The sequence below is a fragment of the Odontesthes bonariensis genome, chromosome 19, assembly GCF_027942865.1.
Source record: "Odontesthes bonariensis isolate fOdoBon6 chromosome 19, fOdoBon6.hap1, whole genome shotgun sequence".
Lineage (NCBI taxonomy): Eukaryota > Metazoa > Chordata > Actinopteri > Atheriniformes > Atherinopsidae > Odontesthes > Odontesthes bonariensis.
Genome location: NC_134524.1, coordinates 11,480,302 through 11,544,906, shown reverse-complemented (window position 1 = coordinate 11,544,906; position 64,605 = coordinate 11,480,302). Strand labels below are relative to the sequence as shown.

Genomic DNA, 64,605 nt, shown 5'->3' with positions numbered 1-64,605 from the left:
GAGCCCTGATTGTTTCTAACCACTTTGCTCCATGTACCTTGAAGGGAAACCTCACAGTCAAATTAAAAACTTTCCTCTGACCTGTAGAGATATATAGATTGTTTTGGTTTGAGTTGCTGAGTTTAAAGATGCTACAGCGATGCCTGCCTTCTCTCTGAATGTATTACTGCTCTGCATCGCAGATCTTTAACATGAGTGACTTCTGCTTATGATGACAGTATGGTCATACCTGTTGCAGATGAAATACAATTACACACAATCTAGACATTTTTTTAGGCTATCATAACCTGTCAATAGACCATTCTCAAAGAAAGCTTTTTAAACCATATTTCTGAACCTGCAAAGCGCTTTACATTGAGTTTCTCATTCACACTCATTCAGCATCTGTTTACACCATCTACAACATTATATACAGTGGGGTGCGAAAGTTTGGAGCAGCCTTGTTAATTTTCCTGATTTACCTTTATAAAGCATTGATTGTTTGGATAAAAAAAATTCCGTTAAATATATCATATAGGGGACAAACACAGTGATATTTGAGAAGGGAAATGAAGTTTATATGATTTACAGAAAGTGTGCAATAATTGTCTAAACAAAAGTAGGCAGGTGCATAAATTTGGGCACCAAAAAAAAAACTTAACTCAATATTTAGCAGATCCTCCTTCGCAGAAATAACAGCCTCTAAACGCTTCCTATAGCTTCTAATGAGAGTCTGGATTGTGGCTGAAGGTATTTTAGACCATTCTTCTTTACAAAACATCTCTAGTTCATTCAGGTTTGATGGTTTCCAAGCATGGACAGCTCTCTTTAAGTGACACCACAGATTTTCAATAATATTCAGGTCTGGGGACTGAGATGGCCATTCCAGAACATTGTACTTGTTCCTCTGCATGAATGCATTAGTAGATTTTGAGCAGTGTTTAGGGTCGTTGTCTTGTTGGAAGAGCCAGCCCCAGCGCAGCTTCAGCTTTGTCACTGATTCCTGGACATTGGTCTCCAGAATCTGCTGATATTGATTGGAATCCATGCGTCCCTCAACTTTAACAAGATTCCCAGTCCCTGTACTGGCCACACAGCCCCACAGCATGATGGAATCACCACCAAATTTTACTGTAGGTAGCAGGTGTTTTTCTTGGATTGCTGTGTTCTTTTTCCTCCATGCATAACGGCCCTTGTTATGCCCAAATAACTCTATTTTAGTTTCATCAGTCCACAGCACCTTATTCCAAAATGAAGCTGGCTTGTCCAAATGTGCTTTAGCATACCTCAAGCGGCTCTGTTTGTGATGTGGGCGGAGAAAAGGCTTCCTCCGCATCACTCTCCCATACAGCATCTCCTTGTGTAAAGTGCGCCAAATAGTTGAAAGATGCACAGTGACTCCATCAGCAGCAAGATCATGTTGTAGGTCTTTGGTGCTGGTCTGTGGGTTGACTCTGACTGTTCTCAACATCCTTCGCTTCTGTTTATTCGAGATTTTTCTTGGTCTGCCACTTCGAGCCTTGACTTGAACTGTGCCTGTGGTCTTCCATTTTCTCACAATGTTTCTCACAGTGGTGACTGAAAGCTGAAATCTCTGAGATAGCTTTCTGTATCCTTCCCCTAAACCATGACGGTGAGCAATCTTTGTTTTCAGGTCATTTGAAAGTTGTTTTTGAGACTCCCATGCTGCGACTCTTCAGAGAAGATGCAAAGAGGAGAAAAACTTACAATTGCCCCCCTTAAATACCCTTTCTCATAATTGGAGTCACCTGTGTATGGAGGTCAAGGGTCACTGAACTTACCAAACCAAATTTGAGTTCCAATAATTAGTTCTAAAGGTTTTGAAATCAATAAAATGACAACAGTGCCCAAATTTATGCACCTGCCTACTTTTGTTTAACCAATTATTGCACACTTTCTGTAAATCATATAACCTTCATTTCACTTCTCAAATATCCCTGTGTTTGAAATATATGATATATTTAACGGAATTTTTTTTATCCAAACAATCAATGCTTTATAAAGGTAAATCAGGAAAATTAACAAGGCTGCCCAAACTTTCGCACCCCACTGTATATGCAGCATTATTTTATTTACAATCAAACACTAATCAGCACACCGTGGGTAATGTGGGTTTTGCCCAAAGACATTTCAACACATCGACCAGCTGAGCCACAGCCGCAGTCATGGAAGACTGAATAGGGACAAAAAAGAAATAAATATCGGCATCTATTAAGCAGGTAAAGTGATTACTTGAGTTGTTTATAGTTAACTTCCTTTCAACGGACTAATTTTTGACATCTAAATGGGAGCCTTGTTGACACATATTGAACCAACGGACCAATAGGAGAGCCCCACTTTCCTGGAAACACAGTTCAAATAAAGTGACTGAAAGTGATTGCACGAGCCAGGTGGAAAGAGTTTTCATTACTCAAAAAGTAATGTGAATCGATACCATTTGCATCATTTAGCAAACACTCCGCTGAGTTTTAATTTTCTAAATTGAGGGCAAAAAAGGGAAGGTTTTGGAAAAAGCATTTAGACATATTAAACGGAGGAAAACCCCGTTTTGTCTTATTTTAGCCTCAAGAAGGGTGAGCAGCCTAAAACTGCAGCAGCGGCCTGAAACATGCAGTCACCTGGTATGTTACAAGATTTCCTTTTAATGCAGATGTGCCTCCTAAACAGGATATATGCTTCGGCATTTCAGCTGGCAGAGGATGGAGCATTATCACAGCTTTCCTCAGCTGCAGGCAGTCTGAACAGAAGTGGCCTGGGGAGAATGTTTAATTGCCGGGGTTAAGAACAGATTTTATCGTAGCTGCTGCTACACAGTCACAGCTGGGTGCATATTACATACTTTCTGGCTCTAATTAAGCTCAAAGTTGGTGTTAAAAACCAGAATGCTGTCTCAGGATCTACTGTAGCGCATGTCCAAGATGGATGTGGAATTGCTCCGTTGAAGAAGGTAGATGAACATTTTCCCTCAACAAGTACACAATTAACATAGAAGCACAGAGTTATGGGCGTGTTTCCCGAGACTTTCAGACTCTACAGGAGTGCCCGATCTTCAGATGGTGAACCAGAAGGCAGGTGGAAGGTGTTCTAGACTTAAGAAAATAATCTAAAACTACACCTGAATGCTTCCGACAGGCTCACCACCCGTGGGAGGGGCCATGGGGGTCGGGTGCAGTGTGAGCTGGGCAGCAGCCGAAGGCGGGGACCTTGGTGGTCTGATCCTCGGCTACTGAAGCTGGCTCTTGGGACGTGGAACGTCACCTCTCTGCTGGGGAAGGAGCCTGAGCTGGTGCGCGAGGCTGAGCGGTTCCGGCTAGATATAGTCGGACTCACCTCGACGCACGGCTTGGGCTCCGGAACCAGCGTCCTCGAGAGGGGTTGGACTCTCTTCCACTCTGGAGTTGCCCGCGGTGAGAGGCGTAAAGCAGGTGTAGGCATACTTATTGCCCCCCGGCTGTGCGCCTGTACATTGGGGTTCACCCCGGTAGACGAGAGGGTAGCCTCCCTCCGCCTTAGGGTGGGGGGACGGGTCCTGACTGTTGTTTGTGCTTATGCACCGAACGGCAGTTCAGAGTACCCACCCTTTTTGGAGTCCCTGGAGGAGGCACTGGAGAGTGCTCCTCCGGGAGACTCCCTCGTCCTGCTGGGAGACTTCAATGCTCACGTGGGCAATGACAGTTAGACCTGGAGGGGCGTGATTGGGAGGAACGGCCCCCCCGATCTGAATCAGAGTGGTGTTCTGTTATTGGACTTCTGTGCTCGTCACGGACTGTCCATAACGAACACCATGTTCAGGCATAAGGGTGTCCATATGTGCACTTGGCACCAGGACACCCTAGGCCGCAGCTCGATGATTGACTTTGTGGTCATATCGTCGGACTTGCGGCCGTATGTCCTGGACACTCGGGTGAAGAGAGGGGCGGAGCTGTCAACTGATCACCACCTGGTGGTGAGTTGGCTCCGCTGGTGGGGGAGGAAGCCGGTCAGACCTGGCAGGCCCAAACGTATTGTGAGGGTCTGTTGGGAACGGCTGGCGGAATCCCCTGTAAGGAGGAGTTTCAACTCCCACCTCCGGCAGAGCTTCAACCATGTCCCGGGGGAGGTGGGGGATATTGAGCCCGAATGGGCCATGTTCCGTGCCTCCATTGTTGAGGCGGCCGACCGGAGCTGTGGCCGTAAGGTGGTCGGTGCCTGTCGTGGCGGCAATCCCCGAACCTGCTGGTGGACCCCAGTGGTGAGGGAAGCCGTCAAGCTGAAGAAAGAGTCCTATCGGGCCTTTTTGGCCAGTGGGACTCTGGAAGCAGCTGATGGGTACCGACAGGCCAAGCGGAACGCAGCCTCGGCGGTTGCTGAGGCAAAAACTCGGGCTTGGGAGGAGTTTGGGGAGGCCATGGAGAACGACTTCCGGACGGCCTCGAGGAGATTCTGGTCCACCATCCGGCGGCTCAGGGGGGGGGAAGCGGTGCACCGTCAACACCGTGTATGGTGAGGGCGAGGCTCTGCTGACTTCAACTAGGGACGTTGTGAGTCGGTGGGGGGAATACTTCGAGGGCCTCCTCAATCCTACCGACACGCCTTCCGATGAGGAAGCAGAATTGGGGGGCTCGGACTTGGGGCCTCCCATTTCTGGGGCAGAGGTTGCCGAGGTGGTCAAAAAACTCCTCGGTGGCAAGGCCCCAGGGGCGGATGAGGTCTGTCCTGAGTTCCTCAAGGCTCTGGATGTTGTGGGGCTGTCTCGGTTGACACGCCTCTGCAGCATCGCGTGGACATCGGGGGCAGTGCCTCTGGACTGGCAGATCGGGGTGGTGGTCCCCCTCTTTAAAAAGGGGGACCGGAGGGTGTGTTCCAACTATAGGGGGATCACACTCCTCAGCCTCCCTGGTAAGGTCTTTTCGGGGATACTGGAGAGGAGGATCCGCCGGATAGTCGAATCTCAGATTCAGGAGGTGCAGTGTGGTTTTCGTCCTGGCCGTGGAACAGTGGACCAGCTCTATACCCTCCGCAGGATCCTGGAGGGAGCATGGGAGTTCGCCCAACCGGTCTACATGTGTTTTGTGGACTTGGAGAAGGCATTCGACCGTGTCCCTCGGGGACTCTTGTGGGGGGTGCTCCGGGAGTATGGAGTGCCGGACTCCTCGATATGGGCTGTTCGGTCTCTGTATGACCGGTGTCAGAGTTTGGTCCGCATTGCCGGCAGTAAGTCGGACATATTTCCTGTGAGGGTTGGACTCCGTCAGGGCTGCCCTTTGTCACCGATTCTGTTCATAATTTTTATGGACAGAATTTCTAGGCGCAGCCAGGGCATTGAGGGGGTCCGGTTTGGCGACCTCAGAATCGGGTCTCTGCTTTTTGCGGACGATTTGGTTCTGTTGGCGTCGTCAGGCCGTGACCTTCAGCTCTCACTGGAGCGGTTCGCAGCCGAGTGTGAAGCGGCTGGGATGACCATCAGCACCTCCAAATCTGAGACCATGGTCTTCGGCCGGAAAAGGGTGGAATGCTCTCTCCGGGTCGGGAACGAGATCCTTCCCCAAGTGGAGGAGTTCAAGTATCTCGGGGTCTTGTTCACGAGTGAGGGACAAATGGAGCAGGAGATTGACAGGCGGATCGGTGCGGCGTCTGCAGTGATGCGGGCTCTGCACCGGCCGGTCGTAGTGAAGAAGGAGCTGAGCCAGAAGGCGAAGCTCTCGATTTACCGGTCAATCTATGTTCCTACCCTCACCTATGGTCACGAGCTGTGGGTAGTGACCGAAAGAACGAGATCGCGAATACAAGCGGCCGAAATGAGTTTCCTCCGCAGGGTGTCTGGGCTCTCCCTTAGAGATAGGGTGAGAAGCTCGGTCATCCGGGAGGGGCTCGGAGTAGAACCGCTGCTCCTCCGCATCGAGAGGAGTCAGATGAGGTGGCTCGGGCATCTGGTGAGAATGCCTCCTGGACGCCTCCCCGGTGAGGTGTTCCGGCCCGTCCCACTGGGAGGAGGCCTCGGGGAAGACCCAGGACACGTTGGAGAGACTATGTCTCTCGGCTGGCCTGGGAACGCCTCGGGGTCCCCCCAGAAGAGCTGGAGGAAGTGGCCGGGGACAGGGACGTCTGGGTCTCTTTGCTCAAGCTGCTGCCCCCGCGACCCGATCCCCGGACCAGCGGAAGATAATGGATGGATGGATGGATAGGCCTGAATGTTTTTGACTTTTGCCCAAGATGCTCACTTTACATTTCTGATTTTCTCATTTTGCTAAATGTGCTCATTTTGGATTCAGTTTCATATCAGTGTTCAGCTCTTACAATGATTAACTTTGTGCTCATGAAAACAAAATTGAGTTCAAGTTTGTTTTCATGTGCCTCGTGGCTGTTGTCACCAAATGCAGCACCAGCCATTTTAGGATGCTGATGGTAGAATTGTTCTGAATACAGCTCTTCTCGCTTTCTCTCATTTTACTTGTGTAAAACGTTGTCAAATTAATGACCAAAAACTCAGTTTCAAATGGAACCTGTGTAAGGCAAAGTTGCTGTTTAACAGTTTCACATACTTAATGATAACGTTAATGTGACGTTGTTGCAGGTCCAGCAGAAGCTCTGCATGCGATGAGTCATACAGGCATGTTGATAAAATTCAGTGACATTTTAGACATTTGTGCTGTAACAGGAAGTGTCCTTTATTCAGGAATGATTTCTGACATCGGCCTATTTAGAATCCTCAGCCATCCAGTTTGTTACAGAGCCAATAATTTGCTCGTGCTGCCACCTACTGGCTTGTATATTTACAATCTGGTCGACTTGTAGAAAAAATAGATGGATTACAGAGTCCCAGAACTACTGCTTTGAGTTAGTTTGTTATATATTTATAGAGGTTTTATTTTTTAAATATGCAATATACACAATATTTCAAATTCAAGCACCTTAATATGAGCCAGATGGCAGGCGATGTCCCAAATGACTTGAATGTATATAGATTAAAAATTGAGTGCCGATTTGTGGTAAATATACAAAAAAGTTAAAGTGATGTAGTTAAAGATTGTTTAAACAATGAGGCAGGCAATGCAGAATATTAAAGTGTTCTTTAATCCTCAGATATGTAACATATTACATGGTTAATGAGGGCATGCGGAAAAAATATACCACCTCAAAAATCAACCACTGATGACAAGAGGAGAATTTAAAAGGCATTATTAAAATGAACCATAAGCAATCTGACAGTATTGCGTGTACATTTTAAATTGAACGCAGTTTCAAGAAGCATTCGTGATGAAACAGGATCAAATTAATTTGTATTCAAACTATAGTCAAACACACCTGAACATACTGAATGTAGATAATTAAGAAGCAGGACATTTGAGTGATGTAATTATATGTAAATAAAGGTCACGGTAACTTAAACCAGTAATAATAATAATGCGTCCTGCCTGGAAGATGGAAACCATAAAAACAATTACCTTCACTGTACTATTTTATCATAGCTGATGCAATACTGGAAAGAGGTGACGGGTTCCAATTCAGTAATAAAACACATAATCCGAAATATAAAGTGAACACGTACTTGGCATAACAACTTTGTCCTGTGTACCAACATTAAAAAACACTTTACCAACAGAAAACTCCTCCACTTGAGTATCCGTCAAGCTTTAGAAACCTTCAGGTTTTTGTTAACACTTGGAATCAAATACCTCAAATAACACCTAAGTTTGAACTTTTGGTTAAAAGAAATACACTGAAGATTGTACGTTTGGATCAACATGAGCTAAATTTCTATAGTCCAACAACAGCATAGATGTAATTTGAGCCTTAGAAGTCTGTAGATATCATTGATTAGTTTGTAGTGAACACCAAGTTATGCTGTTTTTAATTGAAGACGACAATAAGACTACGGCAGCTTAAAGGCACCCGGTCTCCTGTCAGTAGTCGTCTCTGTGATCCGGCACTGGTTTGTAAGGACGAAAAGGCCTTTGGCTTCCAGCTGCATTTTGCCTGTAGTCAAAGGGCGACATGTAAAATCCAACTCTCAGTCCTGAGGAACACTTCAGGAAGCTATAAATGTAGACTCATCTGCAGGTCAGAGCCACACTAATGTGACTGTTTTTAAATAATTAAAAAGTAATAATTAAGCCAATAAACCTAATTCTATGTCTGGGGTAAAAGCACTAACCTGAGATTCTCATCCTGCAGGTCATCTGCTCTGAGGGCGGACCTGGAGATGCCCATGCCTGGAGGAATCCTGTCTGGGTACCGCACAGCAATTTTGTTGCCATTCAGGTCCCAACCCTGTGAAGAACATGAGTTTACTGGAAGAGTAACAAGAAAAACGACTGACAGACAACCAGAAAGCTGATGTAGGAAACATTTTGAATACTACAGTGGCTTGCAAAAGTATTTTTTATCCATTCGTCCAAGCAAAACTGCTCCAGCTGCTTGAAGTTGGATGGGTTCTGCTGGTGTACAGCAGATGTCGCATATTTCATGATAAAACTCAGCCCCCCTTTCTACGTACCAGCAGGTTATAAACCGTTGGAAAGCTTAAGTCCCTGAGATCCGATTTCAGGACACGATCACGACTGTAGACACAGTAAACACTGACGTCAAACCCGTCGCAAATACAACTAATTATGCAACTCACAGATGCATAATTAGCCACAAGAAGCCTCACAGTATTCCAAGAACAGATACAACTCCAACAATAATGCTCCTTTTACATTGGCATGGGTCCAGTTAAAGTACTCCAGTAAAATAGTTATAAGTCCATGAAGACACAGTCTGCGGCTGCAAACTTTCATCATTTCCGTCAGACCATGCCTCTCCTAAAAATGGTTCAAGAACAGCTCTGAATTTACTTTGGGTATGCTTTTTTTAGGCGGTTAAACCACTCGAGTGTTGTTTTAGCAGAATGCTTCAGGTCATTGTCCTGCTGGAAGATGAACCGTCTCAAATCTGTGGAAGACTGAGACAGGTTTTCCTCAAGAATTTCCATGCATTTACCTCCATCCGTTTCAAGCTGCTATTCTGGTCCCCTTCAGTGCAAAACATCCACACAGCAAGATGCTGCCACCACTGTGCTCGACTGTGTGGATGGTGTCCTTCAGGTGATGAGGTGTTGGGTAGCATTTTATTCTCTTCTAACCAGAGGACCATCTTCCTTCTTCATGCATTTTGACTTTCTTCCAATCATCTGTAAGCCACAGCTTTACTCTGGTAAAACCCAGCTCTGTGGCGTCTATGGCTTAAAGACTCAGTCTGATTCTTCGTGGACAGCCCTCACTAGGCAGGTTTGTGGTGCAATATTCTTTCCATTTTGTGTTGACGGATTAAATGGTGCTCAGAGGGATTATTAAAGTTTAATTTCTCTTTTTTATTACCCCATTCTGCTTGTCCCTGACCCGTTTGAAGGTCTTTCAGAACAGGTGTTTATGTACTGTGATCATGTGACACTTGGATTGCACACAGATGGACCTTAGTGAAACATCTATGCGAGTTCTGAAGGTACTTTGTAGCACCAGATCCTATTTAGGGTCTTACCCAAAAATAATATACATACTGTATATGTATGAACACTTTTGCAAGCCACTGTAGATCATTACTATACTTTATACACTGTCCAATCTGTCAAATGTGCCACATGCACTGTGGCCGCTTTCACAGGCATGTCTGAATGAAGGGTGAGGAACATTGATGGAAAATGTGTGAATGATTGAATGCTATCACTCATTCATGCCACATACCACATGTGTGAACAGGATTAAAGTCTCTACAGAGGAGCACTATTGACTCATTTTGCCCAGTTCAAGGTTGGAAATTGAAAATGGACCAAGTGTTCCAGATTAATGGGCATGTGTCTGGAAAGACAAACTACTTCATGATGCAATTTATCTTAAATTCTATCTGGTTTAATATCTTGTTTTTCCAGTCACACAACTCATAGCACTGACTCCAGGTAGTAAAAGACAGACAACCTGGTGAACCTGTAGCATTAAAAAACCTAATAAAAGGACTACCTTTCATGTACATAATCAGTATAATATAACAAAAGATAAAGCCACAGTCCCTCAGTAAATCCCTCAATCGTCCTAATTTAGATTGTACTTACATGGAAGCGTCTGATTGCTTCATCACAGTCCTCTTTTTTTGTAAAGTTGACAAAGGCACAACGTTTGTAATGCAGAACCTTCACACTATAGACGACCCCAACCCTGAACGAGAGGAACGTGTGAATTACAATAAAACTCAAGCATCTTACCACAGCTTAGTCTTTACTTAGTCAATTTGTGTTCAGCTGAGCTGAAATTAACTTTAATTAAAAAAAAAAACATTCTTACTTGGTAAACAGGTCGGTGACTGTGGCATCAGTTACTGGGTTATTCAAGTTTCCCACCCACACTGGAAACAACTCCCTAAAAGAAAAGAAAACACCATATTTACAGGGTTAAAAAGAAAATTATGGTGCGTATACTTCCTTATTAAACATTTTCTGGGTACTTAAATGTTTTCCATTACAGAAACTGATCCGGGATCATCTTTTTTCTAATTAACCTTTGTTAATACCATATCAGATTCTCTGTAATTGAAACATTGATATATTTCCAGACAGTATTTGAAAGGTCCACAGTTTTCTGAGCCAGAATCGTAAAAAACCCACATTTTCATCAGAAATGTGCACTGATGTGAGGTTTCTGCAGTCTGAAAGGGAAACCAGGTGGGTACCTTGTAAAAGTACAAATTCCAGTCTGACCCTCCAGATAATATTTACTACTAATTCTTTCTCTTTTAATCAAAAATGAAACTAAAGACTTTCTAATTAATGACCCTGCAAAGTCAGTAAATAAATACTCACAGTGATGGTCTGTTATCACCGTAGTTCATCTTCATAAGAAAAGGCTTTGATTGACTCTGGACGTTGGCTATATTCTGGACTGAGCCTAAAGGTTTGTTCATAAGTGGATTTTTAGGTGCGTTGTGGGACTCAGCAAAATCAACAATTGCAGGGTTTGTATTGGCTGAGAGGATCGGCGAGACTCCGGTGACATTCGCTACTTGAGCTGGCGGGAGAGTGCCATTTAAAACAGCTCCTAGAACACAAAAACCAGCTATTAGTTGCTATTTGACTCAAAACATATTCAAATGTCGCTTCCAAGCAAATTGCCAAAAGCCAGCTGAATACAGCAGCTTTTCAATATGACCCTCACCTGGCTGGCGTTGGTGTAATTTAAATAGCACATCTATGGCCTTCTCTATAGTCCCGTGAATAATTAAAGCATTGGAGCTTTCCTCCGATGTGAAACCATATTGCTGAGGAAAAAACAGAATGACAGGTTTATAATTATAACTGTTCTGTCCTCATGAACTATGCAGTGATTCTAATCTGACAACAACTTTTCTTGTACGATACAAAAAAATGAAGCCACAGAAATGTTACCGTTACACACCATGAGCTGAAATATCTGCACCCGCATGAGTTCCTGAGCAGCTTCTGCATACGAACTCTCCAGTTTGAGGACTTCCCTGAAGGCCCGGGCAGCCTCTTCATACCTCTGAAACGGAAGAAGCAAACTTTTTTTCACCACCGACTTTGAACTGAAATCTTTGCAGCCCCAAGTGTGCATTTTGTCATCTCTCAATAATAAATGTCACATTTTGTCCATCAAGTTTACACACAGACTCAGAAGCCTTCTGTTGCCATTTTGTTTTAAGAACCGATTAGGTTTCCTGCCTTTGTCTAAAGCCTAGTGGGAGTGGTTTGGCAGTTTGAAGCCACTGGTTCTCGTAAACTGGTGGCAGTCTTTCTTAAAATGGCAGGGTGTCAAACTCTACATCTGAAAACAATGATTCCATAGCTCTTCTCCAATGGTAAAAAAAAAAATTCTCATTCCAGATGATCGGATGGACCCAGTGTTTACTTTTTGACCACAAAATCATCCTCACAGCTCGATGGCTCTATTTTGCACTGACTGTGAATATCTGCAACAGATTAATAATAAAAATGCATCTGACGCTATGCAAACTGTGTGTGAACAGTTTATTTCAGATCATGAATTTAAAAAAGCAAGATTCATCAAGTGTCCTGTGATCTATGTTTACTGCAACAGGTTGTCAATACATGTAAATAATGGGAGCAATCAGTGGTGCCAAAGGGAGCAAAGTCTGAGTAAGCCAACCTGTAAATAAACAGCTGATGACAAAGGGATTTCTTCAGATGTCGCTTCTTCACTTTTACAACCACTGATTAACAATTAATCATAGGACTCTAATCTTGGCTCATGAGCTCAGAATCACAGTTCAAAATAAACTGAGGAGGCATGATTACCAGTAAAAAAGGTTAAAGAGATGACTATGAGTTCAAGTGAGTCAGCGGACGCCTGATTTCTGAAAACTGGAGGGTAGACCATTTACCTTTAGACCTGCCAGAGCTCTGCCTCTCCTAAAAAGACCTTTAACCCAGCCTGGACATATGCCGAGAGACAGCTCTGCGTCGGTCAGCGCCTTGTCGTATTCTCGCAACTTTTCAAAACAAAAGGAACGATTGCCAAACAGCCTGTGACAGAAAGAGAGTTTGAACACCACATTAAAAAAAGTCAGTAGCTGTGAGCAGAGATTGGTAATAAAGGGGGAAGGGACATGCTCTTACTTATATTCTGTTGGGTTGTATTTAATCGCATTTGTGAAATACTTCACAGCCATATTATAGTCGCCATCACTGGCAAAATTATTTCCAATATCTAGAAAGAAAAAAAAGCAGGAACTTGAGTTAGAATTAAACTCTCACTGATAAAGAGGACTTAAACATACATAAACTGACAATGAATGTGCACACGGGCTAAACTTACTTGCAAGCTCAGTACTTATCTTTACATTATCTTCGAAGCTGAGGCTGCTGGGGGCGACAGAATCCTGTTTAAACAGCAAGAGAAGCAAATTGGTGAACATATATGTAAAACAATACAAATTTTTTTATCTATTTAAAATCCAACTTGTATGTAGGACATCTGACCTTCTTCTGAGCCTCCTTTTCAACCTCCTGGTCTTCCTTTGACTTGTTGGGAACATTTTTACGTCCTTTGTCGGGGATCTTCTTTTTCTCCTTCCTCTCAGCGTTGGACTTCTCCTCTAGTTTACGCCTGGCAATAAGAGCAGCTTTGCTCACAAAAGTACTCGTCATATCCAGTTCCTTGAGAAAAATAGATGGACGGACTCGTTACTTTACACTGTAAATGGTACATGCGCCAACTAGATTCAATAAAACGAGGACACCAAAATATTTCCTCCACACCAACAGGAATAATTTATCGACTGCTAGTTTCTGCATTATTATGAGCAACAAATGTAGGATGATAAGTTATTTAGAACAGAAATGTGCTTTATGTGGTTCGGACCACTGGTACCTCTGAGTCAGTGGAGTCATTCTTGGTGTCGGCATCTTCTTCACTGGATTCTAGGTCACTGCTGTCGCTGTCTGTATCTTTAGCTGCAGCCGACAGTTTCACACTGGAATTGGTGCCGTCTCTTTTTTTATCATTACCTGGTTTACTCTCCTCCGTTTTAGATCGTTGAGCATCATCTTTCCCCTGAAGAGCAAAGCACACAGCCTTGTCTGAGTTAGTGTGCAGCTAGTGGCACTCTTTTAAAAGATATTGGGCATATTCTTATCACCTCTTCATTTGTTTCAGGGTTTTGTTTTTTCTTCTCCATTTCTTTCCTTTCCTTCTGTTTCTGTTCAACAAGAAGAAATGCAACGATGCTTAATAACCACAAGCTGCTGTTTAGTCATTTCTGAAGAGCTCATGCCCCAGAATGCAGTACTTACCTGTTTCTTCAGCCGCTTTTTCTCAGCTTTTTCTTTGTTTGTCTTCGCTTCTTGTAATAATCTGGCTTTTCTTTCAGTATCCTACAAGTGCAAAACCAAACATCACACAAATTGAAATGACTTCTTATCAACATGAAATATTTGACTTCAACAAGAAAAGGAGAAGTAAACTTACACTCTCCTTAACCTGAACTTTTCCAAAGGGTGGGCAGGAAGAGTCACGGGCTGATGTATAGTAATGCAGAGGAGCCTGATAATCAGAGCTGGATGACCTCATTTGGTTCTCTCTTAATCCTTCATTGTTACCTGAGTATCCATTGAAACTGTTATGAATGTGTGTCCAACTCTCATAATCATCAACATCTAGTTGTTGTTGTTTTTTTTAACACATTTTGCTAATAGAAACAAGCATGAGACAAATATGCATGAGACGGTTGTAATATGCGATATCTCCTTACCAAGCAGGCCGCATTGAATGATCCTTTGCATATAAGGCTGACGCTCAAACATTCCCACAACTCTTTGCTAAACCGGAGAGAGAAAAAGGTGTGAATGGCAGTCCCAAATCGTTCCTTAAAACCATCAGATTAGCTTACCATCTTCAGTCTTGAAACTTTTCCACAGACGACCAACATTCAAGTTCCAGTAAAGACTGACACAAAATGATAAAAAAAAAAAGGAGCAAGATATCTGGTATGTTCCCAAGGCTGTCTGAAGCTGCGTCCTTGAGCTGCAGTGAGATTACAGAGACTGAACCAGCATATCTTTGTTTCACTTTCCTTTACCCAGAACAAACTGAGTCACCGAATCTACTTCAGCAGATAAGTTTCATTCGTTGCACCGGCACATAAACACACATAATAAACACTAATCTGAAGGTTTCATCCAATTTGGAGAATATTTCCACATTCAACTTATTAAATCCTTTCAAAAGTAGCCTGTAACAGATATAATCAGCTACCCACAGGATGCCAACATTAGCTAATGTTGAGTAGGGTGTGGGTTGAGTGTTTTACACAAATTGAGCCTTTCAGTTAGCCTCGACTGTGACTATCTTATCTTGTTAATGTACTGAGAATTAACACAGAAACCACAAACACCTGTGTTAAGAGGTGGCAGCTGGAATAAGGCAGCACTGATGCAGTTAAAGCAATGATTGCATAAGCCAGTGTGAACTCACAGCGTAAAGACAATCTGGCAACCGTTTTATGCTGTTTCACATCAATTCTGGGGAAACAGACTGAAAGAAAACAAAAGTATTTAGCCAATTCTTCACTGAAGTAAAAACACCAACACTTCTATTCTATAACTTTATTCTCTTAAAGTTACTAAACTGGTCCATCTGACTGATTGATCATTTATGACATAAGATTATCAACAAGGAATCATCAGTGTACACCCAGCAAGTCCGAATTACTTCAACGATAGTTTTATACGCATTTATATATATATAGATAGATAGAACTTTATTGATTTAAATTAAGGCTCCAGCCGCAGTGCAGCACCATAAAAAAAACACCATATAAACAATATATAAAGGAGACAGTGGATTTAGACATCTGACATGTGACTGTGAATACACATTTCTTTAAAACATATGTGGTGTATGAGGGATGGTTGCCTTTAGACAGCTGATGTGTAAATGGTACAGGGAGAACACTGCTGACACAGACTTGGTCAAACACAGGAATAATATCTTATTGCCAGCCAGGTCCGTATCAGAATTACAGATTGATGAATCAAAATCTGGAGAGATCTTCACAGCCCCAAAGTGCGTGCAATTTCTCCCTCACTGCGAGTGGAGTAGGGTAAAATCTTCCCATATTTGGTACCCCTGAAGATGCTGCGTGTCCCCGTCAACAGGCACATAGCCAGAAAATAATGTATACATATCTGGTGGGTCTCCACTAACTGATGAATGTGTTTTTCTTAACATCGTCTCAGCTGCAACGCTGTTCCGCTTTAAGAGAAACAGCTGCGTACATAAGACGCTCCTGAAAGACGGACATAAACAGTGCATGCACGGTTTAAAATGTTTCCAGTAAGCGAAGGTTAGTCGGATGAGTACAACATTAGCTTGTCTTACGTGATGCATGACAGCTGCTGGTCGGTTTTGAGATGGTTAACAACGTTGACAGTAGTGCAGTGCCCGTGTTAGCTACAAACTTATGTGAGTTTTTACTTACTTAAACATCTGTTAGAGATTACTTACGATCATACGGATGTCCGTTAACTCTGGAAAATAAGAAGGGAAACCAACAGTGTAAACCCCATTTGTTCAAAAAGGGTAAGGACGTGATTCATCAGCATTCAGCCATAACAACTAGAACGAGCGAGCTAGCTAGCTAGTTAGTTAGCCAGAATAAATACGAACTTTTTTAATAACGACAAATTAACATTTTCTTACCCGTTTCGTCTTTAAATACCTGCATGTTTACTAATACACGCCCAGTCTCGGCGTCTTATACTGTTTAATTAAATTTAATAACGCCACATGCTGCATTTATAATACTAAATTTAGCAGCTGTTTACTTGAAATGCGTTCGCGTTTCCGCGCGCTCTCAACTACTCACGGCTCTACGTAGGAAGTGGAGCCAGCAGGCGGGACTTGCAATCTAATACACGCATGCGCAATGTGGCCCTACTCCCGGAATATGCAGAGCCGTATATAGAGATGTACGGCTCTGGGAATATGTACACATTGATGTCCCCTGCTGGTAAATAACAATAAAATACCTTCTTGTAAATCCATAATTATTAAGCTTTTATCTTCTCATCAGCAAATACTGAACATTTTTTGCACCTATGAGCCGTCATTTTAAATTTTATCTAGGGTGTTTTTATGTGTAAACACTAAGTGTGCAAATAAGAAACACATTTACAAAAAATTTTGCACATCTCGTTCTCAATTCTTGGCACAAAACTACATTTTTGGTCTTTCAAAAATATTCACGAACCCATCTTTATCTGTTCATGATCAACTGTCTTTGCCTCACAGACGCTGTATTGTCTTCCCTTGTACAAAATCTGAGAGGGACCCACACTTTTTTGGTGGATTCAAGTCAGGTCAAAAGTGGGACCAGTCATCTTTGTGGGCTTTCCTGGTTGCCAACCTGTGGATTACTGGAATGCATGATGGACCTGTCCTGCATAAAGATTACAGCCCTATTTGATTATTCCCCACTTCTTGACAAAGTAGAGTCTGTTTAGAGAGCTGCATGAGGTTTGGGAGTTGATTTTTAGTCCATTTTTAACCCTAAAAGGTCCACCTAGCTCATCCTTACAGATAACAGCCTATAATTGTGGTCCTCCTCCATGCTACTGACACCGGAATTTCAGTGGTGCTCTTTAACTGTTTAGCGATCCTGAAAAAGGTCCATCCATCAGCACCATAATGTTGATGTTTCAGCTTCTGAATCTTTTTTCTCCTTCTGTTCTTGCTTGGCATCTTGAAACTGAGCGATATGTAGATTGCAGTTCTGGAACATGGTGGCACAGGAGGCAAATGGAGCGATAAAGGATCAATTAAATCATGTTGAACATATTTGAATTAAACAAGAGGCACACAAAAGTTTTTCACATAAAAATTTAATGCACCATTCAGTTAATTAAATCTGTACACACACCCAGAAGTCACATTCTGAGTAATTTAAGGATCATAATACCCCGTAGTTTTAAACAACTACAGGTGAAGCCATTATTAGAAATAGGAAACATCACCAGTAAATTTCCTTCATAATTGAGGGAACGTTTAACTGGAATTGTTCACTTAAAAAAAAAAAAAGAAATCTAAATGGAAACATTTCTTAAAACAACCAAAATCATGATATAAATATCTGCGTTTTTCATCAAAATGAGTCAGGCTTGCTTTCACACCAGCTTATTACTGTATTAAAAACTGTAAGTGCCTCCCTTACAGTGTATCTGATTTGGGTCAGATAATGAGAAATAACCTGGCCTCATCTCTTTATTATTGACTTTTAAAGGTTAAAACCCTGAGATAAACTTTTAAAAAGGATAATCAGTAACCACATTTAAAATAAGAAAAAGCAACAAAAGCCTTTCATCTTAGCCAAGAGTTTGGCCAAATGTACCGTTGGTTCACACTGTGGGAACTGTTATTCTACAACCCGTCCATGGCGAATGGAAAAGGCAATGAGCCTGTGGTAGGTTGAGATGAGGATGATCACAGCTCCTACCACCATGCTACAGATGAGACTGAAGGCCCAGCGAGGTCCTAGGAGGGTGTAGACGTGGGAGACAAAGACGGGGCCCAGTGTCCGCGCCCCGCTCCCCGAGGCCGTCAACCAGCCCATGTACACGCCCTGAGTGGAAGACGCATCATTATAGGAGCTCTTTTGAGCACAGAAATGTGGAGGCACATTCAAAAGTGGTTCAAAGCACCCCGATCCACTACTTCTTACAAAAGAATACACTTACCTGAGGTGTAGGCCCAAGGATTTTGGAATATAGTGTGTAAGACATGACATTGCAGGCTGGGTATCCCACCCCAATAAGGATGTCAGATGAGATATACTGTGCAAGGTGAATGGCGGGGGTATACTGACACCAGGTCTGTTCATAAGGGCAACCCGTGGGCTCCAAAGTGCCGTTGGTGGCGACTGTGGCTGCAAACATCCGACTGACCAATGAGTTGTTTTTCAGATCTGCATGTTGACACGAAAAGAAAGAACGTGACCACAAATGCAAAAGAAATACTTAAAAAAAAAAAAAAGATTCAGGCAATTGTTATTCAGGTTATGACAATTAATCACAGTGATCAACAGGTGAGCCGACCACTCTGTGCAATCAAATCAACCAATACCTGCCCACTGGATTTTAGGGTAATGATTTCCCCATGGAAGCAGAATGAGGAAGCCACAGAATGCAATAAAAAAGCCTACAAGCAGCACTGGACGATCCCCAAACCTGGAAAAAAAAAAAAAAAAAAATGAAGTCTTCTTGATAAACCAAATTCAGAAAAGCTGAAATATATTTTAAATCCACAATACCATGAGGTAAGCTACCTGTGAGCGGCTACTTTCACAACCACAAACACCAGGATGGACTCAAATCCAATGCCGCACATAATAATGCCGTTGTATAGCACAGCTTCTCTCCTTGTCCAGGCAAACATGTCCATTGACAAGGGGGTGGAAATTCTGAGGGAAAACATTCGGTTAGAACTTTAGACACGGAGGCAGAGCGAGTGCCTGTTACTTTATGACTCAACTGCTGTAGTTTGTGTTGGAGCAAATACCTACGTTTCAAAGACAGCAAAGATAAACATGACGATGAAGAACAAGATGTTGGAAGTCAGCACAGCCATCTGATCGATGCTTTCTGCACTTTCTTCGATAATAGCGACTCCATCTGCGCCAAAGAGGAGAGCCGGATTAACAACAGCAGCAAAAAGAGATCAGATTCATCATACATCTCATCTGTCAATGCCATAACAATATCTGCACTCATGCTTGACGTGCTGCAGTTATTTCCTAAACAACAGGGCCATCGCCAAGAGAAATGAACCACTGCAGTGCTGGAATCTCAAATTTAATTCCAACTACTCCAGCAATGTCGCTCCACAAGTTCTTGGATATCAAAATGATCTGAAACCCTCAGCCTGCTGATCTCAGACACTTAAATATTTAGGCTCAAACAGTGATGAGACAGTGTCCACGTTTCTTGTTGCTTTTCTTTGTAGTTTACCATACGCACATGACCCCCTGTGAAAGTCCTGACCAGAAAAGTAGGGCGTACATACCTTCAGAGGTGTAGTTGATAGCTCGGACATGCTTCCCATCTTCGTCCACATGATGTTCTCTGATGGCAGAAAAAGACAAAGAGGATAAAGGACAAGTTCGCAACTCCTTAAATAGCTGATCAGGTGCTCATCTGAACAATGAAACAGGTTGTCATGTACAGTCTTTCCTCGTTTAGCTGCTGTGGAGGAAAAATAAACCAATTAAGAAGCGACACTGAGGCAGCAGATTACCATAAAATAACAGTTACATTGAAAGGACACTCAAAAGAGATCTTTTACTTCCCGATACGAGTGGAGAACAATGATTGTCTCTTGTTTAGTTTTCCATATGTGCCCCATTTTTTTAGTGAAGAAAACATGACTGCTCATTTTTCCATCTGCTTGTTTTTATTAATTCGTCAACAGTGTTGCGGTTTTATGATTTAACCCAACTATTGTCTGATATTAATACCAATCCCGTTAATTCCAGGTAACATTGTCTTTTCAGTGTTTTCAGACAATCTGATCTGTTCGGAAAGAAGTTTGTCACAATTTGTTGTTCCTAAATCAGCTCGACTGCAGATCTCAGACAGACATAATGATAAAACTAACCATCCAATAAGGCAGAATTAAGACATTCAAGACACTGCATGTGCCGACAAAAGAGTAGCAAAGTTCATTGATCTCTAACTGGTTCACTGGAGCATGCGGTGATGTAATCTCAATTTGCTGTGCTCAAATTTCGAAATCCACAGAAGCCCGAGGAGACACGTCGAGTGTTTGTGCACTCACTTTAACACCAAGAGAACAAGCAGGATGTTGATGAGTCCAAACACTGCAGCCAGTAAAGCTGGTGTCGTGTACATGTTGAGATGCAGGTCTATGAAGTTCACCGTCACACCTTGCTCACCGATGAATGACAGACACGCCTGCAGAGCTGATGAGTGCGTGAAAAGACATGAAAAGGTTCAAAATTAAATCCACTGTGTTGTTTTTCATGCTCTTCATTACACTTCCAGGACTACTCTGTGTTCTGGTTGGGATTACATCGTGTACCTGGTCCCAGGATGAAACCCAGTGCCTGACAGGCACTCATGTTAGCCATGGCACCGGTCCTCTCCTTCAGTGATGTAGCCCCAGCAACATAAGATCTCACCACGGCAACATTACCTGTCATGAAATGATCCAAAAACTTAAATCCAAAAACAATTATTAACCGATGGTGTAAGACTTTAAAATAATCTTAGAAACAGGATATATTCAGGCTCTCACAAATCACCTGCTCCGAAGCCCACAAAGACTCTGGACATGAGCAAGTGGTACTTGTTATTGGTCTTGGGCAGGTATGCATAGGCATAGTAGATATTAGCAGACAGGTTGATGAAAATGGAGCACACGAGTGGCTCCCTGCGTAGCCGGTGATTAGACCACAAGCCAAAAATAGGCGAGGCCACCATCTGACCCAGACTGTAGGCCGCTACCATCCATCCCAGGAAGCTGGCGTCAGCACTACTGTCGATCTGGAAGAAACACAGCGGGTACAAGCATGAGCACTGGATCAACATGTAGAACGACCGAAAGCTTTGTTAATTTTTATCCGCAATTTCAATTTTTAACCAATATGCAAATGAGGCCCCAGACTTCCACGTATACCAAAGTTTAAGTTTAGAGGTACTTCTCACGCACAGCAGTAATTCTGTAAATCCAAAATCAAATCCCCAAAATATTCCACTTACCTCCTCTTTGCCCTTCCAAAGTTGCTTTTAAACAGTACTTTGTTTGAATAAATATACTCAGAGAAAGGCAAGAGATGCATACCTTTTGCAAATAGGGCCATAGTGATGTGATGACTATGGTGAAACCTGAAAGGACACAGAGCTGATATTAAAACACACCGTCAAAGATCCTGCAAACGTTTTAAGTTAAAAAAAAAAAAAAAAAAAACTACTGGAAGTGATTCAGTCTCTTTAAAAGAAGCTGCTGGTTTGAGGCCGATTTAATAATTCATCCAGTTAGCAGTAATTCAGTATTACTGCTCACTTCTTTTGCGTAAATTTGGATTCTAACTAACATTTTAAAAGGACACATATGTAAAAGCAACTCTTTGTTCTGCAAGAAGATATAAATAACCATTTTTATCTCCAATAAATTCTCCACATGCCTTAAAAGCACCTCCTGTTAGTTGTGGGAATCTCTAGGCACACCATGATTTGATTCAGTTACTATTCAGATGTCTGCAATGTGACAATAAAATGGGATTATTGATGCATCTTTTCACAATCTAGAACCTCTTTTCTCTCACTATGCGACTACTTGGTATGATTTCTGATTAATTTATTTCCAAAAGAAGTCAGCTTATTCTGAGTTGCTAACGAAACATGACAGAAATCTAACCAACATTCTCCTGTATAAATCATAATGAGAAACTACCTGCATCATCTGTGATAAAGAGTGCAGTTACAGAGAGATAAGATTGCTTCCATATGCTAGCTTTTGATTGAGAGGACGCCTGTCGGATTTCTTAACAAGCCATCTCGTGCATGCTACAGAATCCCCAGGTACTTCACATACGCTTCTTCAATTAACACATGGAAAACCGATTCTTGACATTTGTGAATCGATTCACAAGCATGGAAGGGTTCATTTTGCCCTCCATACCTCATGCTGGGCTTCTCTCCTGGCATCAGCTCTTTCCTGATGGTTCCACCATTTATTACAATTATTTTATTTCTTAATTGAATGCAAGTGCTTTCCCCTCTCTTTACTGACCACATCCTTCTCTGACCACATTAACACGGTTTTCACTTCAACTTTCGATATGATTGAAATTGAGCTATTCCTGGCTTTGCGTCATAACTGCATATCCTCTTCTACATGTTGTTGTTCCCCCTATCCATACAAACATTGTAAAGATATAATGATTTAGCAGGACTTCCATTTGTTCTGACTTGCATGTTCAAAGCTTTTCTGTGCTTAACTTCTCAGACAATCCTCTGAGACTCCTTCAGTGAGTTGGACTTTCTTTATGTTTAATTTTACTCGCTGGCAAACTCTTATTACACTTTCCACATCAAGTCGTTGGAGTAGACTGTTGTTACAGCACAAACAATAGGAAATAATGGGCAACATAGCACAGTGGTGTGGTAGTCGAGGTGTGTCTGATAGGGCCAGAAGTCATTAATGTCCTCACCTACACTGCTGAGGAACATGGTGAAGTACATGACTCGGATGGACCTCCACCGGCTTTTGTAGTCCTCATCCTGGGAGTCACCACTACTACTGGTGGATATAGTTTGATAAACATGACAGGCGGGCATAAAAGTTAACTGATGTGACACAACAGCTGAAAACACAACACAGGGAGGAAAAACCGGTGCCTCCACAAACTGTAAATTGTGCATTCTCACAACTCCCAGTACGGAAAATCTACCCCTAATTTGTCAAGTAGCTCCTGAACTTTGCACTTACCCGCTTGAATCATCCCGAAGCAACGGTGTGGTATCGTCAGAGTCAAGATGGGACATTTTAACTGAGAAAATAAACCGATGGGAAAGTTATGACGCTGTCCTGTCGCTAAGTCGCCATGTAGCCGAGGTTCAGTGAACTACACCGTGAAAGGCTCACTGCCAGTCTTCCGTACAGCCCTGGGAAGCTAGCTAACGTTAACGACTCAAAATAAAATTTCAGAAACACCAAATGTTCGTTAGCTTGCCTTATCAAGCGCAAAAGATTAAACAAAGTCGTTTACAAACAATGCTGAAGTGAATAAATAGTGGTACGCGACACAAAACCTTACAACATTGGACTATGATACCAGAGACACCCCTGCATTTCATCATTATCAAGGCAAATTATAGTTAAATCTAATATCCGGTTGAGTCTTCAAAAATAAAATCTACGAGAGAAAAATGCTTCCACATTTATAAATCATTCGTTTCACAATTGACCTTTCGTTTCATACCTTACGTCGGCAGTACAATTAAGTCTATTGATATCAAAATTGAATCTTTTTCAAGATTTATTTGCATTAATTTTCATACTATCATAAACTACTAGCTCTTATTTTGAAGCCGTAATTGTATAACATCCGGGTCCATTACTGTGTTAACCGTTTACCTTTACGCAGCGCTCTCACGTGAGGACTTAAAAACATAAACACTTTTGTCCCGCGAAAATCTGGGTGAAAATACATATCTATAAGATATTTGATTCCATTGCCACATCATAGAGATTGCTCTGATATCGAGCCAGGCCTTAAAAACAAAAACAAATGTTGTATTTATTTAATCAATTGCATTTTATTAAGTATGCTTGAGTATAAGTATAGCAAGTAGCAAGTAGCAAGTTTATAAAAGTATACTTTTAAGAATACAACAAGTAAACTCATCTATATGCTACCTAGTGTACAAGGTATATACTCCCAGTCCATATTTTAGTTTATTGAAGTATACTTTAAGAATACTTTAATGAACTTAGAATTACTAAAACAATACTATTTTACCTTAAGTATACTTGTAAGTTTGCTTAGCATATTACTTGTTGCATACTATTTATGTTTATGCATTTGGCAGACACTTTCATCCAAAGCGATTTACACTGGTAGGCGGATAGGGTAAGGGGGTCTGGTCTAAGGACCCCTAATGGAGGTAGAACCTTTAATGCAGGTACTACCTATTTTTGAACACAAGTCACCCACATGAAAGGTGGCAGTCTTACCACTACATTATCCAGTCCCTTATTCTCAAAGTTAACTCATACTGTATGTATACTAGACTGCAATGTAGGGATGGGAATCGTAAACCGGTTCTTGTTGAGAACCGGTTCTTGTTGAGAACCGGTTTTCAGTGTTTCAATTCCTTGGAATCGTTTGGTGATTTTGCAAACGATTCCCTTATCGATTCCAGTGGGCGCGAATGACGTCACCACGCAATGTCCAGTGCAGCCAGCAGTCAACAGTAAACATGGCGCCCAAGCGGTACAAACGCTCGAAAGTTTGGTTACACATCCCTAAAAAAGACGACAACAGGGCAACTTGTAAAGTGAATATTTCACCAAAGGGAGGAAATACTACCAACATGCAATAACTATGAATGAATGATTCTGAACCCAGCAACGTTAGCAACGTTAGCATGTCCTCGGCTAACACTGCAGGTAACTAACTAACTAACACTGCCTATCAGTTCACGTCTACCTCCAGCTTCTCCTTTCACCAGAGTAGGGAAGAGTTAAATTAGCCAGGCCATGATAGACGAATGTGGACCTCACCGTTGTTGGGTTTGTGAGGTCATGACTCGTGTTACTTCTAAACTAAACAAAGTTGATGCTAATCGACCGGTTTGTTGTCCTTTTTCTCCAAATGAGAACCGATAAGGGAACCAATAAAGAACCAAATCGTTAAGCAGAATCGAAAATGGAATTGGAATCGTAAAAATCTTATCAATTCCCATCCCTACTGCAATGTATTTACAAAATAACAAGACAGAATTTTGAGAACAAGTTTGACATATAACATTTTAAAAGATACCATACAGTACAAATACCTGCTTAAAATCATTAAAGATGTGCATTTCAAAAACAAAGAGCCTCTATGAAATCAAGTCCTTCTTTGCTGAATCAACGAATTGACCTTATTCTGTACTTGGATCAAGTTAAACTAAGTACTAGTACTTTGTAAAGTATAAGTATAAGCATAAGTATATTAAAGTACAAGTATTAAAGTATAAGTGTAAGTGTTAGTATCAATGTGCTTAGTCTTAGACTTTTCTTTATACTTTTCAGTATAAGCCAAGTATACTTCACTATACTACTCTTAAGTATATAAAATATAGTATATAAAAAGTAAACTTGAAGTTTACTGCCTCAGTTTTAGTATAAATTAAGTATACTCGTAGTACACTTGAATAAACTACGTTTTGCTAAGATTGGTCTGGAGTTTTGAATAGTGGTTTCCAAACCGTTCAGATTCGGACCCAAAAAATAAGAGACGCCATGTGAATGTGACACACAGTACGTTGACCAGGCGGGTGTTCCACGAACGTAGCTACACAAAGCCAGACTGTATCAGGAAAGCCTCTCTTAATGGATGAAAGCAGAAAATAGTTCCAACGTCCTTGCGCGCGACCCGCTTTGTAGATGGCTCACGTATGAACGTGGTTAATAAGGCAATTAAAACAAGAACAAGAGTGGGCTACAACATTAAAAGCCCAACTTGCTTTCCCATACAGAATCCATAGCCTATAGGTCTAATGTAGGCCTATACATATACATACAACTTCACGTGTATGCTCATCTTATTTGTTTATTTGTTGACCCATATGTGCTGTAAATTATATGTATCACCCCCCCCCACACACACACACACACACACACACAGTCACTTATGAAAGTTTTTCTGTCCCATCAGAGTTTGAATACGAATTTCTAATATTGAATTTTTACAGCATCAAAATCAGACTTTGAATTTGAAAAACCAACAGTCTAAAAAAAAAATCAGTGTAAAAAAATTCAACATCTGAAAAAAAATTCAGTGGAAAAAAATTCAACTTCAAAAAATTCAGTGGACAAAGAACCAGACTCAACATCCGGGTAAACAGGGAGAAGCAATCGATCCCTGTCTCAATTCATCCAATGGCAGCCAATCAAGTTACACTCATTGGACAGATCAGCCATGTCCACCAACGCGGGTGATGGTGCTTCGGTGAGTGAGTTTACTTTATTTGCCATTTGTGTTAGTAAAATTGAGTATATTACTAATATCTATTGAGCTGATATTAGCTTGACTGGCTGCCGTTGGATGAATTGAGATAGGGATCGATTGCTTCTCCCTGTTTACCCGGATGTTGAGTCTGGTTCTTTTTCCACTGAATTTTTTTAAGTTGAATTTTTTTCCATTTAATTTTTTGAAGTTAAATTTTTTTCCACTGAATTTTTGGTTTTTGAAACTGATTTTTTTTTTACACTGTTGGTTTTTCAAATTCAAAGTCTGATTTTGATGCTGTAAAAATTCAATATTAGAAATTCGTATTCAAACTCTGATGTACGGTGGCCGACACGTGCAAACGCCGAAACAAATCCATCAATAAAATACTGCAAGAGAAAAATGCGGCAATAACAAAAACGACCGGAGCACACTCGCTGCAGAGAAGAAGGTCAAAAGGTACGTTGTCATTATTTAAAAAAGACATAAATGACAACGTACCTTTTGACTTTTGTCTCTTTCATTAATATGGTAGATCTCCCATAGTCGATCCCCTATCCCACAGGTCGAGACCCCCTAGTGGCCTGGTGAACTTCCGTTGTGTTTTTTTTTTGTTTTTTTTAAACACCTTTATTTTGCTTTACAAGATACAAAAACAGTGCAAAAACATGACAAGTATCATTAGTAATAAATAAAGAACAAATAAGCATACCAAAATAAATACATACATAAGTAGTTTAAATAATAAATGAAGAGAGAGAGAGAGAGAGAGAGAGAAAGAGAGAGAGAGAGAGAGAGAGAGAGAGAGAATATATACCAGGGGACATGAACAATGAGGATTACACTGAGTTAAAAATTTCAAAGTGGGAGACTAGATTTATAGTTTTGATAGCTTTCTTATTATTAGAGGAGGAAATTGATTTGAAATATATCTGGAGTTCTATCATGAAAGCACAAAAGTTGGGTTTCACTTTGGCAAATTTACATTTGTGGATGTAATATTTAGCAAGAATTAAAATGAGATTTATTAAAAAATATTCTTTTTCAGCAGGAGCATCACTCTTTATAAAACCAAAAATGATATTTTGCAGAAGGAGCTCAAAATCACAGTATATATGATCTAAAATAAAATCTACAAATATCTTGCCACAGCTTACGGGTATATTCACATTTCCAAAACAGATGAATAATGGTCTCAGTATGAGTTTCACAAAAGGCACACTTCAGATCAAGATCAACAAAATTGAATTTGATAAAGAATGATTTAACCGGGTAACATCTATGGATAATTTTGACTGACACTTCTTTAACCTTATTAAGCACAAAGAATTTTTGAGGAAGAGACCAAATTTTATCCCAACATAAATCATTTACACAACTATTCCAGTGAAAAATTACAGGAGAAACAGATCTGATATTACATTGGAAAAGAGCACGAATTTTACAATTTTTCTTTTTGCTAGAAGAAGGGTCAAAACATATTTTCCCAACTGGTGAGTTGGTTACCTCAGTGAAGGAAGAATCAAGTATAGAGGCAGATGTGTTGCTTTTAAATAACATTATTACATCAGGTGGGATTGCATCAAAGATGATGGCAAATTGTTTTGGAGTTACAGGTATTCCATAAAATTGAAGGAACTCCTCATAAGAAAATAAGTTACCATTGCTATTGAATAGTTTTTTGACCCAAATTATATCATTGTTGAACCTCTCTCTTAAGAATATTGATCTGTTCTTATAAAGTATATCTTTGTTATTCCATATGGAGTAACGGTGTGGTGAAAAATTGTGTTTGTATATCATTGACCATGCAAGTAGTGCTTGTTTATGAAAGTTGGAAAGACAAATCGGAATTTTCCCTATGTTATAGTTACATGCTAAGAGGAATTTTAGGCCACCAATTTTAGAAAAAATATGATTGGAGATACAGTTCCATATTGAATTTGGGTTTTTTAGAAATTGATTGATCCAATTGATTTTAAAGGTGTTGTTCAAAGAAGCAAAGTCCAAAAAATTAAGTCCCCCATTCTCATATGTGTTTATGACAACAGATTTTTTTATGTAATGCATTTTGTTCTTCAAAAATGGGCCGCCAATTGTCGATAAGCAATACATCTTTTTTAGGCTTTGGAATAAGTGTGATTAATCCCTGAGTTAAAGACATGGTTGGTAATCCTGTTCAGAAACACATTTTGTAATACTGGGTGAAATGGTCCGTCTATCCTGAGAGAAATCTATACAAGATGTATTTATAAAAAGGGACGAAAATAATCAGACCTCTGTGGTGTGGAGCTTAGAGGAGGGGACACTTTCGAATCTTGCTAGCTCTCTTGCTAGCTCTCTAGGATTACCTACCATAGCTTTAATGTTGGGGGCAGTGATTCATTAGCTATGCTTTCTGTGAAAACCTTCTGTAAGAATGGGGCTAATTGTTCACTTCCGATGTGTTTTGAAGTTTGCAGCGTTTCTCTCTTACATGTGTTTTGGGGTTTGCAGCGCGTGTGCTCCGGTCGTTTTTGTGATTGCCGCATTTTTCTCTTGCAGCATTTTATTGTTGGATTTGTTTCGGCGTTTGCAGCGCGTTTGCACGTGTCGGCCACCGTACTGATGGCACAGAAAAACTTCCATACACACTGCTCACAATAGAGTCTTTCTTTCGAATGCGAAAGTGAAAATAGAGTTCTTCCAAAGGACAGATCCTACACACGCAGCAGACTATTTTTCGAAGTCTGTAAAGAATTTTCCCCGCTTGCGCCTTGGATATCTTAAGATTAGTATTTCTGAATTTGTCCCGCATCTTTATTCCCATCGTTAGAAAGAATACTTCGCGGCGAAAGGCGGATAAATCAATCTGGAATTCCAAGGACGCGATGGGTAGGCCGAGATATAATCAGCAAACAAAAAATCATGTTCATGAATCGTGTAATATTTCTTAGCTTCTGTTGTTATCAAAGCTACGTTGATTTAAGATAAACTATAGTGAGTCGATGTTACAAGGTGTAAACACCGTTTTTTCCACCTCTCATTTTGCAGACTTGTGCATGATTCGGTGGTCTGTGGTGGTGTTTGTCTCGTGGTGCCGTGCTGCTCCTGGTAAGTCCCTGCAGGCCACCTCATACACTCACAGTATCTTTACTGTATATAGCCTTCTGTAAAAAAAAAAAATAAATAATTGAACACATCTGGCATCAAATAGGTTCTGTGCAAAAGTCAAAAGCCACCCCTTATTTTTCAAAGTTTTGCATCCAAACAGCCACTTTCGTGTAATCTTGAGAAGTAGTTCTCCAGACTTTTTGAAGGTCTTTTCACAGATTTTCATAGGACATCTTCTGCTTTGAATCATTTTTAGTCGAGTCCCATGTACCTGACCTTCTTTTTTATTGTTTGTTAACTAACTTAACACAAACCTATGAATCATTAAAGCATGAAAAAGCACTTGACTCAAGGAATAAGCAAGGTTGAATCTACACATAACAGACAACTTGGCAAAGATCCAGTTTCAAAATGAGGCACTTTGTTACTACTATTTCTTTAGTTGCATCTATAGAAAAAAATACCAAAGATAGCAGAGGTTGGCAATATGACATTTTGTTTGTTTCATTTTGTTTTTACCAACAAGGTGATTCCTAAAGAGCTATTTCGTACTAAAAAATATTAACCAGTCAAGTCAAGTCAAGTTTATTTATATAGCGCATTTCAGACACAAGTGCAATTCAATGTGCTTCACATTAAAAAAAAGGAAAAAAGAATAAGAAGAATAAACGTAACAAGAGAGAATTAAAAAACTTAAAACACCAAGGTAAAACATTAAATAATTAGAATAAGAAAGATTAAAACTTATCAACATGAATCACAAAAGAAAAAACCTTAAGATAAGACATTAAAACAGATCATTTGCTTTTAAAGAAAAGGGATTAAATGCTGTTATGTGAAGGCCTCGGAGAACAGCTCTGTCTTTAGTCTTGATTTAAAAATGTTAATGGTGGGTGCATTTTTGACAATTTCTGGGAGCTGGTTCCAGCGCTTAGCGGCATAGTGACTAAGAGCTGCCTCTCCACACTTCGTGTTAACTTTTGGAATTACCAGCAAATTCTTCTCTACTGATCTTAGTGTCCTGGTTGGTGTATATCTCTGAAACATATCGAGTAGATAGCTGGGACCCCTGCTATTTAAAGATTTAAAAACAATGAGCAATGCCTTAAAATCAATTCTGTATCTCACTGGGAGCCAGTGCAGCGATCTCAAAACTGGTGTTATGTGGTCAAACTTCTTTGTTCTCGTAAGAACCCTTGCTGCAGCATTTTGGATTAATTGAAGCAGCTTTATGGTCTTTTTGGAGAGACCTGTAAAAAGGCTATTACAGTAATCGATCCTACTAGTAATAAAGGCATGGATTAGCTTCTCCAGATCATGATATGACATGAGGCCTCTGAGCTGAGTGATGTTTTTTAGATGGTAGAATGCAGACTTAGTAATGGCCTTCATATGATTATTAAAGTTCAGGTCACTGTCAATAATGACACCGAGGTTTTTAACTGAGTCCTTAGCCTTCAGCCCCTTTGTTTCAAGGACAGTAGCGATCTTTAGTCTCTCCTCCCTTTTTCCAAATATAATTACTTCAGTTTTATTCTTGTTCAGCTGGAGGAAGTTGTGTGACATCCAGTTGTTTATTTGGTCAATGCAGTGATATAACACAAACACGGCAGATGAACAGTATTCCTGTAGGGAAACAGAAGTGGACTGAAATTCAGCGGCAACAGGTCTGATGGAGGTATGAATCCTCCCCAGAGCCCGGAGCTCAACATTACTGAAGCAGTGTGGGATCATGCTGGCAGAGAACGGAACAAAAGGCAGCCGACATCCAAAGAAGAGCTTTGGGAAGTCCTTCAAGAAGCCTGGAGAAATATTCCTGAAGACTCCTTAAAGAAATAAGAAGAAAACTTCTCTAACAGGGTTCAGGCTGTGTTCATGAATACGGGTGCTCATTTAAAATATTAATATTTAATTTCTCAATAAATCGTTGCACCTATTTTCTGTTTTTCCAGCTACCTATAAGGAAATGAGATGTGGCTAAAGACTTAGCACAATACTGTGTGTCTTCAGATTGAAGACTACTAAATGGCGCTTATCGTAATGCAATTAACAATAAAAAAGCAATTCACCAGAAGTTTAAGTTAACCAACCATTCATGTTACAGTTTCAGAGAGCGTTGGGGTTTCGGTTGGGGCTCCACATTCAGTGCAACGCGGCCATGCGGCCACATTGCCGTGCTGGCTCAATCCTCCGCAAAGTGCAGAGGACCTGGAAGTACGCTGGTATCGTGATCACTTTGATGTCCCAGTCATGCTGTACAAGGCAAAAAAGTTTGAGACTGGATCCCAAGAAGCTTCATATGTTGGCCGAGTCTCGTTTGGCTTAAAGGACACAACGTCTGGCGGGCTGAAGTCAGGCGACGTGAGTCTGAAGCTGGACAATGTGACAATTAAGGATGCAGGAGATTACACTTGTTATGCCAGCAGCTTCCAGGAATATGACAGCTCAACTGTGAACCTCCGGGTGACGGGTAAGTAGCACAAGGGTGAAACAACCTGAAATAAATCAAGCAATTGACCTTTTTAAAGGATAAGACCGGTTTTTTGACATTGGGCCCTTGATTTCACATTATAACATGATGTTCTACTCACCCCTGCTTGTTGTTGGTAATTTGGAGCTGTTCCGAAGATATTCCAGAGGCGTCTGGCTGCTCTCTTGAGATATTTGGCCATGAAACGGTTTCCTATGGGCAAGCTTATACAGGCACAAACTATGCTGTTTATAATTTATTAATTACTGTACACTAGCACTGATAACGTGGAGGTGCGTCGCTTACTTAAAAAAATCCGGGTTACTGTAATTTTGATTTTTTTTTTTGTCGTAAAGTGGGTGTTACTGACGTCCTCCTCGTGCTACTGCCACAGACAGCCCACAGACCTGCTGCCTATTTATTCATTCGGCTAAAATTCAAAATTAGTAACCCGGATTTTTTTAAGTAAGCGACGCACCTCCACGTTATCAGTGCTAGTGTACAGTAATTAATAAATTATAAACAGCATAGTTTGTGCCTGTATAAGCTTGCCCATAGGAAACCGTTTCATGGCCGAATATCTCAAGAGAGCAGCCAGACGCCTTGCGAATATCTTCGGAACAGCTCCAAATGTTCAACAACAAGCAGGGGTGAGTAGAACATCATGTTATAATGTGAAATCAAGGGCCCAATGTCAAAAAACCGGTCTTATCCTTTAATCAAATGCTCATCTACCTTCTCCAACCCCTTCACAGAGACAGGAAGATCCCCTCTTCTGTCTTTCGTGTGGAAAGAAGATAACATGGTGAACGTGAGCTGTGAATCTGAAGGCTGGTATCCACGGCCTGAGCTGCAGTGGTCAGACCAGACACAAGATCTGACCCATAACAGTGTGGTGCACAGCGAGGTCACCTCTGGCCTTTATTCAGTCCACAGCTGGCTTCTTGCTCCAGGATCCTCGGACGTGTCCTGCTCAATAGGTCTGCCTAATATGGTGGCAAAGGAGGCTAGAATGCACATAAGAAAAACTCCTGAAAAAGGTGAAAAATGTGCAACTGTTGTATTTTCTTGACTCTTTTTTTTTTCACTTAAAACCATGATAAAATACAAGAATTCTTGCTTTCCGAGTCAGAGTCCTCCACGGGCGGATGGGTGGCTTTCGGCATACTCCTCATAATTGCATTGGCTGTCCTCGGAGCTTTGTACTACAGGAAGAGAGGTAAATGTTTCATCTAAATCAGAAGGTATTGATGACAATATTTGAAAAAATGTGTGTGGACGCACTGTAAATATGAGCACTGAGCAAAATTAAACCTTTGAGTGTTTCTTTTATGTTACCGGGAAGAAATCATGAAGTCCCTAAGTTGATGTTGGGAATTTGTCTGTAATATTTCATCTATTATATAGAGAAATTAAACAAATGAGTGAAATCCTTAAACAGACAACATGGACGACAAAAAGTTCAAACCAAATTTATAGATTAGGTGATGGCTGAAACGAACCCTGAAATTGTACTTCTCTGTTTCAGGGAAGAAATCCACTGAGTGCAGTAAGGGTAAGAAGGACCACAAATTCTTCATAAACACATGACTTTTTCATTGAAAGTTTATTATATGTTTTGGGACTTGAGACAGGGCCACATTTCATCTTTTGCCCTGATAAGTTCAAAGCTGTTGATACTGATGACATTTTAGTCATAGTTGTAGTCCTAATGATATAAAAACTAACAAACTTTTTTTTTTTTCCTCAGAGAATGAACCACTTTTATCAAGTAAGATTTACCTTCTCACATTGTTGTTCTTAATATCAAGGCTGCAATTTTTACAGTTAAAAATCTGTATTCTCTTCTTGCTTCCCTACAGATGAGCCGACAGCTTTATCAGCGGCTCGCAAGTTTTATGGTAATGATTTAACTTGTTGAGAACCCGATTTGTCTTGCTTTTTTCAATATCTGGATTTTTGCAATTTTTTCTCATCTAATTTTCAATCTTCAACAGAAAATATTAAATTGGAGGACACAGGTAATGAATACCTCAAAATCAAAGGGAATATTCTGAGAGACGCCAGCGTTGGAAACTTTCAAGATGGAGAAAGTGTTCCGTGTCTCACAGCAATCAAAGGAACAACAGGTTTTTCAGAAGGACAACACTACTGGGAGGTTTCTTTAGGGAAAGAAGGTGCAGGCCTCAAGAAGTCCTGGTGGATTGGAGTTACAAGTGTAACAGAAAACCTTCAGAAAAATCGTTTATCTCCAAACACATCCAATCATTTCTGGTTCCTGTCATCTTCTGAAGATACTTTACAGTTTAGCACTGAACCCCCAGTATCTCTGCCTGTTCAGTCGAGACCAAAAACAGTTGGTGTGCTTTTGGATTGTGCCAAAGGAAATCTTTCCTTTTATGATGTAGAGAAGAACAGGCTGATTGGGTCCTTTATTACTTCATTTAAAGAGAAAGTGTTTCCATTTTTCAATCCTGGGAAAGGTGACGCTGCACCTATGGAGATACTACATAAGTTAGAGCAGTCTAGCGACAAGGAGAATGCTGTAGATTTAGAGGGAGGAGAGGCTATTTCTCAATCTACAGCATAGGTAACAACTGCTATGATGAGTAAAACACCATTTTGAGCACAGCAGTGGACTTTTGTCCTGTGCTGAAGGTCAATCATGGACAAATCCAACTGAACCAAGTATAAAAATTGTTTGTACTTTATTTTCATGCAAATTAGGGAAATCTAAAGAGTAATAATAGTAATATCCATATGGTAAAGTCTCCATTAAGTCCAACTTGATGTCCAAATTTAAACATTTTCAAAGTTCAGCAGATCTGATGCAGATGGGGGGGCTTGTCTAATCAGGTCACCGGGGCTGACCAATCAGACCAGAACTGGGCTTTATTAGAAGGAAGGGCAGCCTCCCTGAAATTTGGAAATCCATATCCAATTAGATCAAATAAAATGGTTCATTTTAAACCCAAAGTCAGAGACCAGAAAAATCATATTAGCTTAAATTTAGGCTTAAAATACTTCAGTTTGTCAATTGACTTATTGTCCAGGGCAATGCTGTGAACTATGAAAAAACGTTCAAGACATTGTTTTCAAACTTTTTCTGTGGGAGATGGTTGCACATATGAGCACAGCTCATTTCACTCCACAGGGGATTTTGTTATGAGGCAGCGGTGATTTAAAAAAAAAAAAAAGGATTTTATTAGAGCTGAGCAACAGTCTGGGAGTTGACGCGTGTTCCTAATGGAGTGATTTTCCTGCACAATTACTGAGACGTTTAGCCGTCTGACAACAGAAACAGAAAAATATGTGAATGAGAGCTGCCTTGTTTGGAATTCTGCTGCCTTGATATACAGATTCACTCTTCTGTTCTTCGAAAAGCTTGAACTTTTGGCCATGGGTAGGGATTCAGCCCATGGCCACATTATCTGGGTGTGTTGGCCTGGTTTTGAGAAGCTCAGTTTCATATAGTTTCGGTTTATGCGTTTTAAAAGTCCAGTTTTGGTCGGACTAACACTATGACAACTTTCTTATTTTGCGTGTTCTGTTAACGTGCCTCCTTTCTCTAAATGGAAATAAGACCTCTCTGTTAGTACCAGTGCTGAGTCCGCATTTTATTTAAAGCCTGGATGCTTAAGTGATAGTTGTGATCTGGGGCTTAAACCACGAGCACTTCCTTGCTGCCTAATTTAGTTATGAAGTATAATTTGATTATGTTATTTGCTGCAGGCGGAAGACAAGGCACGCAGTGGTGAAAGAGTGATCCAACACTGCAGAACAAAGTGATGTGTGATGTTTCTTTGCCAAAAAAGATCAGAAATGCTTATTTAGCCTCGTAAGTTGACCACTTTAAACAAAAGTTTTGTTTTTCCTCATATATTATTGACTTTATAAGTCTTACAAAAATATTTTAAAAAATATATAAAAACAGAAAAAAAAAATCCTCAACATTGTTTTTTTAATTTTTTTTTTTTTAAATGTACTCATTTTGATTGTAACGGCCTTGGAAGAGAATATGTAAAATATCTTTAACTTACCTTTTATATCAGCACATATTTTGATCCGTCAGTATAAGCACTTGAAGCTTCTTCAATTGGACTGTTTTTATTGTAATAAAACAAACCTTTGACGAGCTAGTGTATACCATAAAAAAGTTCTCTTGGGCTTGCTAAATGTAATTTAGGTGACTTGTCAAAGACTTGGTAGTTTGGATACTTTGGCAGCTTTCTAGATAGGAATATCTTTATGAGCTGTTAAAAAATGGTCATGATTGTTTGAGTGTAATTTGGATCTGTAGTTATTTTAAATGTAAAAATGGATGTTATCTGACAAATATTACTGAATGAAAGGCTGAGGAGCAGTGTCTGCCTCATATTCCTATCATATTGTATTTCTAACTGACTGCTCTGTAAATGTTGAACGTGTGTTTTTCCCCAACGGACTCCATTTGTCTTTTTGAATAAAAGGGAAATAAAAGATTAGGATGGAATCTATTTTCTCCATGTCACCGTTTTCACAATGTAAAATCCTCAATCCAGTTTAAGAAAACACAGCAAAATGTCATACATTTTAATAAGTACAGGTAGTATTTACAGTATGTACACCATAACACATCAACAACATACTAATACTTTCATAGATTAGGAAGTATTTACATTGTGAATAAGACCATATGTTGATTCTGAAATACATTATTTTAAAAAATCTTGATACTCAGTAAATTCAAGTAGGCGTGCCTTGATACATACTAATCTATGATCGTGGTATAGAGGTATGCAAAAAAAAAACACTTAACAGGTGCATCATGGTCTGAGACACTGAAGAACACTTTAATACACTCATCGGTTGGGAACACAATGTCAGTATTAAACACAAACTATACAGGTTCATACGAGTCCACAAGACCTGCTGTCTTCCTTTGGGGACTTTCAATGATCACAACCATTATGTTTCTTCTCCCAAAGCTTTTCACATTCATGTTTGGTCAAGAGCCTTCAGGGAAAGCAAATTCTCATTCAGGGACTATTTGTTGGTTTAAAGCCGGATCCCTCCACAGACCTTTGGTGTGTGTTGCCCCCACCATCTCTCATTTGCCCTTCACTTTCAGTTAACATGACATATTAAAAAAAAAAAAAAGATTTTTTTTTTCAAAATAAAAAAAAAGCGATTCACTGTCTGACCTCACACATAAAAGTACATTTTGTCCAAATGCAACTCAAAACTGACACGGGGTAACAGCAACACTGAGCACTCATCATCCTAAACCCATCAGTCCTCTTAGCTTAGTCACTTTTATTACACTACTCCCTTATGACCAGGGTGATGAGACCTGAAACGCATCTTAACATCAGGTGCTGCATCCATGACAGAAAGATGAAAGCGACGCCCCACCTTGACCCAGAGTTTTTTTCTCCTCATAGTGACTGCTGGTGGATAACACATCATGGCATCTGTCCCTGTTTTGCGACATTGCTCTAACTGACTGCGGCGGCGCTTTCCCTCCTTCCCTGCTTCTTCAGCAACTGGATGCGGTTGTGAACGTAAAACTTGATAGCTCTCCAGTCTCGCTGGTTGCTCACCAGCAGGGGGCAGAGTTCCAGACAGCGCTCGCAGTCTGCCTTCGCAGGAACGCGCAGTTCCATGAGGTTTCTGTTCAGGTGAGTCTCCACCGCTACGCGCTCCGCCTCCGACCAGGGACGCTTCAGCACACCCCGCTTTCCTGTGGAAAGAAAGAAAGAAAGGGTTAAACGAGTGCAACAGAAACAAACGGTGTCAGATTAATATAAATGTATATCTGTCAGATTGTTGCTGACAAACCAGTACCTGATTTGGGTGGAACGCATCTCCTCTTGTGGTCATTCGCCATCTGTGGGCTGACAGGGGGGGAAGGCATGGGTGCTCTCTTCTTCCGTGGGGGTCGGCCGGGTCCTTTCTTCTTTGCCGTCACCTCCGTCTTCTCCTTAACTTCATCTTTGTCTTCCTCTGGCTCAGAATCTTCAGAAAACGAATCTGCTGAATTGCCAGACATCACTGTACACAAAGAATAAAATGGAAACTAAATCAACATTTTTGGGGCTTAGATTTAAAAACGGTCACGAAAACATGTCTTGGATTGGCGATCATTCTATCATAAGTGCATCGTGATTTGCATAAAGTACAGTACTGACAGCACAGAAGTTATATTGTCCAACAAACAAGGATTTAAAAAAAAAACAAAAAAAACCCGTCAACCTCCAAAAACAAAAATGCAGATGTGCAGTTTAGTTTAGCATAAACACTGGAAACAAGGCGAAATGGGATGCTTGGGTCAAGTTTTTGATGTATCTAAGACATTATATCATGTATATATTTGTATTCCTAACATTTAATATAAATCTCATTCTGAAATCTTATGGGAGGTGAGTAAACAACAGTAAAACAACAGTGTAAACGTGAGTGAAAGTAAAGAAAACTGGGGGAAACGTGCAGTAATGACACAAAGTAATATGATCTGTGGGTTTCCTTAGTTGGCTACCTCTATAAACTGGCATTATATAAATACAGCCAGATCAAATTGGACTGTATTGAACTTAGTTACTTTTCTCTGTTAAGTGCCTTCAGATGCAATGAACAGGTTTAATATTAATAAGGTAAACAGAATGACTTCCATATAACAGATTTCAAAGCGATTACACACTTTAAAATTTAAGAAACAGAAATAACTGGTTTCACTGACAACCTTTAGGGGATCAGTCTCACTCAAGTAGTGGCTCGTTTAGCTAGAACTTGACCGAAACTCCCTCTGCCTGGACAATACGCCTCGCAGATGATGGCGTTTACTGTTATCATTTTGACTGGGATGACAAATGCCATTCAAGAAGCAAATAAAATTCAACACCACAGCACCATTTTCCTGAAGAAAACTGCTGTTCCAAGAGCATAGTGGCAATTATTTCATCATATAAAAAGTCATTTGTTGGCATCACTAAACTGGAAAGAATGGCAGGATAACTGCAAAAACAACTGAGTTACATTCCAGCGTTGCCTGATTGCTGTTGTGCTGGCAGTATTCTCACACACGCTCATTAATCACTTTGACTCTATAGCATGGGAAAATCCTTCCAAAGCTCAAAAATATGGGAATTTTCATTCACATTTTGGCAATTAAGCATGTTTCCTAAAACATTCACAGACACACTCGCACACAAAAAGAAAGCCAAAACATTTCTGCACACACAAACAAAGAAATCCCTCTTCACCTAAAAATATTTTGATAAAAAAAAGTTTGGCACGACCTCTGTGTCAGAAATCTATGATTGAAATGGCAGAAAATGGGCAATGATTACAGTGCAGGAAATTGCAACACAAAAGAACAGTTTGCTTTGCCAAAAGGCTTCACCACCTGCACCTGCTTACCGTCTAACTCGAGGCAGATGTCCTGCAGGCTCATCCCCCTGAAAAGCACTCCCTCCTTTTCTCCATAAAGAACCACGCGCCCCACGCGCCCCATCAGCGCTGGATCTCGTATGATCGAGGAGCAGTTCTGGGCCACGTGATATTCGCGCTCCAGGAAGTCCTCTAGCCGCTTGACAGCTCCACCCTCACCCTCCTCTAACAGCAGCAGTTGGGTAAGGATGGATACCTGCCGGCGAACTCGTGTTGCTGTCATGGCTCCGGGGTTCTTGGCCCCGCTGGTTCGAGCCAGGTTTCTCAGCAGGTCTGTGCCACGCAGAGGGGTGGCAGGAGAGTGGTAGGGCCGGGAGAAGACGTAGGGGCTCTCAGGGTCCACACCCACATTGGGGCTGGTTCGAAGAAGCAGGTCCAGGCAGGACTCACAGTGTGGCGGGAGAATAAGTGGCTGGATGCGGCCACGCTTGCCTAAGACACCCGCCCGCGAGAGATGACAGAGGACCTGCCGCTCAAAGGGAGACAGGAGAGCTTCCATGCCAGAGGGGGAGTTGGGCTGCGGAGTGATACGGCTGCGGTAGTCCTGGATAGTGAGCTTTGCCACTTCACATTCCCGATGTCGATTGTAGAGGATGAGCAGGGAAAGGCTGGAGTGGCACAGCAGGCGCCAGGCCTCGGCAGAGTGAGGAGAACGAGTTAAAGAGAGGAAAGAGGAGTGTTGTTGGTGACGGAGATAGAGGACCAAGCAAGACAGGGACGACAGGAGCGGAGACATGTGTTGTCTGTGTGTGCTGGAAATGAAAGACAGAGAGAACAAACACCGTTAATTAAACATCTCATGTTTGATGGTTAATGAGCCTTGAAAAAGTGCGTCAGGCACAACTTTGCAAATAAAAGAAAATAATCCGACCACACCTTACTACTTCTCCATTCTTCTCCTCTGGTGCGTCGTCTTCCCCGTCTCCACTCAGCTCCAGATCTTCATCTGGATCAACATCTGGCTCTGGTGTAGGAGGGGGCAGCAGTTCTTCTTGATTTCTTGAGCTCTCCGTCTCCACCTTCTGTTGCTCCTCCTGCTTCTCCCTCTTCATCCTTCGACCTCTTCTGGGAGTAGACGGGGGAGGCGGTGACGGACTCTTCACTCTGGACACCATGGGGGGTGTGGAGAGTTTTGCAGCGGGCAGTGGCAAGTTAGCCCCCTTCTTTGCGGCTGCAGGCTGAGCTGAAGAAGGCGGTGAAAGCGACAGGGAGAACGAGACGCTGCCTGAGCCCAAGCGGGTGGCTGGCGATTCCCTCTCCCTGGAGAAGAGGGAGGGTGGAGTGGAGTTAGAGGCAGAGGGCTGAGGGACAGCAAAGGAATGGCTGTGAGTAGCAGAGGTGGAGGATGAAGAGGGGTGGGGGTGTGAGGCACTGCCATTCGAAGAGCTGTGCGTGTGGAGGTGAGCCAGCTCCATGGCTGTTCTGACGTCCGGCTGGTTAGCGTGATGCTTCTCCAGGTGGCGTGCTAAGGAGCGATAGTGGCGGCCGCAGTAAGGGCAGTGCTGACGCCGGCTCACCGCGCCGCTGCTGGAGCTGCCGATGTTTATGTTGATGTTATTGTTTATGTTGGTGGTCGGCGGTGTCAGTGTGTTGACCGAGGACTGGGATCTGGCTGTGGGTGCAACGGGTGCTGGGCAGGAAAAGGAGGAGCAGGGGCGCCCAGGTCCCCTGGAGGCGGAGGAGGAGGAGGGGGGCACGCTTTTCTTCTTGGAATTCACCTCCGTGGATATTTTGCGCTTCTTGCGCCGGCGAAGCATTCGGCCCCGGATCTCCTCGATTTCTTCTTCTTCGTCATCGTCGTCGTCGTCATCTTCCTCCTCTTCGTCTTCCTCTCGGTCTGAGTCGCTGGGCTCAGAGTGGGTGAGTGGGGAGGATGAAGGTGATAATGACCAGGAGGGGGTCAGGTAATCAGAAACAGAGAGGGACAGCGGGTGGGGGCCAGGCTCTTCCTCCTGGTTACACAAAGTATTCAAAATGAAAGAAAACCACATCAGCTCAAAGTTATTCTGCATGAACAGTATCAACATTTTTATGACGGTTAAGGTTAAAAGGACAACGTAAGCAAATATTTCTGTTGTTGAAAACAATTTCTTATCGAGGCAAATTAACAAAATCAAATATTTTATTGTATCTCTATGTCCCTCCCCATCCTGTCTAAGGTTGTCAGCACAGCCCCCCTTGACTCTTAGGTCATAAATCTTTAAATTGAGGTCTCTTTTTGAGTTTGTTTTTTTTATATGGTTTATTAAGACTGAAAATAATTACACAATAACCACTGCCATCTGTTGTTTTCTTTAGTTAATTTACTATCAAAGCTCACCAATGCATTCTCGCCCCAGTCCGTCAGGCTGTAGTCCACTGTGATCTCCTCTCCTTTTGCTATGTCTCGGATTGCTATGACAACCAACCGCACCTGGGTCCCGCAGTGGACTTCTCTAATCCGGCAATTGGGTGGCGGGTGGAAAAGCACTGGTCCTCGAACACCACCTGCACCCTCCTCCCCCATTTCTGGCACGCTGGAAAACATAAAGGGACTTTAACAAGATGGTTCCCCCATCTAAGAAGCATCTGGACCATTTAGAGAAGGTCTACCTTACCAGAGCTGAGTGGGATCGGGGAGGTAGTAGGGACTGCCAGGTGGAGGGAGACTGTCTTCTGTGCCCTCTGGGTACTGACCATCACCTGGTAATGAAACAAACTGTCTAATGCCAGCACTACTTAGCTTACAACACAATACACTTATGCACAAATCAAATACATCAACAACAGGTGGAAAATTGCACTTGTGAGTGTGGGTACATACCAGGGCTGTAGCTGTGCTCCGACATGCTCTCCTCCTCCTCATCTTCTGTTACATACACTCGGTCACACACCTTAACAGGTGTTCCCTTCCTTTTTCTCCCACACACACGGCTGTAAAAACAAAAGACCGTTGTTTAGGGTTATGACGCAGTCAGACAAAGCAGTGTTTAAGACGTTCTTTATGGAAATATTTTGAGAGAGAGGAGACTAAAGACCAAATAAGCTGAGCGTAGGATACCGTGGCAAAGCAGTAACTTAGGGGTAGGACTTTGGGGAGGCAACGACTCGTTAAAAAGTAGTCAGGTGGCCTATTATAGATACTTTAACCATTTGATCTATAATACATCGAAATCTGGAGACTAATAGCTAGATATTTTTTCTCCATAGGCCTGTGGGACCCTCATTTTGTTCCACTATGGGCCCAAAACCCAATGATACTCAATTATTATGACACAATACAAAAGAAATACAAACTTTCACAAGCTGGTGTGTGGCATGACACCAATAATTTGTCATTAAAAAAAAAAAAAAAAAAAAAAACTTGCAGTTACTTTCTCGTTGGTAACTTAATCAGTTCACCGACTAATAATCTGCAGTGCTGTTAAAATGCATTTGATTGACTTTACAGTGATTACGGCCTGATCGGCACCTTTGGCTGTGCTTGATTTGATAGAAGAATTAGTTATATGTCAACCACAGCTGAGAGATTAGCCTGTTTACTCGGAAAACCAACAGCTAATGAGTTAATGAAAAGCTAATGAAAAGCAGAGGTGCCATGGGTCCAAGACAAAACACATATCTACTGTAAACACGCTGCACGAGTGAATGCTTTGATTGCAGCTACTCATTATTATGATTATTAACCACGCGATAGTATAAATAGCCCCACACCCATCACTAAGAGTGTGTAGCTGCAATTATAAAAGGCGATTAGCACAACAAAGCATGCCTCATTCACTCGGCCTGCTGACACTCAACTTTGGGTCGGGTGCTTTTTAGTCGTGGTCAGCAACTTTGTTTACTTAACGCCAAAACAAGCCACGACTCCTGATCCGCTCCGGCTGAGCTGCCAATAAGTGTTGAGAGCTGAATAACATTAATGGAGGATAGGTTGAGACATATAGGGACTGAGGAATCTGATATATCACCCATGAGATTAATGACCAGCGGGGTTAGAGAGCAGATGATTTCTGCAGGGTGCATGCTAACGTTGATGCTAAACCACGGCTAGCCTGTTAGCTTCCAACAGCTAGCTGATACTTCAGCGCCGTCAAAACATAAAAAATAAAAGGCTGGGGATTCAGTGTGAAGCGAGCTGGATGAGGAGAAGACGCAGCCCTACGGGCTACAGCAGCTGCAGTCGCCCACCAAACAAAATGGACTTCCCTGTCTCTGCTTTCTGCAACATAACGCCAAAAATCATGCACGGGAACACAGGCTCCTAACGTTAACTAAACGGACATGCACGCTCCCAGCGCGTGCGTCTATCGGCTCTGGCATTTTGCGCACAAAATCCCCCGTGAAAACAAAGGCTCGCGGCGGTAAAAACCGGCGGCGTGCCGCGCTCACTCACCCCCGAGGCGGCGGCGGCTTGCTCCCATCCCCGTCGCTGTCGAGGGTCGGTGGCTCCCGGTAGTCAAAAGGCGACCGTACATTCTCCGCCATTAGGACTGCCTTCCCTACCTCTCGTACTCCGGTAGATTGCACACCGCGCATGTGCACAACATCTTTTGGGGTTCTACTGGTAAAATGGGGTGCACCCACCTCCTCAAAATATATGGAGCTATTACTATGAAATTACTAGATGAACTAACATGTCATTCAGATGTACAGATAGAAAAGTCTGCATTGTTGGGTTAAATCAGAACGCGTGGTCTTTTTTTATTTATTTTTATTTTTATTTTTTAGCGCTGGTAAATCAGTGCTTTCAAATCATTGCTGTCACAAACAATGTTTTTACACCAAGCACATCGGGATGTCTTTCGGACAAGATAAATGCGACCGAATGATATCAAAGAGCGACAAGGCGGTCACGACTGTCAACCAGGGGGCACCATAGTACACGTACAAGTAGGCTACAGCTACATTGGGATTCAACAGGCAAATGGAAACCATGATAGGAGGCCACAAAGAACGTAGACTAAGTACCTACAAAGAGTAAGACAGATGCTAAAATGTCAGCTTAATGGAACGAACAAAGTCCCAGCCTTCAACACACATGCCGTGGCTGCCAGTCATCAGATACCCCTCTGGCATAATAAGCTGGCCAGTGGAGGAGATAGAAGCCTCTGATATCAAGACAAGAAACCTCCTCACAATGTATTGAGAGTTTCACGCCAAGTCCAGCACCCTGAGATGGTACACTAAGTAAAAAGAGGGAGGTCGGGGGCTAGTGAGGTTCAGAGCCACTATCTAGGATGAAACAACAAATATCCAGGAATACATCAGGAAGATGGCCCCCAGTGATGAATGCTAAGTGAGTGTCTCAGGCAGCGAGGGGAGGGGGAAGAGGAGGAACCCATCATGGAAGGATAAAGCCTCTGCACAGCATGCACCACTGACAAATTGAAGAAGTGGCTGATATCGAGAAGTCCTATCAGTGGCAAGACAAGGCTGATCTGTACAGAGGCACTGATCATGGCAGCTCAAGAACAGGCCTGGAACACAAGAGTGTTCAGCTGGAATTTGAATAAAGCTTCAAATCTGAAGCTTGAGTTTCAAAACTTAATCACATTTTAACTACTGATTTTACCTGATTTTATCTATTGTTCTTATTTCTTTCTTTTTTGTTTAAAATTTAAATCATGCTTTTTATTTCTACTGTTTTAATGTATCTGTAAAGCACTTTGAATCGCCCTGTAGTTGAATTGTGCTATACAAATAAACTTGCCTTGCCTTGCCTAATAAAGGGCAGGATCTACCACACCAGACAGGGCTCCAGGTGCAGGCTGTGCAAAGAGGCCTCTGAGACAGTGCAGCACATCGCTGTGAGGTGTAAGTAGCATGCAGGTACAGAATACATGGAATACCAGAAAGAAGTGGCAGGAATAGTGTACGGGAACATCTGAGCTGGGTATGGACTGGAAGTGCCAAAGTCAAAGTGGGAAATACCTCCAAAGGTAGTGAAGAATGGCAGAGCCAAGATCCTGTGGGACGTCCAGACCCAGACTGATAAACAGGTGTTGACTAACCAACCGGATTGTGGTGGTCGACAAACTGCAGAGGAAGGCAGTACAGCATCAAGAAGCTCGAGAAATACCAAGTGCTGAAGGATGAAGTTGAAAAGATGTGAGAATTGAAGGCAGCAGTGGTGATCAGAGATCTCTGGGACCCCCAAACTGGGAGAACGGCTCCGGCAAACCCTGGGAACGTCAGAGATCTCTGTTCAGAGGAGCGCAGTTCTAGGAGCAGCTAAGATAGTTTTTTTTTAATAGATTTTTTATATGTATTGTAGCAGTTATTTGAAAAAAATCCATAATTATCTTTAACCATACTTGCTCAATTCCATTCAATTATTTTCTATGTTAATCATATGTTGTCAAACAGAACAATGTAAAAGTCAGTTTATTGCAACTGAATGTTTGCTTACTGACAAATTTCTTATTTACATGTCAAACAATTCACTTGCCTATGCTAAAAGCTGACACTAACCTATCAATCTTTTGTATGTCTCGCTCTTTCCGGGAAACTTCCCAGGAAGCTATTTGGAAAGGACTTCCTTTAGATAAGGAGCTACTGACAAAATAGATAAATAAATAGATTCGGCAGTGATTATTTTCACATATACGGAGCCGAGGAATGTGAACCCTCGAACAGAGGACAAAAAAACCCCCACAAAGCTTAAACAGAACAGAGCACAGGGATGAAGATAGTGTTTTTTTAATCTTCAATGCACATTCGGTTAATCTTCACAGAAATAAAGAAAAGAATGGAATTCAGAAATTCACCATACTGGCAGGTCTGGAAATCATACCTCATTCACTTAAAAGAGTGGATGCTGTGAAAGGCTACAGTGAAGTTGCTGTGGTACAGAGTGTCTGGTACCTCTGGCTACAAACAGTATAGAATCGCTTCTGTAAAATAACAGTCTAATATTGTAGTTCACAATTTCCGGCTTCCAACAAGGCAGACAGCAGAAAACCAATCGGTGTAACAGTTTAAACAAGTGGACAGTGCAGCAGCACATTCAAGTATAACATCAGGAGAGAACTTGGTGAACAGAGCAGCAGAACATGACACTTTATCACAGATTGTGCCAAAACATACACATGACAAGCATCCAGTACATGACACCAAATCGGATTTTCAATCATTTAAGGTTAAATATGTTAATAATGTAATTCATTTAAAGCTCAAAGACCTGTTAAAATAGTAAATGGCTACACATTCAACTGCATATCAGTCACAGTTTATCAGTCATATATTATTGGCTATATTCTAGCAGTTAGTCGATTTTGGAGTGTTATCAACAGCAGATTTAGTCATCAGAGGAAATCTATTTAAATAAAAATATCTTACACAGCATACTGAAAGAAGAAAGTCTAACTGTGGCACCGCATACGGCAAACCAACCTGCACTTTTTATGTTAAAAGGAAATGCCAAACACTGGGAAACTAGAGGTCATTCTAGCACTTACTGTGGAAATACCAATGTCTGGGAAAAGCTGTCTAATTGGCTTTGATAAAGTGGATTAGTTGAAGTTTTAGTTAAGCAGTGCACTTTCCCCAAAGACTGTTCACAGAGTGCAGGCCACGTCAGTTTACATTTTCAATTTGGAATACATAAAGCTGGTTGTTAGTGTTGAACGAGTTTGTTCATATATGTTACTGAAGCAAAATGAAGGAACTTAGATCTCCTCTGTTCCTTCTCTCTCTGTGTGTAAGACGTGGAGGGTCTGGGCTGCATGGTCAGCCCAGTGGATCAGCTCGAGCAGCACCCGGTAGGTCCACATTTTGAGGCCAAATACTCCCCCGCCGCCATCAATTTCCTGCACAGAAGAGAGCAAGATCAGGTCAAATGTCTCTCAACATGCACACACAGTACACAAGAAAAAGTTGAGAAGACTGTTCAGTATATAGATACAGTTATTGACTCGTGTCCAGCTGATCAGTTATAAGACTATTATTCACTAGTTTTAGCTCAATTTCAGCCTCCACTTACATCCCAGACAGATATCCCGTCTCTTTTTCTAGATTTGTATAAATAGGTTGTTCCCGTATAACTGGCTTTAGCCACAAGCTTTAAAACAAAATTTAAAAAAAAATCTGTGTCACAGGTAGCCTGGCTGACGCGTCCACAATCTCGATGAGATGGTGGTCTGGGAACTAGGTGTGCATTTTCTCGTATTTGAGGCGTGGTTTACGAATGCCTAGAGCCGTTTATTGGGCGCTACGAATGTCTATCAAATGACGTCAGGTTCTTCCCATGCTGCTTTGCGCGCGATTCATAGCCAATTGTATCACTTATACCAGATGACGACAGAAATTCGACGAGGAAGAAGAAAAAAATGGAAAATAAAAGTAAACTTGCGCTCTAAGCTACTTAAATTGACAACAAAGTAGGCATATATGCTATATTCTACATGAATTTTTATGTTGTAGAGTTGTGAATTTATTTTAATAATGGAGAAATTGAGCAGCCTTGCTTTGTTGTCTACAGTAGTAGATCAACCCTCATCTTACTTTGAAGCTCCCAGCTCTCTGAAGTGACGTCAACGAAGCTTTAGCAGCAGAAAAGCTATCAGGCTTGTGTTGATAATAATAAACTCCTGGACTATGTACAAACTTCCAAATGCATCGTTTTGTGAGTACAGACCATATTTGTACAACTGTAGAAGTTTGGTGTCATGACATGTGATTTTAGTGTGGTAATTTTGGAGATACTGCCAGGGTCCGTTAGCGCTTGTACTAAGCTATTCGGGATAACTCGGTAACTCAGCTGATGTTCAGCCAATATCGGAAAAACTTCGGGTGGGCTACTTGGCTGGATGTCACGGTTCAAATGACCCTAGGGTGAATCTACTCCGAAACACTTTTTAAGGCTGCATTGAACGGTAACGTTGTGTCCGCTGTCATGTTGGATTAACGCTCTACAAGCTTCGGTGTAGCGCATAGACGTCGTCATCGTCTTGCTGCTGCCCCCCGTTCTGTGATTGGTTCCCAAACTCTAGCAAAAATAAGGGCGGTGGTTTCCAGGCTGACTTTGCAGTGAGAATGAAATCGAGCGCAAAGCAGCATGGGAATTCCCAGGCTATGTCACAGGTACATTATTGAGACATAATAGGAAGCTAGGAGCTGGAGTGTATGTTGTGTTGTCTTTTTGTGCAACATGTTTATGAGACTTGGACACAGATGTATCCTGTTTTGACATTATAATAAATGCAAGTAACATTAAAAAAATATATATATTTGGATAATACACAGAATGAACTGACCGTTTCCAGCAAAACTGTCACCTTTAGAGAATTTATTATTACTATCATATTTCTTGTAAAGTTATCTCATTTGAAAGAATATATATATATGTGAGTAAAATGCCAGTGCAACTGGTTTTCTTATGTGTTGACTGCTCTCATTATATTTCCAGGATGCCCGACGAATAGAAGCTTCTTTTAATCATATGAATAGATAGGGTAGATAGGAATGAACCGTAACAAGTTCTTAACCTCGTTACACTGATGGTCTGGGGTGACCTCAAGGGTTGCGTCCTCCGTCTCCACTAGAGCTTTGGTGCTGTGGAGCAAGTGCTCCAGCCGCGCTCGCACATTCTTCTTCATGGTCTCGTAGTCGCTCTCCATCTTGCCCCATTCCTCCTCTTCCTTCAGGATGACACAGTGGAGCAGTCCCAGGCACTGCCGCAGTGCTGAGTGCAGCAGCTGCACCTGCTCCTCCGCGCTGGGCTCCTCCGCCTCTGGGGACAGGGACACTATACGTCCACCGTCTGGGGTGTGGCCCATCAAGAAGGTCTCCCTCTCTTTCTGAAAGAGCCCAGAGATTAATAAGGATGAGAGGGGGGGGGGGGTAGATCTTTGGGTACTTGATGATAAGTGCAAGGATGTCACTGATGCTGGATTTGTCCCATTTATCTTGTTTTAGATCAGCCATAATCTGACAAGAATCTTTATCACATCGATCAATCAAAAGCTTTTTAAAGAGGCAGTGAAGCACACAAACAGGGAGGGAGGGAGGGAGGGGAAAAAAAACACTATCCATTAGGCACCCAAGGGAATTGGTTGGAGGTGGAGGAGGTATCTTAATGTGATTAAGTTCTGCGCCACAGCATCCCTTAAGAACACGCAAGTGCACGTTTGTGAGTCTTAAATGTCCACAGTAAAATCCCAACAAACTCAGATGTGAGAGGTAGCTAGCTGCCTCAGCACAGTAACACGCTCACATTAAAGCAAGCCACATATAAGGGGAAGGGGAGCGTGTCACACCGTCTGACCAGAAGGTAAAAAACCACGAGAGTGTGAACGGCTAACTTACGTATAGCCGCAGCAGATCGGTACATTCATGGTGAAGTAGCCGGGCTAGAGACACCGCTCTCCCGGTCCGCGACGGGCCCGGCACCGGTTCGTCCGGCGCGGTTAACGGCTGCTCCTCCTGCTCTGCCATTTGCAGTCAGCCCAGGATATAAAGGTGGGTTAGCAGCGAGCTGTGTTCGCCAAGCAGAGGAACGTGCCCCCCTCCTCCTACTCCTCCTCCTCTCCCAACCTTGTAAATACTGACACAGAAGCAACGTTTCCCCCCCCCCCCGTTTCCTAACAGACGCGGTATGTTTTTTGGAGACTTTTGTGAACCAAACGCGAACTGGAGGTCCTGGGAGCGAGCGTCGGTCGCGCGTGTTTGTGTCGGTGTTCAGGTTGGCATGAGCAAGGAGAGGGGTTTTAATTGGTTCCGCAAGCCACAGGGGCGTTTTAGTGGGGGACGCGCAACAATACGTCACCATGTGGCACATCCAACCCTCCACAACTGATAAAAACTGTAACCAGTAACTTTTAAAATGACTGAAAAATCACGTGGAGTTCAACATAAAAATGTTTTGTGGCCAGTTAGATATGCAAAATGTTAAAACCTCAGGGATTTCTGGAATGATAACAATCTAGAGAATATATTGGATATTGGATTACACATAAAAGCCAAATCAAACACTATATTCATTGTCGATTTTCGATTTTGAACTATAATTTTGACATGTTCTCTGTAACAGATTTATCAGTACATACTTGAGCTTGTAAATTAGTTAGAATAAGCTTTTAAGATGATTTAGTTGTGGTGTCACCTTATCGGATAATGATCAAGACGTGTGTTTTAAGGGGAAAAAGTTAGTATTGGGTTCTGTCGAGTTAAATTTTTGATAACAGAATTTGAGAAAAAAAAATCAAGTTTCTGTGAAACCAGCATATTTTACAGTACAAATATGCATGACATTAGGGGCAACTGTTAATCAGAAAGAGCAGCAGTCCTCTGCTTAGCAGAAGGTAGGTGGTTCGATCCTTGGCTTCCCAAGTCCACTTACATAAATGTGGTTGATAGAAAAAATATTCAGCTCCACCTTGCCCATGATGCATTCATCTCTGTGTGTGTGTGTGTTTAACAGAGAGGGAAAAAAGCAATAAATAGGCTCAAAGAGCTGTGCAAACAAAGAAGTTCAGCGTGTGAATGGGACTTGTAGTGTACAGCAGTCTAAAAATGCATAAAAGTCAGTTGTTAAGTCATATCTTTTGTTGGATGCTTTGTGCAGTTTAAGTTGTCACTTAAATTTCCTTAAAAGATTAGAGTTTTGCACTTTTTTCTCATGTTGAAGCCTTTATATGTTTTGCTGTATGAATTTGATCTTCTTTAAAAAGGCTCTTGTATATATATCAAACTACTTTATGTGCCTTCCTCAGCACACCATACCACAACCTGTCTCTCTCCTTCCTGCCCCTAAACCGCTCTGTCCCACAGCTCACCTTCCCCAGGTATCTGTGCTATCTCCTCTGCCTCCATCCCACAATACCCAGCCTGCTCAGGACTCAGGAGTGTTTTGGAGGTCAGGGTTGGTGACACACCTCAGGGGGGAAGAGGGAGCTATGGGAGACTGTGGGTTGCATGGATGAGGCCGGATGTTATGTGGAGAAGCATTGGTGAGGTGTGGTGTGCCACTTCAGCAACTGATGTGTGGGCAACTGAAATATCTGTTCTTCAGATAACTGGGTCTGTGGAGTAAGCAGGAGAACCACCCTCTGCTGCAGATTAGCTGCTAAGGCCTTAGCTACGAGCTAAGGGTGGCTCTCGACCTTATGGGCAACAACTGAGTCCTTTTTTCTCAAACCTGTAGCCGCAAATTGAGAAAGAGAACTGATAAGGGGCTTCTCCATCATTGCTCTTTATGTGCCAGCTCAAGGATGTCATCTCACGGCAAGTGAAGCAACATGTTCCACACCAGCCACAAGATGGAGACAAAGAACAGGTTATGGTAGAAGTTCTCTGTTCAATGATAAGTATGTCTGAGTATGTCTCAGCAAAAGTAGTCGCAATAGTCGAACATACAACGTATGTTAAGGTCTGGATGTATTTGGAAAGTGAATAATGTGTCTTATTTTAGCTGTTTACCAGAACATAATTGAGCTACAGTTATATGATAAAGAAAATGTTTTAAAGGTACACTTTCTGCTTTAATTTCAAGTTATACACATCCATACAAATTGTTGGCTTTTTGATATCTAAAACACTCTAATCTAAAGGCTAGAAAGTAGTTGGATAGTTATCTTTAAAGCAGTTTCACGGACAAAAAATGGTTTAGTTATTGCTTTATCAGATAAACTTGTGAATGATCTGTAGTTGATTTTAAGAACGCCATCTGCCCTTGGAAACACGCAGTCAAAGGAAGTATCAGTGCAAGATAAACATGCCATTGTGAGGCTTCAAAAACAAAAAAAATCAAACAATAAGACCACAGGAAAAGCAGGCGTGGCGAATTCATTTGGTAGATTCTGAAGAAAGAGAAAAGAAATAGGCCAGTGATGTCAGCAACTTAAAAAGGCCCGGGTGTCTTTAAAAGGACAAGAGTGATGAATTATCAAAAACAAGTGAAGAAATCTCTCCAGGTTGTGGACATATCATTATGCAAGTTTTACAGAAAGAGAATACTTCAAAGAGCAAATCAGAGGGAACAAACAAAAACATCTTAAAAAGTGAGACGGGCTTTGCATTCTGTGAACAACTATATCTAAGATCAACGGGCACAATAAATTCTAATAGAAAATGTTTGGAACATGCAACACCATTTGTAAAACACAGGGAGGCAGTGTGGCAGGCATCTGGTGGCTCTGTGTCACTAGTGTTTGCTGATTCAGCCCCTGGATGAATTCTAAAGTGTACACAGATATATTGTTTTAGCTCAAATGAACAGAGCTGGGGCAGTTTTGTTAAGAAGAATGGGCAAAGGTCCAAGTGGCCAGATGTGCACATGGTACATGCAGACATACCCTTAAATACTTGAAGCTGTAATTGCTTGACAGAGAGCTCTGCAAAGTGCTGACTTTAGAGCGGGGGGGTCAACAGTTATGAACGCTCGAGTTTTCTTTTTTTGTATTATGTCTTGTTTGCTTTACAGTTACACATTTTTTGCATCTTCAAGGTTGCTGAAAAGAGCAGATCAGATTCTATTCTAGATAAACTACACATTACAAGGAAACTACACCGGAAAAATTAGTTCTAATCATTGAGCATGATGACCCAAGGGCGTAATAATGGTGTTGACATTGGTGGGGACATAATTTGCCACTCCACCACCACCTAAGGTTGAGGGACACCTCATTTGTGCGGGGGTCTGGGGGTCCTCCCCCCGAAATTTTTTTATTTCATAGATGCAATTTTCTGCATTTTAACCAATTCTGGGCTGAATAATGGCAAATCCCATCTGATTCACAGCCCTCTGATTTTTTTTAATGTAAACCATAATGGCAAGATTGAGAACTGATTTTTTTATGCAAGTCACTCAAGTTTCTGGTGACTTCAACATTATCACAGGCCCAGGCAGACATTGCCACAGTAAGATGTTTTATTATTACAAGCGTTTCTGAAATTTCAGGATCTGTAAGTTGATGAGTTTGGTGCATTTTGTATAAAATATTAACTGATGAAGTTTTGAAAGTGCACACTGCAAATATAAGTGTGAAAAGTGTGAACAATAAAAGTGGAAATGTACAATTTTTTAAAAATGTAGTCGGATGACTACTTAGCATTAGCAACAAGCATTTATTAGCTCTGCACAGTTCCGACAAAAATAAAACACCAGCAGTCAAAAGATTAAGGTCCAGCAAACATTTATTAAAAATAAAGACATAAACTGTCACATGAAAAACACTTTTCCACGGCTCACTTTTTCCTGAAAAACTATTAAGTTGACCTCTCATCAGAACAACATTCCTCTGTTGTTACACTGAAAAAGTTTAATGAAAGAGTTCTTGTGCAATGAATACTGGTTATGAGAAATAACAAAGCCTGTCATCTCAGCATGGCATTCAATCTGCCTGATCAATCTGTCTGTTAAAGTTACTTCTTTGAACTGATCAGGAGTTGAATGAAAGGCAGGAAGTGCTTTATCAAACACTGAGTTCCGACTTAAAGAATGAACAAAAGGGGCGGTCGGTAGCGGAGTGGTTTAAGCAGCCGCCCCAATAACAGAGGCTATGGTCCTCGATGCAGCGGGCCCCGATTCGACTCCCGCACCGGGTAGCCCTTTGCTGCGTGTCTTCCCCCTCTCTCTGCTTCCTGTCTCTCTCACACTGTTCTATCATTAAAGGCATAAAAAGCCCAAAAAAATACTTTAAAAAAAGAATAAACAAAAAACAATAATAACATTTTTTTTTAATTAAGAAAAATAAATTATGATAAACAGTTGAATCCCAAGAAAGTCAAAATGACAAAAAATGCACCAACATTTCCAGAAACCACTTCTTTTTTAACTTGGATCTTGAATCAGGTTTTTTTTTTTTAATGAATAAATGACAATATCCATGATATAACTGATATAATTAAATATCAGCTTGTCATAGTTTCTGTTTTAGAGGCATGGTGCTGAAAGCAGCCAAGAAAACAACACGTACACTGGACTGATTCTGACTACCACAGTTGTGCAAGACTTTTGCGAGGAAAAGGAAACTCTTAAATTCTGTTGCTTCAGTTGTGATCACTTTTTTAAAAAACATTGATGTGATAGTGTAAGTTAAACTGGTTGAATGCTCTGTTATTCTCTCTTACAAGATTCAAGATTCAAGACTTTTAATTGTCATTATGTTTCTGGAACATAACAAAATCGCAGTGGTGCTTTCGTGGAGAAAAATGAAAAGGCATAAAAAAAGAATACAATATGTATAAAAAGAATAAAAATATAGATAAAGAATAAAAATATGTACGGTATATATACAAAAATATATGCACAGATTCTAAAGATTGTTTATATTGCGCTTGTAGTTATTGCACTGGAATGGTTAAGACTGTGAGAATTATTGCACTGATGATAAATTAATATGTCTTGCAAATAATGACAAGGAAAATAAATACTTGTGGCTATGAGTCATTCTGGATATGAGTCAGTGTGCAGATGAATGCGTGCTTCCTCAGATAATTGCAGTCACATTTTTCTGAAAGATAGTGCGCAGACAGACTATATGAGTGGGCTTTAAGTATGCAACACATGTAGAAATTGTTGTAAATGGGAGTCGCTAACTGCAGGTAAGTTGTGACTGTAAACGTGACTGTTCTTGTGCAATGATTACTGGTTATGAGAAATAACAAAGCCTGACATCTTAGCAATCAATCAGTCTGTCTGTTGGAAGTTACTTCTTTGAACTGATCAGGAGTCGAATGAAAGGCAGGAAGAGTACAAAAAAGACAAAAAGAGAACATAACTATGACAGGTTATGAACAAAAATTAATTCTAAAAAATAAACTCCAGCAGAAATGACAAATTGTGATTTCTTCCTGATACTTCCTTATAAATCCCATACTCGCATTACCTTCTCTGTTTTTTAAGTCCTCCCTTGCTCACTTTTTTAGACATTAGCTTGTTAAACAGTGTGTCAGCTTATTGAACTGGGTTCCCTCCTGCTTGAGTCATCCTGTGGGAGCTTTTTGAGGCCTGAGCGCAAAACTCACAGCTGCCGTCCCTTTGATGAGAAAAACAGACGTCAAGTCAAAAGATTTGATGAAGTTTAATTTTGTCACCTGTCCACATTTCAAACAACAAGAATTGTGTTATTTCTTCAATCAAATGCAAATCATTACCAGGTAAAGTGCCAGTCTAAATACAGTCTATAGCAACACCATTTTCCTAACACCACCTGTATGGTGTTTTGCATCATGAAAATTTGCGTCGGCAGGCAAAACAAGCGCCCTCGTGAGAGGCGATCACGCACATACTTCTTTAGCTTTGCTGGTATTTCAAATGAAGAGATGAGATAAAAAAAAATAAATGTTAAAGGTATCAGTCACAGTCATTTGAGTTTGATACTTATTAAGTTGAGCAGATATATATATTTGTGTGTTTGTGTATAAGTGGATCTTAAATACTTGCAATAATTACGATTGCAGTCAACAGGATGGTTGACCTGTAAGTTGTGAGTCTGGACTAAAACTGTTGCACAACCCTGCACTGCCGGCTTTCCCCAGAAAAGGCAGAAAAGGAGGGATTTGTACAATACTCATGACTAATTGAAATGACACATTGTCAGCAATAAAAAAGACAACAAAGGTTTTGTTTCGTTGTTTTGGGTGCCGAAGGGCTTTATCATCTCGTTTAATACAAACTAAATTCAGAATTCAGAATTAATATTAACGTTGCGATGGCATACTTTGATAAAAATGTAGCTTTAAAGCAATACCAGAGAAGTGTTTGGACCGTGAAACTATGTACCTCTGATTCATTTTAAAGAACGCCAACCTTTGTTATGCACATTCTCCGTGCCTGACTCTACCCTGGAGTGCCTCAACCTGAAGTACCGCAGTTTACAACTTTCATTTTCATGCCCAGCACGATGCTGTTTTGCTTTATATTACTATGTCACACACCGAGGACTCTATAACAACACCTTTCCTCCAGAGTAAATAATAAAGTGAAAAAGAGAAAAAAGACAGTCACCATCAGAGATAAAGTTGAGGAAAAATAAGACATTGTTTTGAGCAAAAACTTCTTCCGTAGATGCAATAAAGAAACCAAATGCAACACTACGGGTGGAAGTGAGAAAGAAGTTGATATAGAATACTTTAGGCAGAGCGTGCAACACTGATGTTCAGTCAGTGAGAAAGTAAACAATTATCTGAATAAACGGTGACATGTTGAAGAAAACTAGATCTATGATGTCACATTTGCTGAACTGCTATGACATTTTTTAGGTTTGCTTTGTTTTAGATGGTGAAAATTCGCTCATATTTTGTCTCATTAGTACGTCACACAACTCCAAAAACCCAAACTATCACTTTAAATAAATTTATTTCTCATGACAAACATACAAAACCTCTGCTTTCCCAGAGCATATATGCGTAGTGTCCCCACTGTTAAGACTCTGACAGACTTGTGTTGTCAGCAAAGGCAAGTTACATATGAACATGACGGACCAAAGTACAAAACCATTTTTTCATCATTAAGCAAGTATTTCATTTCCTGGAACATTTCTAGGAATATGACATTTCATACTTTCAACATGATCTACTCCATAAAACTACAGCATACCTAATATTTTGTGAGGCCAGACTTGTACAGGATGCATCTTCATTAAGACAAACAGAGAAGGGGATAATGGGAAATGTTGTCATGATTCCATTTTTAAGAAATTGCTAGATTTGAGCATATCAATTTATTTCTGTTTACAAAACAGTAAAAGAAAAATTATTAACCCACCTACATGACTCATTAGTGAAGCCTTTTGGGTCATCTTGTAGTCTCAGAAAAATAATTAGTGTTGTCACCCATGTCAGAATTGATTTAATTTTACCAAAAGTGTGGTTAGACTCTTCTACTACGAGCCATGTTGTTGTAATTGATGCAGCATGTGGTTTGGTCTTTCTGAAATATGCGAGGCCTTCCCTGAAAAATGCATCATCTGGATGGGAGCATACGTTGCTCTGTAGCTTGTATAGACATTTTAACATTAATGGTACCTGTCCAGATCTGCAAGATCAGGAGGACGCAGCATTCATGATTTCAAACAGGAATTTCAAATTGTGATTAATCTGGCCACAGAACAGTTTTTCACTTTGCCTCAGCCCATTTTAGATAAGCTTTGGTTTAAGGAAGAGGGCAGCGTTTCCGGATCATGGATTCTTCTTTGCATGATAGAGCTTTTTTTTTAAAGTATTTTTTTGGGCTTTTTATGCTTTTTGATGATAGGACAGTGTGAGAGAGACAGGAAGCAGGGGGCAGAGAGATGGGGAAGACACGCAGCAAAGGCCCGCTCGGTGCGGGAGTCAAACCGGGGCCCGCTTCATCGAGGACTAAGCCTCTGTACATGGGGCCGCTGCTTAACCCACTACGCCACCGACCGCCCCTGCATGATAGAGCTTTAACCTGAATTTGTGGATTCAAGATATCACCCCAATAACATCTCAATTTTAAGTTATCTAAGCACAAGCATAATGTTCCACACGGGATCACTTGGTTTGCGTCTTCTGTTTTCCTTGTGGTGACTAACACATGAGTAAAACAATGGGAAAATTGAAGCAATGCTTCTGTGAACACATGTATATCTGTGTATCCTTTTGCTGCACAAAGTTCCTTTGAACCTAGTTTCCCAAAATGTAACCTGGTGGTCATTGCATTGTCTTTGCTGACTTCCTGATTGTGCAATAGTTAACCTGCACTGAAAGCATACCTGAACTCTCACCTCTTAGGAATTACAATTAAGTTTTTAACACATAGCACACACAAATTAAGCCCATGAATCAAATAGAACCCCAAAAGCAGACTTGTTAAATGTGAGATGTTTAGCTCATAGCATTGTATCCTGTAAAGTTAGCAAGCACCCACTGGTAAAAATCCAGTGATAAACTGTAACGACTGAAAAAGGCCACATGGCGTCTTCACGGGGGATAAAAAGATAAAGCACTATCTCGCCACCTGAATGCTGTAAATGTGGTTTTGATAAGTGAGATGCAGGCCGATTTGTTACGAGACTCACGAGAAAGCAAAAAGTTCCTTGTTTTTTTTTGTGTGTCCTTATGAGAATGAAACAAATTGTCATTCTTACACTGGGCATGCCGGACCTGATTAACCAGCTACAAAGCCACCAAGTGGCTGTTCATGTCTTGCAGGTCTCAAAACACCCACATACATAGTTGACCCAGGTCATGAAATAAAACATTGGAAACATAGAAATTAATTAATTAATTAACCAGGTTGCATTTGCTAAAGGAAAGCATCATGAATGGAGCTTAATCTAAATTAAGATGATGTGGAAAATATGTATCTACTGTCACTGTCAAAACAGCGGTTCATGTAATTTCATATTTTTTTCAAATTAGGCTGTTAATGTATATTTACTTGTCATCTATGTTTTATTTTCTTAATCATTCTTCATGTGTGACTTTTTCAGTTTACCCTTTTCATCTTTATATTTCCCTAATTTATTCATCTGTGTTGAATTTTTTTGCAATTGAGTAGATGATCATGAGTTGTGCACTTTTTTTATTGTTGTTTTTTATTGTTTTATTGCTGGGTCGCCCCAGCACAAGTTACAAAGTGACACTAACAGGGTAAGGTTTAATCTGCATCTCATGCATGTTTACGGTCTATTGCAGAGGACACAGTACCAGTCACCCTTTACCTTTTAGAAATGAAACTGAGGAAAAAAAGCTATTGAAATTTATTTGCATTTATTCATTTCCTTAGCTAAATAATATTGTTTTTAAACAAATGGTTGATGTGTTGCTTCTTTTTAAAAGTATCACATGTATACACACATTTTGCATTAGGCTGTCATACCTAAAACAATTAGAGATAGATGTCTATGTCTGGTTTACTTTGACAAAATGTGAATAAGATAAAGTGATTAAAATGAGCGTTTTCACAAAGTTGAATAGGACACGTTTGAGCCAGAAAAAAGGGCATCTATTTCTGTATCTGAGTGTCAAGTTCAACGTAAGGCATGTTTTTCTAACCCTAGTCAATTAGCTTTTAATATGTAAACCTAACCATGGAGATTCAAATATCCAAATATAATTAGTAATGAAGTTTCAAGCTAAAATAAGTTGTTGAATTGGGTAAAGTTGCAGTCAGATGTCCTTCAGCTCACCTTAAAAAAGCTGACTTTTTTCCTAACACCACCTGCTATTTTTCTTTTCTTTTCTTTCTTTCTTCTTGTATTTACTGTACTTTGATTCTGTTATTTCTTTTGCTTCCCCATGCTTTTGTTTTACCATTATTATTGTTCTGTATTTTTTTTGTACAGCATTTTGGTCAAAAAAGGCATCGTCTAGTCTTAACTCTTTTTTATACTGTTAAAGAAATACCAGATTCCTTGATTAAATCATATTAATATGCATCTTGTCTCCTCTGCAAAAATATGTTGAATCTGTTTCCTGTTAAAAGGTGCGATTAAAAAGTTTATCAGAGGTCAGAAGTGCAGACTGTAATGAAGCTGTGCGGGCAAGCAATCAAGTGGATGAGGGTACATGTTTGGTTCCAAAACAAAACGAAAAACTTTTCAAGTGTGAAATGCATTCCACTGTCAGCCAATAGAAACTGTCATGCGCTTGATAATTCAGTGGTATCAGGGTAGAAGTTGAAGTGACTGTTTTGCAGCTTTCTTCCTCATGGTTAATGTACGACACAATCAACAGATACAGAATGGACGAGTGTCTTTCAGTACATTTTATCAGTCATCATTGGCATAAGCATGAAGGAAACAGAACTCTCCCATGGTGAGATGGCTCACTCCCCCATCTCGTATTACCGTCACATGATGGTTTACGCGCTTCATTCAATGCTAGACAGACTCGATAATGTTGAAATCAGGTATCTGTGGGGGCCATACCATCCCTTCCAGGACTTTTTGCTCTTCTTTATCCTGAAGATCGTTTTTAATGACATTGTCTGTATGTATGGGGTCGCTGTCCTGCTGCAGAATAAATTTGGGACCAATCATGTGCCTCCCTGATGGTACTGCATGATGGATAAGTATCTGCTGTATTTCCCAGCATTGAGGACAATGTTAATTCTGACCGAATCTCCAAATCCATTTGCACAAGTGTAGTCCCAGACCTCCACCAGGCTTCGCTGTTGTCTGCAGACACTTATTATTGTACCACTCTCCAACCTCTCATCAAACAAAATGCCGTCTGCTACAGCCAAATATTAAAAACTTTGACACATCAGTCCAGAGCACCTGCTGTCATTTTTCTTCAGCCCAGTTCTCATGTTTTTGTACGTAGTTGAGTCGCTCGGCCTTGTTTCTATGTCGGAAGTATGGCTTGTTGTCTGCAACTCTTTCATGAAGATGGTGTACTGATAGGTGTACTGATAGGTGTGTTGATGGCACTGCTCACATCTTCAGATTTTGAAGGGAAATAAGCTCGATGTTTGTTTCATCTGCTGCACTAATTTTCTTTGACCAACCACTACGTCTACGATCCACAACGTTGCCCGTTTCTTTGTGCTTAAACAGGAAACCTGTCTGCTTTGAAATCTTTGTCTGGGACAGAGACTACCTTGTATCTTGATGCTGTGCTCAGTCTTGCCATGGTGTATGACCCGTGACATGAAATTGTCTTCCACGACCTCACCTTGGTAGCAGAGCTTGGCTGTTCCTCACCCAGTTTTAAGCCTCCTACGCAGCTGTTTCTGTTTTGATGCTGGTTTGACGGCAAAGGGTACTAACACCAAATATTGATTTGATTTAGATTTTTCTTTTGTTCGCTCACTTTGCGTTTTGTAAATTGACTGAAAATTGTTCAATTCAATGTTAAGATGATCCCACACTGCTTCCATAATGTTGAGGTCCGGGCTCTGGGGAGGATTCATCCCTCCATAAGACCTGTTGCCACTGATTTCCAGTACAGTTCTTGTGTCATTTGGCATAGCCCACTAGTTTCCCTTCCTTAAGAATGGCTTCTTGACAGCCACCCTTCCATGGAGACCATCTCTGATGAGGATTGGGCCAGCGGTAGGGGTGGGCGATATGGGCAAAAAAAAATATCTCGATATTTTTTAGGATTTTCACGATAAAGATATTTTGACGATATTTAAAAAAAAAAATTAAAACTTGCATTAAGATCACAATAAAATGAACACAAGCATGCAAGTCTAAGCACACACGGCCGGTAGGCTACAGTGAAACTGCGAATGGCTCATTAAATCAGTTATGGTTCCTTTGATCGCTCTACCGTTACTTGGATAACTGTGGAAATTCTAGAGCTAATACATGCAAAACGAGCGCTGACCTTCGGGGATGCGTGCATTTATTAGACCCAAAACCCATGCGGGGTGCCTCTCGGGGTGCCCCGGCCGCTTTAGTGACTAGATAACCTCGAGCCGTTTCTCAGGCTACTTCTCCCTCCGGAGAGGGAGCCTGAGAAACGGCTACCACATCCAAGGAAGGCAGCAGGCGCGCAAATTACCCACTCCCGACTCGGGGAGGTAGTGACGAAAAATAACAACACAGGACACTTTAAATCCTTTAACGGGGATCAATTGAAGGACAAGTCTGGTGCCAGCAGCCGCGGTAATTCCAGCTCCAATAGCGTATCTTAAAGTTGCTGCAGTTAAAAAGCTCGTTGTTGGATCTCGGGATCGAGCTGACGGTCCGCCGCGAGGCGAGCTACCGTCTGTCCCAGCCCCTGCCTCTCGGCGCCCCCTCGATGCTCTTAGCTGAGTGTCCCGCGGGGTCCGAAGCGTTTACTTTGAAAAAATTAGAGCGTTCAAAGCAGGGCGTGGCGTGGCGCTGTGGTAAGGGCAGAAGACCACTGGCGCCGCACTTTTTGGCGATTGAAAAAAAAAACAAAAAAAAAAAACATTTTTTTTTTTTTTTTTTTTTTGCCTATATCTCGATATTGCAAATTACTCATCGTCAAAACAACATTCACGATAATTTCGCAAACGATACATATCGCCCACCCCTAGCCAGCGGTAGATGGTTCAACTGAAGGTCCAGATGCATCTCTCTGGTCCTGTGTCACGCTTTTGCTGGATTTTTTCCTATTTGTGAAGGACACCACTTTCAAATACCTACTGTAGATAGTGTTTAGATCTGACACTTCTTTTGTCTTCTCCTTGTCCAGTTTCCACTCAGCGTGGTGTACAGTGTGTCCACAAAATTACCTAAAAGTACAGTTTAGAATCGGCTCTTAAGTCGGCTGTAGACACAACACTGGTATGTCCCTTGAATTGGGTGGCTTTTTTATGACTGGGCCTCAGAAGATGAGGTACAAGAACTGGATGGAAATTTAGTGAAAAAGCAGGCAAAGTCTGGGGATATGAAGTAATGAAGTTTTCCACAGGATGCGAAAATTTTACAAGTGATGCCAAAAGGATGATGTTAAGAACAAGAGCTGACAATTTCATAAACGTCCATGCCAACTGTAACCAAACAACTCATCATTTTTATTGTTTTGGTTTTTCTTTTTTCCTGGAAAAGCATATTTTTGGAATGTCTCCAATACATATAAAGGTAGGGCTTCTCCCTCTTATGTTGACAGCGACAGCAGCACGAGTTACCTGCAGAAACCTTGGATGGAATTTTGCCTCAAACTGTCTACTGTGAGATGCAGACTGTTTGAACTTTTAGTCTTGTCAAATATATTTTCCTTGTCGGTGACTTTCCCAATTTATTTCACATTTTTGGGGGTTCTTTTGAACACCTTGTCAGTTTTGTGGGCATCTCCAACTTACTCTGAGGAGAGGTGATGTCGCTCAACTGGTTGAGCAGGCATCCCATATACAGAGGCTGAAGCTCCTCAATTCAGCCATCCCAGCTCGGTGCTTTTTCCTGCACGCCCCCTCTCTGTCTTTCCTGATTTCCTGTCATGCAACATTTCCAAAAAAAAAAAAAAAAAAAGATTCTACTGCCAAAAACTTTTCTAAGAGCTCTTTTAATCTGATCTTTGTCACAGCACACCTTTCATTCGACGAGGGCAGCCAGTTTTAAATGTTGGAAGTTTTTGAATGAAGCAGCTCGACCTGTTTTCCCAAAGTAGATTTGAATAATTTGTGCTGCTTATTTATATTTTTGACAACGTGCCCAAAATCATACTATCTTAAGGAATTACAAAGAGGATAAAATATCTGCTTGTTCAATGCAACTAATGTTAACACTCTCCATGGAAGACAGTTTTGTTTTCAGTTGAGTTTATTTAAATTCTGTCACTCACACACAGAAGCTTTTGTAGACCAGTTTACACATTTGACTTTACACACTGAGGTGCAGCCACTGCTGCTTTTAAAGCTGGAAGAACTAGTTTCAGCAAATCCTCGTTTACATTGTTCATGTTTCCGTAGCTTTGTTTACTCTTACCACTGAACTGAAGATACATGCAAGATTTTCTGTTGATGCTGTTGAAAGGTGAGTGTGATTGTTACCTCATAACTGATCAACTTTAGATTCTCTGAACTTATTTGAGACTTTTTCGGTAGACGGTTAAGTCAGCTCAGAGAGTTGTAAATTTTGGACGTGATGAGAAGTTTTTGATTAGTATGGAATCCATCTGATAATTCTGTTGAGGCGGAAAAAGAGGATAAAATATAAGGGTGTGTTTTTGTGTGTGTGTGGGTGTGTGAGTAAAAGCAAAACAAAGTCAAGTCGAGTCTGTGACAAAGTTCCCAGACCAGATTGTAGCCACCAATGTTGCAACCCGATGTAGCTCCACATGCCATGTTGACACCTTGAGTCTCCTCTGTAAGGGGAGCTCTGTCTTGCTGTTCTTAATATGAAAAACATTCGTATTCATCTGCAGTACCGACTGTTTAAACAGTGCAGGTTTTGAATGACTGAATGTTTTCAGCCTAACTGTAGTGATCTGACGTTTCCTTTTTTTTCAGGCATATATGAGGTAGGTGAACTCCACAGAATTTACTCGTTACAAAAACCCAACGGTGCACTTAACACTGGTGATTCCACAGCCACACTTTCACCTGCTTATTTTGCATCTCAGTGGTCATATTTGCTCATCATCTTTAGAAAACGTGAAAATGAAGTAAGAGTTCAAAGATGCATGCAGTCTGAGAGCTCACTGGCATCATGACTGGTGTGATCCTACCACAAGATCAAAGTTAAAAGAAACTTCGGAAAATAGGGGTTTAGTGAGGCTCCCCAGCTGAACTCAAGGGTCTTTCAGATGGTTGCTCATATGACTTAAATTCTTAAACCCTAATGTTATTGTCAACTTTCAAACTCTTCAGCTGTATATTGCACAGTTGTGATTCTTTTGTGCTGACAAAATGAGCCCAACAGACAGATAAACTGAACACCTTAACTCCCTCTTTTTGGTAGTTAACATTATGATACCGGATTCCATGACAAATATTTTGCTTAAAAAAAATGACAACGCATATTCACCACGACGTCTGGTCATGGTGAAATGATGTCACTGAATTAGTGAAAGCTAATAAAGTTAAAAAA

The 64,605-nt window shown here is 41.2% G+C and overlaps 4 protein-coding genes and 1 long non-coding RNA gene across 8 annotated transcripts in view; 2 read left to right on the top strand and 3 right to left on the bottom strand.

Moving 5' to 3' along the window:
* Window positions 1-7,034: 7,034 nt before the first annotated feature.
* Window positions 7,035-16,352, bottom strand: LOC142368421 (uncharacterized). Of its 3 annotated transcripts, XM_075450577.1 has the most exons (19): window positions 16,185-16,352; window positions 15,990-16,012; window positions 14,958-15,017; window positions 14,236-14,302; window positions 13,953-14,083; window positions 13,778-13,858; window positions 13,624-13,683; window positions 13,356-13,538; window positions 12,965-13,141; window positions 12,801-12,864; window positions 12,602-12,692; window positions 12,367-12,508; window positions 11,403-11,507; window positions 11,163-11,265; window positions 10,811-11,045; window positions 10,296-10,370; window positions 10,067-10,169; window positions 8,135-8,250; window positions 7,035-7,956 (listed from the first exon to the last, which is right to left on the bottom strand). In XM_075450577.1, the coding sequence occupies exons 4-19, from the start codon at window positions 14,285-14,287 to the stop codon at window positions 7,884-7,886; spliced, it is 1,791 nt and encodes a 596-aa protein (XP_075306692.1). In that variant the 5' UTR covers window positions 14,288-14,302; window positions 14,958-15,017; window positions 15,990-16,012; window positions 16,185-16,352; the 3' UTR covers window positions 7,035-7,883. The 3 variants fall into 3 exon arrangements, with proteins under 3 accessions (XP_075306692.1, XP_075306690.1, XP_075306691.1); XM_075450575.1 differs by lacking the exon at window positions 14,958-15,017; XM_075450576.1 differs by lacking the exons at window positions 14,958-15,017; window positions 16,185-16,352 and adding an exon at window positions 14,374-14,507 and having other exon boundaries at window positions 15,990-16,013.
* Window positions 16,353-17,348: 996 nt separating this feature from the next.
* On the bottom strand, window positions 17,349-23,355 carry mfsd8 (major facilitator superfamily domain containing 8). Of its 2 annotated transcripts, none has more exons than XM_075450727.1 (12): window positions 22,989-23,355; window positions 22,711-22,799; window positions 21,339-21,382; window positions 20,800-21,040; window positions 20,577-20,690; window positions 20,313-20,457; window positions 19,542-19,600; window positions 19,042-19,150; window positions 18,805-18,939; window positions 18,603-18,706; window positions 18,218-18,444; window positions 17,349-18,102 (listed from the first exon to the last, which is right to left on the bottom strand). In XM_075450727.1, exons 1-12 carry the CDS (start codon window positions 23,042-23,044, stop codon window positions 17,896-17,898), a joined length of 1,530 nt encoding a protein of 509 aa, XP_075306842.1. In that variant the 5' UTR covers window positions 23,045-23,355; the 3' UTR covers window positions 17,349-17,895. The 2 variants fall into 2 exon arrangements, with proteins under 2 accessions (XP_075306842.1, XP_075306843.1); XM_075450728.1 differs by having other exon boundaries at window positions 22,711-22,796.
* A 5,191-nt stretch (window positions 23,356-28,546) lies between these two features.
* LOC142368407 (butyrophilin subfamily 3 member A2-like) lies at window positions 28,547-36,264 on the top strand. Its single transcript, XM_075450542.1, has 9 exons — window positions 28,547-29,091; window positions 29,251-29,310; window positions 31,415-31,780; window positions 32,536-32,820; window positions 32,913-32,999; window positions 33,309-33,335; window positions 33,531-33,551; window positions 33,643-33,681; window positions 33,778-36,264. The coding sequence occupies exons 1-9, from the start codon at window positions 29,088-29,090 to the stop codon at window positions 34,368-34,370; spliced, it is 1,482 nt and encodes a 493-aa protein (XP_075306657.1). The 5' UTR covers window positions 28,547-29,087; the 3' UTR covers window positions 34,371-36,264.
* Window positions 36,265-36,339: 75 nt separating this feature from the next.
* LOC142368406 (uncharacterized) lies at window positions 36,340-43,710 on the bottom strand. The gene is made up of 8 exons (XM_075450541.1): window positions 43,584-43,710; window positions 42,012-42,121; window positions 41,806-41,890; window positions 41,529-41,724; window positions 40,085-41,160; window positions 39,179-39,960; window positions 37,607-37,813; window positions 36,340-37,502 (listed from the first exon to the last, which is right to left on the bottom strand). The coding sequence occupies exons 1-8, from the start codon at window positions 43,673-43,675 to the stop codon at window positions 37,258-37,260; spliced, it is 2,793 nt and encodes a 930-aa protein (XP_075306656.1). The 5' UTR covers window positions 43,676-43,710; the 3' UTR covers window positions 36,340-37,257.
* Window positions 43,711-63,419: 19,709 nt separating this feature from the next.
* LOC142369270 (uncharacterized) overlaps window positions 63,420-64,605 on the top strand; it is a 9,689-nt gene continuing 8,503 nt past the window's right edge. The window contains exon 1 of the long non-coding RNA XR_012767560.1: window positions 63,420-63,549. This is a non-coding gene — a long non-coding RNA (uncharacterized LOC142369270). The remainder of the gene's footprint in view (window positions 63,550-64,605) is intronic.

Coding starts and splice junctions, on each gene's coding strand:
- LOC142368421 (XM_075450575.1), bottom strand. CDS start 16,209: ATGCAGGTATTTAAAGACGAAACGG. Junction 13,539..13,623: donor ACCCTGAAACAAATGAAGAG/GTGATAAGAATA, acceptor TTTGCTCTTCAG/GGGAAAGATGATGCTCAACG. Junction 12,509..12,601: donor TACAACCCAACAGAATATAA/GTAAGAGCATGT, acceptor TTTCTGTCACAG/GCTGTTTGGCAATCGTTCCT.
- mfsd8 (XM_075450727.1), bottom strand. CDS start 23,044: ATGTCCCATCTTGACTCTGACGATACCACACCGTTGCTTCGGGATGAT. Junction 19,151..19,541: donor TATCAACTACACCTCTGAAG/GTATGTACGCCC, acceptor TCTTTGGCGCAG/ATGGAGTCGCTATTATCGAA. Junction 18,445..18,602: donor CCCTAAAATCCAGTGGGCAG/GTATTGGTTGAT, acceptor GTCAACATGCAG/ATCTGAAAAACAACTCATTG.
- LOC142368407 (XM_075450542.1), top strand. Junction 33,552..33,642: donor GAATGAACCACTTTTATCAA/GTAAGATTTACC, acceptor GCTTCCCTACAG/ATGAGCCGACAGCTTTATCA. Junction 33,682..33,777: donor AGCGGCTCGCAAGTTTTATG/GTAATGATTTAA, acceptor AATCTTCAACAG/AAAATATTAAATTGGAGGAC.
- LOC142368406 (XM_075450541.1), bottom strand. CDS start 43,675: ATGGCGGAGAATGTACGGTCGCCTTTTGACTACCGGGAGCCACCGACC. Junction 41,161..41,528: donor ACTGGGGCGAGAATGCATTG/GTGAGCTTTGAT, acceptor TTGTGTAACCAG/GAGGAAGAGCCTGGCCCCCA. Junction 37,503..37,606: donor ATGCGTTCCACCCAAATCAG/GTACTGGTTTGT, acceptor TTCTTTCCACAG/GAAAGCGGGGTGTGCTGAAG.